General features: G+C 42.0%; 1 protein-coding gene across 2 annotated transcripts; it reads right to left on the bottom strand.

The window, feature by feature from the left end:
- Positions 1-34,118: 34,118 nt before the first annotated feature.
- ANKRD46 (ankyrin repeat domain 46) lies at positions 34,119-69,122 on the bottom strand. 2 transcript variants are annotated; one of them, XM_028111796.2, is made up of 5 exons: positions 69,057-69,122; positions 44,707-44,807; positions 42,021-42,358; positions 40,691-40,849; positions 34,119-36,092 (listed from the first exon to the last, which is right to left on the bottom strand). In XM_028111796.2, the coding sequence occupies exons 3-5, from the start codon at positions 42,329-42,331 to the stop codon at positions 35,876-35,878; spliced, it is 687 nt and encodes a 228-aa protein (XP_027967597.1). In that variant the 5' UTR covers positions 42,332-42,358; positions 44,707-44,807; positions 69,057-69,122; the 3' UTR covers positions 34,119-35,875. The 2 variants fall into 2 exon arrangements, with proteins under 2 accessions (XP_027967597.1, XP_027967605.1); XM_028111804.2 differs by lacking the exon at positions 69,057-69,122 and adding an exon at positions 51,952-52,058.
- Positions 69,123-72,089: the final 2,967 nt, after the last annotated feature.

Genomic DNA, 72,089 nt, shown 5'->3' with positions numbered 1-72,089 from the left:
GAAAGCCTTAGAACCCTAGGCCTTGCCACGGTGACAGTGGTGTCCTCACCAGCTCGTTCCTATGAAGTTGCCCAGTGGTTCTTCCTGTTCTCCAGCCTCTCATGGTTTCTGCCCATTTTCTGAGTCCGGGTCCCAGCTCAGCTTCCCAGTGATACTTTTCTGAGTTTCTTTTCTTCTTGAACCAGGCCAGAGTTTGCTTCTGTTCCTTGCAATTAGGCAAATAGATTTGATCTATATAAGCATTTAAGATACTGAACAATTAAGAATTTAGGATTCCAGGTAAGACTCAGAACTTATTCATCCCTTCAAGAATTTTCCTAGCCATTTAGGCAAGCATCCTTACTTTTGAGATCTCCTGTATGGTTCTGTCTTTCCAGAGAGCTTGTCTTAGCTCTCCATCCAGATTGTAAACCCTTGAGGTAGGACTTCTTCTGAATCCTCTTATAGTCCAGCTGAGAGGCTAGCCTGTAGTATTGCTCTGTAAATACTTACTGATTGATTGAGACACTAATAAAGGTAATTTGCTTTCCTCAAGTATGAACATTCCTTATGAGGTGGTAATTCCCACTCAGTCCCATGTGTATGTATGTGCATCCTCTGGCTGCAAGAGTCCATTCATTTTGGGTTATCTCTTAGCTCACTGTCTAAGGGCTCGTGTAAGCTTCTCCAATTTCCCTGTGGTCTTTGGTTTAAAATTGTTTACTCATAAAAGGTTTAAGTATTCTCTCGACCACATTCAAATCTCTCCCACAATGGCTGGTGGGCTCCCATCCTGCATATCTCAAGGGCTCTATGACCTTTAGGCTGAGAGACCCAGGAAGCACACCAAATATTGTCAACATGGCTTTTATCCCAGAGAACAAAAACCAAACCTGTACACAGAAGTTCTGTCTGACCAAGCCATTGTCAAGACACTCAAGGTCAACTTCATTCACTTATCAGTAGTGGCTCTTTCTTAGAAAAGTCACCTGCATTAACACCTCCTTTCCCGAGTCATGTCAGGGGTCTCCAGCCAGCTAAGAATCTGAGAATCTGTGGATTTTGAACATGAACAAAACAGCTTCTCCCTGTAGAAACATCCTGAGGAGCAGGTAGATTGGTCTTAACTAAAGCTGCTGTCTTCTTTCCAGTCTTTTTACAGATATGGCCTGGATCTGTGACCGCATCGATCAACCTACTGTCAGAGATAGAGTGAGCACTAACTATGTGCCTGTATAAATGTGCCTGAAATAAAGAAGACAGAGCCCTGCCCATAAGGGTACTAGTTCAGTTCAAGAAATATTTATAGACTGCCCACTTGAGCAAAATGGTATTAGGACAGTGTGCCAAAACCAGGGGTTCATCTTGGCTTAGCGCTATGAGGTGGGTCTGCCAAGTCTTTGCTACTGAGGCAGGAGGTCCCAGGTTCCTCAGGGTATGCCACAAGGCTCTCAGGGTGGAAGGGCCAAGGTGACAGTGTCCTGTGCCAAACAGCTGGCCATGGTCAAGCGGCTGAGAGTCCTTGATAAAGAGGCCGATTCCTGGGCCCTACCTTCAGAGGCTCTGGTTCACTAGGTCTTGGGGGGGGAGACCAGGAATCTGCATTTTAATTAATGCCGCTGGTGGTTCTGAAGCAGGTGTTCCAATGACCAAACCTGGAGACAATTTCACCTTCAGAGGCATCTGGGATAAAAATGTCACCCAAACCTCCTAAGGCCACACCATATCCACCAAACAAAGGAAGTGATCACTCGTTTTTAACCACAGCCACTACAGAGTGGATACACCTGGTATTTCAACATTCTCCCCAACTGCAAAAACAAAGTGTGCCTCCCACTCCTCTGTGGCTAACAGCTTCTATGAACTAACAGGGGAGAGCAGTTTATTACTTCTGGCACAATTCCCATAGTTTCATCCTACAGAAAATCTGCAGTTTTTGCCCCAGTAGAAGACTCTGCTTAAGGCCCACTCCTCTGGGCCTGATGATAGCTACCCCGACCCAAGAGTCCCGAAGGACATAGAGCTCAAGAAATCCACTGCTGGCTCATCAGAGGAGGCTCCAGAAGGGAGCTGGGCCATCCATGGGGACAAGATGAGCCCAGATGGAAAGGGACATATTGGGAAATCTGGGCTGGGAAAGTAGCAGGAAAGAAGGTTTTGAGGTGGGAATGACCCTCCCTACCTGTGAGGGCTCCAGCCTCAGCACATGGGAGCCCTCGGCTGTGGGCGGCGGAGGAGGACAGTAATGGGGTTCCTGAGCGAGAAGAACTAACCCCACTGCAGACTGTGGATGGATGTAGGGGCCAAGGAGGAGGCGGGTGGCCCCTAGAAGTGTCCAAACCCTCAGGTCTCAGCCGCAGGAAGCAGTCAGGCAGAGGCTCCTCTGAGGCCCAGCCTGCGGAAGGGGCAGCGGCTAGAATTGAGGGCAGAGATTCAAGCAGGGGAGGAAAGGGCTGACCCTGGAAAAGGGGGGCTTACTAAAGTCACCATCAAAGAGTACTAGCCAGATAGTAAGCCCTAAGACAGTGAGGGAGGGTGTCAGGACAAGCTGAGGTCAGTCAGTGGATTAATAGCGGAAGGCAGGCCCTGGCTGGGATGCACTCACAGAACAATTAGGAAGAGAAAAGTGAAACTGAGGCAATAAAAAATTGGGGAGTCTAACCATAAGTTGGACAAATACCCACGTATCACTACACAGTTTCTAGAGATGGCACATTTAAACTTCCCTTCCCCCTGGGCCCCTCCTCCATCTCGAAGCCAAAAGTTCACATTATTCCATAGGGCACCCAATAAATGTCCAATGCTCCTCTAAATCAATTTGACTTCTTTTGTTCCTTGATAGATGGGAGGAGCCAGCCTCAGCTGGGGTAGGGGTGGAGGCTACAGAACCCTTGTGTCAAGGTCTGTAACCCCAAGCCTGGTCCTGTTTTCCATTAATAATATCATTAAGGCCAATGCATCTGAATGGGATCCTAAGAACTTATCTGAAGATTAATATCACAAACCTGATATTGAGCGCAAAGCTTGCAATGTATTTGTGCTCAGGGAAGATGTTTGCTAATGTTTGGCTTTTATTTCCCTTGGAGCTGGTATACATCAGCGAGGCCTGGGGATAATGAATAACAGCATGGACCATAAATTTTAAAACAAACAAAATAAAAACTCAGAGAATGCTAATGCAGACCAGTGCTGGAATATGGCGCGTGTTACTAAGACCGTGATGATTAGACTTTAGTGAGCAGATTCTATTATCTTGTCCTTAGAAGCAGTAGGTGGCTGCCTCTTGATTGTATTAGTTCCTGAGTTATAAATTCTCAACACGTTACCTTGCAAATGTGACAAATGGGGCAAGAGCAGGAAGGCAAGGGAGAGCGGACTTGGGAAGAAGACGGATGGGGTCTCTGGCAGGGGCCACTGGCTTCCCACCAAAACCCATCTCCCCTTCTTGCTGGGTAAGAGCTAGGCAATTTTGCTCAGCTCCTCTTGCAGGTAAGTGTGGCAAAGGACTGGCCAACTGACTTCCAGCCAATGGAGTGTGAGGAACTTCTGAGACAGCAGCATGCTTCCTTTATGGTCTTGTTTCCCTTCCACTGGCTCAAGGCCCTTGGGGATGATGGGGCCACAGCTGGAAGGAGCCTAGGTTCCTGAATCACCCTGCAGCATAGAGCCACCTGCTGATCTGGAACATCCACCCTAAAATGTTCCATGATCTAGAGATACACTTCTAATGTCTTTGAGTCCAGGCATTTTGGGGTCTAGTTGTTACAGTGGTTTAGCCTGTCCTAAGTAAAGCAGGGCCAATTCAGCATTCCCACCACAGGAATTCTGGAATGGGAAGGAGGACCACAGAAACTTGGCTTCTCATGAGAGCTCACTCCTAGGGCTTCGGGAAGGAAGATGCCGAGGACACTGGAGCTGATGATCAAGGCCTGGGACACCAAAAATAGGACTCTTGAAGGAAGCATGGCGGTGGTGGGGGCTGACCCTTTCCTGAGGTGGGAGGAGAGCCTCAAAGCTCTTCCTGGGCCGCACCCCTGTAAACAGGGGGGAAGACTTTAAGAATGACAGTCATTCAAAATGCTCTCTGGAAATTAGGGTCCATTTCTTCAGTAGAAGGAACCAGAAGTTAGTCAAACAAACCAGCCAAACAAATCTAACACCACAGGCTTCCTCTGAGGAGTTTGGTACAAAGGCAAACCCAAGGAAGGGCTGTCAGCTTACATAGGAGAGCCGCTCTAGCGGCCCCAGGCACCAGGGCTTCCTCGGTGAACTGGTCCTGGGAAGGCACCACTGGTGAGTGTGAATGCAGAGACCCTCAGTGGGATCAGGAGCAGCCGGCCTCAATGAGGCCTCAAGGGACCGTGTGTAAAGGATCCCGACAGCAGCAGCAAGAGGTTATCTAGGACCTCAGGAGAGAGGCCCGAGATATGGGTGAACGAACTCCAGTGACACGCCCTTGACACACCCTTGAGGTTGAACTCGAGCCCTTCATTATCTCCTCCAAGACTCTATGACCCTGGGAAGTAAACAGTTCATTTAAATATGTATTAAATCACTATGTTAATGACATTCCAACACCGCTCTTGGGTACTCATCTGTGAAGAGTGACTCAGTGGAAAAGACATTTTCAAACTGGAGGGGGAAAAAAAGATACTTTTCTCCAAAGTATTCATTCAATAAATATTTACTTAGGGGTTACAAAGAGAAAGAAGGCCTGCCTCCTGCCCTGTTGAGCTAATAAAAAAGGAATGTGATTTTCCAAAGCAGAGGTATGTATGTCAAGAAGAGGGAAGAGCAATTCAATAAAAAAAAGAGCATTCAGGGAGAGAAAGAAATGAAATATATTAAAATATAAGAATCTAATAATGTGTGGACAATGAATTTGATTATATTCCAGAATTATTCCACAATTTTATTTTTAAATTCTGTCGACATTCTAATCTATTTAGCTTGACATGAATGACATCTTTGTGTACACTCAGAAGGAACTGAATTTTAACTAGCTATAAAAAGCCATACAATCACTTCCGTGCCCTGGAAAAGGTGTGAACCAAGCCTTTTGCCCTGAATTTTAGCTTGGTGGGTTTGAGAGCAGATCTGTCCTGTGCCCACCCCCTTTCCCCAAGTGGGAAAGGATGGAGATGCAAGGAGAGAGGCAGGGACAGGAGGTTAAGGCTAGACTGTTAGATCTTTGCATTCTGGAGTTCTCTTGCTTTTATTGGGAGAGCTGCAAATCCTTAGAACCACTTAAGCACTCACATTAAAACACAAAACATCCAAAGTAAAATTAAGTTTAAAGTTTGCAAAACTAAACATACTCTTGCCATACAATCTAGCAGTTGCGCTCCTTGCGAACTTAACTTTCATACAAAAACCGGCACACGGATGTTTATAGCAGCTGTAGTCATAATTGCCCAAATCTGGAAGCAGCCAAGATGTCCTTCAACAGGTGAATGGATACACTGTGATACATCCAAACAGCGGAATAGTATTCAGCAATAAAAAGAAATGAGCTAACTAGCCACGAAAAGACTGAGAGGAACCTTAAATGCATATTACTAAGTGAAAAGCCAATCTGAAAAGGCTACATATTGTGTAATTCCAACTATGTGGCATTCTAGAAAAGGTAAAAATGATGGAGACAGTAAAAAGATCAGCGGTTGCCAGGGGTTGGCGCAGGAGGTGAGCAGTAGGGGACTAGAGAGGAGGAGGGACGAACGGGCAGAGCGCAGAGGAATTAGTCTGTGGGATACTGTATTGGTGGATACGTGTCTTTCTACATGTCAGAACCCACAGAAGGTACACCAGGAGTGAATCTGAGTGTACACTAGGGATTGTAGTTAATAAGAGTAACAACTGATTCGTCATGTGTCACAAATAGATCACACTAAGGCAAGGTGTTAGTAACAGGGTGGGTATAGGGAACTCTGTACTTTCTGCTAACATTATTCCGTCCTCCGGGCTCTGAGGTCAGCACCCCAGTCTAGATCTACTGGTCTGAGTGGCTCATCCAGGGCTCCCTGCACAGTTCAGGAGTCATCCGGACTAGTTTGTGCTCATGGAAGTTACCACTGGTCTTCACTGACTGCTGGGAAAGCCAGGCGGGTTGCATTCTGGAGCTTGGCCGACTCGGCTGCCCGTGCCCTGGCCACAGGTTCCTCAGCCCTGAGGCCAGAGAAGAGGGGGAAGAAGTAGGGCTAAGAAGGGAGGTGGGGTGGAGCAGTGGGAAGCTCACAGGCTCTGGGGGCAGCGGCTCTGGGCTGGGGTTCCAGGGCTCCCCTAACTCACCTGTGAAAGGGGTCAGTACAGCAAATACTTGATGCGGCTCTTGGAGGGAACAAAGGAGATGTTAGTTATAAGACAATGACCACAATGCCCGGAATGTTGAAAAAGCATAATAAATGTTATACTTATTAAAATAAAGGGAAAAATGAAGGGGGGTGGAAATCGGAGCGGGAGACGAACCATGAGAGACGATGGACTCTGAGAAACAAACTGAGGTTCTAGAGGGGAGGGGGTGGGGGGATGGGTTAGCCTGGTGATGGGTATTAAGGAGGGCACGTACTGCATGGAGCACTGGGGGTTATGCGCAAACAATGAATCATGGAACACTACATCAAAAACTAATGATGCAATGTATGGGGACTAACATAACATAATAAAATAAAATTAAAAAAATAAAACTCATTTTATTAATAATAATAATAAATTATAATTAAAAGAATAATAATAAATGTCATTATAACTCCTTTCTCACGGGTTTTTGGCAAGGAATAGCTCAAAGGAGAGATCATGAATAACTGCTCAAGACAGAAGCACAGTTCACAGACGAGAAATGGTAGCTTTGTGATTACGTTATGTTATATTGTTCGTAGTCATGACATAGCAAAGGATAGATACAGATGCTCGAAAAACCCATGGTGAACTGCCGGGTTCTATTCACAAAGGATGCAGTTCTGAAAAAAAAAAAAAAAAAAGTCTGCTGACAAAACGGTTACCAGAAAATCCCATTTGGGTTTGCACTGTTATCTGGCTTTGATGGGCGGACGTTGCCTGGGTGACATTTCTAGAGCCCGTGCTCTGAGGTGCAGTCACCTCCCTCCCTGAAGGCTTCCACACTCCTCCAGCAAGAGCATCTTTTATGAGATGACAGGAGAGGCCTTCATAGGTAGGCAGCCTGTTACATAGTGGGACTGACAGGTTTGCAGGAGAGCGACGGCTGCTTTTAATCCTCACCACGGGGGCCCAGCAGGCCATCAAAGCCCAGGCAGGGGATCACAGGCCCCCAGGGTGACCGGCTGTCCTGGCCCTGAGCAGACATGGCTCCAGCGGGCTCTCCCCAGAAGCAGAGATGACTTCCAGACTCTAGCCAGCTGCGCCCAGTGTCCTTGATAATTCTGGCTTATGTTGGGGCACAGGATGCCTGAGCTTCTACTTCTGCTGCTGTGGGGTGGGGGGCACCTCCATGCTCCAAATGTGCTGAGAACTGTTCTTTCAAACTGGTCCAGAACATGAGGAAAAGTGACTCTTGCCTCTGACACAGACCCTATGTAGGGGTATGTGCACAATAAACATCTCTGGGGTTTTCCTTCCAGACAGTGCCCGGGCCCCCAGTATATGGTATGTGAGCCACACACTGACTTGGCTTATACTGTAAATATATGCTCAGTGCCTGGACCACTAGCTATTTGGCTCTTTTGTTGCTGTGATAAAGATTTGCAGAGTGTTCATGGGGAAAAGAGCTCCTGCCATGGGCAGCATAGGGATGCAGCATGATTCATATTAGGCAGATAAGATCAAGGTCCTGTCCCATCCTCAGCACTCCTGTGACTTTCTTTCTTTCTTTCTTTTTAAGATTTTATTTATTTGAGAGAGAGCGAGAGAGAGCAGGAGTGTCGGGGGGGGGGGAAGAGCAGAAGGAGAGGGAAAGAGAGACAATCTCAAGCAGACTCCACACTCAGCACGGAGCCTGACGTGGGGGCTCGATCTCATGACCCTGAGATCATGACCTGAGGCAAAATCAAGAGTCGGGCGCTTAACCGACTGAGCCACCCAGGTGCCCCATTCCTGGAACTTTCTGGGGAACAGTGAGAGGCAGGAGGGTCTTCGTTAACCTGGGACAGGGCAAAGACCGGGCCTGTCTAGGGCCACCACTCCTCTGAATGTCCCTCCACTGAGAACTGTGTGACATGAGCCAAACATCAGAATAGTGAAAGCAGGGGCTAATGTTTAGAGTGCTTACAGTGTGCTGGGGGCCATGACAGTCTCTGCAGCAGAAATGAGCTGAGCTCATATTTAGCAGGTCTAACCTGGTCCTGGCCGGGATTCACTTCATTGGCTAGTGCCCAGCCTAGCAGTAAATGTCTTCACTACAGGCCCAGGGCTCTAGCACTGGCCTCCATTTCACAGAGTAGGAGATTGAGGTTGAGAGAGGTAGCAGCCTTGCCTGAGATCAGACAGCTTGTCTGTGCAGAGTCTGGATGCAAAGCCAGGTTGTCTGACTCCAGACCTTGGCGCTTAGCCTGTGCGTCTGCTGCGTCCTGGACTCACTCTTGGAGGAGTGGCCAGTGAGCACTCTTCGGACACAGTCGACACGAGGGGAGAGCTCAACAGCCGTGCTCCAGAGCGAATGCAGGGCCGAGGGTGCTGTCCTGCGGAGACAAACCTCTTGCCTCTCTGCACTCCCGCGGGCTGGGTCAGTAGTGGGGCATGGCTCACTGTCCTCCACAAGGCTGCTGGGAGCCCGCGGGGCTTCCGACCCACCAGCTCTTCAACAAGAAAAGACTGTTAGGCCTAAGGAGGGAGAGAAATGGGGCAAGAGGGGTGTCAGTTGCAAGGCCTGTCCTCTTAGAAAGGAAGTCAAGTCTTTGAATCATCTTCCCGGCTCATGAAGCTGGGACTTAACTGGACCCATTCCTCTGCATCCTCTCCACATTTCGTGCAGAGTGCAAAGTTAAAGGATGGGCCAGGCCTGACTGCTGTCTAAGCCCGGGATGTTTGTCATCACTATTCTCTACTGCCCCACCCCCCTTTTAGGAATTTCAAAACAGAGAGGGTATGATTTGGTCTGTGGCTTTTGTATAAATTTATTTTATACAGATATATTTCCTCAGCACCTGCTATGGACAAGGAACATTCATTCATTCATTCATTCATTCATTCAGCTGATTTATTATGGGCCAAGACAGGTGCTGGGCTCTCCCTGGTGAAGCTCAGCAGTGGTCTCACCCCAGGGATCTTGCAGCATTGGGTGGGGCAGGAGGAAGGAAGAGTGGGGGAGGCGGTGGGAAAACTGGTTTACAGTTGTTAAGAGTTTCCTGTGAGCCAGGAGATTACATCATTTGATCCTCTCCATAGATTGTCAGGTAGATGTACTCATTATCACCATGTTACAAATAAGCAAGTTAAGTAAGATTTGGCAAAGTTAGGTAATTTGCCCGAAGTGTCATGGCCAGTACACAGTGGAGCTGGATTTTGAACTCAGATATCCGACTCCAAAACCTGTGTTTTTATTTGCCACCTTGTATTCCTTGCCTTTCACATGTATTATTAGCCCCAAACCCGCAGGGAGTCACTATCAGTCCCATGTAACTGATAGGGAAACCAAGGCTCGGAGGGGAAGGTGGCTTGCCCAAGGCCTCTCTAGCTAGAGCAGGGATCTGAGCCCTGGTAGTCTGGGGTCAAGTCCAAGGCATGCTTGTTACTCCGCAGAGCCTCTCTGGGATACAGTCCTGGGGCCGGGAACTAGACCGAGGGAGGTCCCCGCCACAGCCTGGCTGGGCCTCATCCCAAGCATTGGTGTAACATAGGTTTGGTGGCTGAAGACTGTTTTGCTGATGTGTTTAGGGCTGGCACCCAAACATCTCTTGAAGCACTCTAGGAAGCTGGGTAGGTGGGAGGGGATGGCCCAAGGAGTGCAGGTAGGGGTGGGTGACAGGGAAGCCCCCCGCAAAAGAAGGTGACTTGAGAGGCCTTTGTGCTCTTCTCTTGTATTTCATGTTCCAGTGCCATACCCTGTGATTTGCATCATTTCTGAGTGAGAAGAAAGAGGCTGCTGATTCACAGTGAAAGGAAATGGCATAGGTTCTGAAACTTCCTGTTTGTCTGGTATCTGCAAAGATTATCTGTGTTATGCAAATATCCTCACTCCCAAAAAATGCAGGCATGTACACACACACACACACACACACACACACACACACCCTCTGCCTGACCCTGTGCACTAGGTCTCCTCTGTACCGAGTACACTGAAGAATGATTCCACTAACATGGTAGCCAAGGTACTGGGGGAACCTGCTGTAGGAATTTATGATCATTAAAATAGCATTTGCATGTGGTTCGAACTGCTTAGCAGAAGTCTCTTCCAGGTAAGTCCTTGCTCTGGGCCCTGGCCCAGGGCTGGTTTGGTTTCCACCTGGCAGAGCCTGCAAGTCAGGGATCCCTTATGAGGGAAGCAGATGTGTGAAGAGGCCTCATCCCAGCCCTAGGCTCCTGTCCAGCCCAGGAGCTCCATTTCCTCGTGGCTCAATTTTCCCTCTAGGAGCTCTTGGAATGTGCCACATCCCGCTCCCAAGCCCCCAGTAAGTTGAGATAATGACAGATGTTGAATATTTTCTGTTGGTTCATTGTGATCTTTATGCAGGTCTTTCTTTCAAGATCAGTTGGGTTTAAGCCCAAACCTGTGGCTTGCTGAGCTGGTCTGTGCTTTCAGAGAGTGATGACCTCTGGCAAGGGGCTGAGACCCACTCTGCACCACCAGCTGCTGGCTGCCTCCACGCTGAGGAACTTAAAAAAAGCTGAATATAAGCTTCGATTTTAATAGGTGAAAGTGAAAATGACATGTGACTTCCAGAAAATTCTTATAGATTCAAAAGAATTGTTCTTTGTCATGAGTTGAATAGCATTCTTCAAACGGCTGAATGCTTTTCTCATATTCAGAGTTGCCTGAGTTAGGGGAAATGGATATAAATTGTTGCAAGAGAGAAATCTAGTGAGCCATAAATTAAAATATTTTTTTTTTGTTTTTTTTACTCTTTACTCTCTTCCTGACCCCACCCAAAAGCCTTCACCTGGGCAGTGGAGGGTAGCCGTTCCTTCCCCTGTCTAGAAAGGGATAAGGCTGAGGTTCCAGCTGGCGAGTCCATCACCTGGCCCCAAGCTAGGTTTCTGGATTCTAGGCCAGTGGCTGCCCCATTACAAAAGGGAGTGGCCCAGAGGCAGGAACATGGGCTGGTAGAAGTCAAACTTGATTCTGCTATTTACCAACTGTGTGGCCTTGAGCAAGTTTGTTAACCTTGCCAATTCTCAGTCTCTTTTAACTGTAGAATGGGGTTTTCATGAAGATGACAAGAGATATATGTATATAAAAATGGCTGGTTTCAGGAACCAGGTCAATAAGGGAAGTGTCATGGTGGTCACACCATTCTTTGATAGAGCCTCATTCACTGCAACAGGTCATGTGGGACCTGAAGGGTCTTCAGAGTGCTCCTAGAATCTGTCTTTGAAGCAGAGGGTTCCCACAGAGACTACTCTTGCTTTAGGGGTGTCTGTGAGGAAAAGGATGGGAGGAATAGTGAACATGTTTGTGAGAAAGTTTCTCTCCACCCCTTGAGAGGGGCCCAAGGCAAATGTCCACACTTATCTGGGAACTTGACCTGCTTTCTCTTTGCTGGCTCAGGCTCTAAGGAAATAAGAGATCAGCCTTGTGCTTCTCCAGTCCTGCAGCTGTGACCCATGTCCGTAGAGAAATGGAAACAGATGCCCTAATGCATAACCCATGTGAGGCAGCTAAAGACAGAGATTCAGCCCATTTAGCCACTGAGCACTTCCTGGGCACCTCCTGAATGCCTGGTGTGATGTCAGATATCACAGGGACTTGTCACACTAGAATAATAGCTGACATCTGTGGAGTCCCTACTGAGCGCAAGACACCAGGCTAGGTTTTTGCAAACAGGGTTTCATTTAATTCTTCCAGGAACCTCTCAGGGGGGCACGAATATCCTCTTGATCAATGAGGCACAGAGAAGTTAATTTCCTTGCCCAAGGCCACACAGTAGCAGGTGGGAACTGAATGCACCTTCTGCCTGCGGCAGTCTGTGCTCGCCACCACTACTCTGTGAGCATGTAACAAGTGCCCTCCAGCCTCTAGGAATTAAAAGTCCTGGAGATGAAACACACAGCCTGAAATGCTGAAATAAGGATACAGATGCCAAAGAACCCAGAAAAGAAACACAAAGAAGGAGAGGCAGCCAGGGGTGACTTCATGGAGGAGGCAGAGTGGGGTGGGATCAGAGAATATCTGGGGAAGGTAGGGGCAGGAAAGCAAGTGGAGAAAGGGAGAAGGTGCAAACCTTGAGGAGACTGGACTCAGTGTGGTGGCACGTGGGCTCCTCAGAGGCCACTTTGGTTGCCTTCGAAGTGGGGACAGGGCCCTTGGAGAAGGCCGCTGGGCTGGCCTTTGGGTGTCTGTCACCTGCTGGGTTCAGGGTTCTGGGGAGTCTGACCATCCTGCTCCTTCCAACTCGGCGGATGGGGTTTGATGAGGGTGTCTGGGGGGTTGATGGTTATCTGGGTAGCTTCCGAGTGTATGGGCCAGGCCCCTGTCCTGATTGGCCGTGGTGCTTGCTGCACTGCTAGTTCATTATTTGCATCACCCCTGTGGACACTGGCCTGTGCAGCGGGGCTTTCCAGTCAGCTGAGCCAGGTAGGTCAGGTTGGAGCAGTGGGTGCTGCAGAAGACAAAGGGAGCAGGAAAGGGCAGATCTGCTCCCTTCCCGTCCCCATGCACCCTGGAGGGGTGAGAGCCAGCAAGGGTTGGGCACAAGTGGCCAGAGGTAGGGGTGGGCACACCCTCTGCTCTTCGTGGACCTGTCATCACCCAGGCTCCCCAAGGACTGGCAGCCTCAGCAGGGGTCAGGGCCCAACCTTGCTGGACCTTGGGTCTTCCCTGGGGGGAGGCAGCGCTGTCTCAGCAGCAGCGCTGAGACCCTCTGCAAGCCGCTTCAGGGCTACAGAGGTCCGCAGTGGGGGCAGAGCACGAGAGGGAAAGGCTTGGCTTCCTCCACACCTTTTCTTCCCTCGTCTGCCCCATCTCAGGCAGCGCAGGCCAGGACCTCAGGCCTCAGGGGTACAACTCAAAGTCTTATCCCGTCCACCTCCAAAACGGCCCTCGACCGCCCACTTTCCTGCAGGGCCACGTCCGGCTGATTTCTCTGCCTCAGCCACTGCAGTGGTCTCCATTGCCACATGTAGTTCTCCCAAGCCTGTTCCACCCCAACCAGCCAGACGACCAGTGATAAAACAGAAATCAAATCACTGTCTCGCATTTTTCTCTGCCTCCCGGTCAGCAGGGCACGAGGGGCCCTCCCTGACTGCCCCATTCTTGTTCTGACTCATTCATTCACTCATTCATTCATTCAACACACATTCATCAAAGCCCGATCACATACTGTTTACGGACACTGGGAACAGTGATAAAACACAAAACCCTGCTCTCATGGAACAAAGTATTAGTGGAGGGGAGGGTAGACAGTCAGTAAACCAATATATGAGATGGAAGATGGTAAACCTGTGGAGAAAACAGAGTAGGGCCAGGAAGTAGGGAGAGCCGGGGCTGGGGGTGGGCGTCGGGGAAGGCGTCTTTAGGAAGGTGACATTTGAACAAAGACTTGAAGGAAGCGAAGGAGTGAGTCATGGGGATTGCAGGGGAAAATTTGTTCCTGCAGAAAGAACAGCTGCTGTGCCCTGAAGTGGGAACACCCCCGGCTGCGCAGGGTATTTTCAAGGAATACCCTAGCTCCTGTTGGTCACTACCAGGTTTTTGTCTTTAACACAGCATTTGCACAATTTGTAACTTATGTCTGTTAGGTTCTTGTGTGTTTTCTGCCACGAGCTGTCAGCTCTCTGTGGTAACGGTGTGTCTGGCACGGGGCCTAGGGTCTCAAAGGTGCTCAGCAAATGTGTTAAATGAGGTGATGAAGCGGGAAGCTGGCATACTGCCAAGGGCACCTGTGAAGGGTCCCTTCGGGGCTTCTGGGAAATGACTGGGGCACTCTGAAGGAAGTGCCGTTCTACTTCAGGTGGCGTTCTGTGTGGGGGGGGCTGGGGTGGGGGTGAGTCACTGCGACCTGGGCATCAGTGTGACCCTACTGTGTGTCCAGGCCAGTGACCTCCGGGATTCCTGGCTGTTGGGCTAGTTTATGGACTACAAGGCGAAGGCATGCCTCCATCTTATTAGCTCTGATACCTTGTTTTGGGTAGTCACCTTGCCCTCCTCCCACTGCTCCTCTCCCCGGGGATGAGATAAAGCCTTCTGACAGAACAGACTGACTCTCCTCACAGATGTCGCTCTCCTTCCAATAGCTTTCCTGCCTGTGGTTGTGAGGCAGTTCTGGCTCGTAGGTTTACATCACTCTTGCTCTCCCAGCCAGGGGTATGGAAAACTTGAGAAGCAAATTCTACCTTTAATAAGAATTTCTTGCAGACGCCGGAGACTGGCTGATTCTTTTTCACTGTGACTGGCCAGCTCTGGTTGCTGGAATGTTAAATACTGATAAGGAGGAGAAGATAAAATCCTGCTACCCTCCCGGGCCCAAAATTTCCCCATTCCTGAGCCCAGACTTCCTTGTCTGAGAGAGACTGCCAGTAGCCTACTCTGTACCCAATTTGCCCTTCTGCCTTACCGAAAAGTACCTAACTGGGGGAGGGGCAGAAACACAGCCAGCTAAAGGTCTACATTTCCCAGTGCTCTTGAAACTAGGGATAGCCAATGAGGTATAAATGCAAGGAGCGGGATGGGGCTTCTAACAGCTTCTTAAAGGGAGCTGGGAAATGTGCTCTCAACTCTCTACCCCCTGTCCCTTGAACACTACTATGATTGCTGGTGCTCCAGCAACCATTTCGGACCAGGAGACAACCCTGAAAAGGGACGCCACACTCTAAAACACTGACTCTCAGTCTTTAAGGCTGAGAAAGGAGAAAGCAGCTCCTGACATCTGGGAACTGGCCTGACCCTTTCAGCTAGGCCTTAGCTTCTCTGAAGCTGGTGTAGATGTTTTCTTGTTGGACATAAACGATCTCACAGAATGCCATCAGTCAACGTCACTCTGCAACTGTGATGAAATGAGTCAAAATGGACTGCCTCATAATTTTATTTAAGCACAGACAAAAACAACCACAAAATACTAAATGTCTTCCTTTCCTTGCTAATAGGAGTGGTGACTGCTTCTTTACCAATTACACTTTTAGCTTGGATCTGGTTTACCCTCCTTATCAGTAAGATTTACTAAGATACTCAGTTATAGAACTGTCCCATTTCCTGACAAAACCCAATCCAGAGCAAATGCCTGCTTTCTTGGGCCCTCCCTAAATTCACCCAACCAAAGGCCAAGTGCTTCAAGTCCTGTCAAAACCCTTCCTACTGAGATGGTCCACCATTGCCCCAGGTGTGCGGTCTCCCTCACCACAGTGATGATAAGCCCAACTTGTTCAACTACAGGTGTTTCAATCACTTGGGGATTGATTATAACGCAGGCTGTGGTTCAGCAGGTCTGGAGCAGACCCTTTTCATTTTTCTAACAAGTTCTCACACTCTTAGTAGTAAGGCAGTCAAGGATGATGAATTCAAATGCCAGAAGGGCTTGAGTTTGACCATGAGGCCCCCATATGAATCCTGGACTGCTTTCTGGAGAAAATATGACTGGTTTTCAATGAACTCACTGCTATTTGGTTCTTTATAAACTAGGACCCCAACCCAACCCATTGTCCTTGTTCTTAGGTAGACACGTGGTTTCAGCTATAGGAGCCATTGGTGAGATCTTGTGGTGGCTAGGTATGTGCAGGCCTCAGTGAGGCTTGGGTAATTATTATTATTATTTTTTAAAGATTTTATTCATTTATTTGACACAGAGAGAGACACAGCTAGAGAGGAATACAAGCAGCGGGAGTGGGAGAGGGAGAAGCATGCTCCCGGCCGAGCAGGGAGCCCGATGTGCAGCTCGATCCAAGGACCCTGGGATCATGACCTGAGCCGAAGGCAGACGCTTAATGATTGAGCCACCCAGGCGCCCCTGAGGCTTGGGCAATTATTGATCAAACTTGGTGCCTTTGAGGTGAAATTATAAGCAATAAGAGAAACCAAGTCATTCCACTCAGTGGATTGGCTGAAAATCCTCCAATAGTCTTATGCTGGCTCCATGTCAGGCTCTTGGACTGGAGGACCAGAGATCTGGGAGGTTCTAAAGTGTCCTTTCAGCTCAGGGGGTCTACGTCTGGCCCACTTCACCCCCCAGCTCAATTTCTCACAATCCCACACCTGACAGCACCAGGATGTCTCCAGCCCCCTGGGCTTCACTGTTCCTTTTGCCATGAATGCCCTTCCCATGCTCCTTCACTGGCTAACTGCAAACTTCCTCGGCTCAGCTTCCCCATCCCGCACGGCCAGCTGAGTGCCCCTTCTCTTTGCTTCCAGGAACACTGCCTTCCTCTGCCTTGCTCTTTCTCAGCTTATGAGCATTTTTTTAATTTTGTATTTACCTCTCCATTATCCATCAGCTCCTAGAGAACAGGGACCACGTTTCATTTATTTTTGTATCCCTTGACACAGTCCCCAACACTCAATAAATATGAAACTGACCTGAGGCTCCAATCCCCCACAGCCTGCCCCTTCATCTCTAACCAACTGGAGGAGGGTTATAAGAGAACAGTGAAAGAAACCCTCACATAACCCTCCCTTTTTAGGTTATATGAAATTGGGGGTTCCTAGGGGCTTTAGGCGTGATGTTGTAGGTCCTACCCCACTCGGAAACTTGGCCCCCAAGAAAAAGGTAGGCTTCTGAAAAACCACAGAGGCATGAGTTAGTGTTCAGTAAGTGACTATTATGTTGAAACTTAGGGCATGTCTCTATCTGGGTTTCTCAAATTTGAATGGGCCTACAGGTCACCGAATAGCAAATGCATTTTAGCTCCCATGTGAATCCTGCATGTTGAGACCTGCAGCATTAGTATCATCTGGCAACTGCTCAGAAATACAAATTCTTGGAACCCACCCCGGAGCTACTGAAGCAGACGTCTAGGGGTGCGACCCAGGCATCAGTGTCAGACTCCAGCTGAGGGTAGCTGGATTCTTGGAAAGAGTAACAGGAACAGCCCCCACCCAAACAAGTGGCTTCACCTTGTTCTAGGGGAGCTCCTGACTTTCCAGTCTTACAGGTGGACCTTTGAGAAGGGGAGCTGTTGAAAACAGAGATGGTGAAAAAACACAGAAAGAAAGAAATGCCAGTGATGACGCCAGGCTGCTACTGACAGGGTGCATTTTGTGTGCACTAGGGCTACAACTGTGTCCATGTGTACTGGGGAAACATTTGCAAGGAAATAAGCTAAAACCCTCATGGCAGCTGCATTATGAATAATTTCCCCCTTTTCTCTAATTAAAACAATAAGTTCTTGTATAATAGAAAGATACGTGTGTTCAGTTTTATAAAAATACATTCTCACTTTTGCTGTAGGGGGCAGAAGGGGCTGTGGGTTGGACCGTGGAATGGTTCCCACAGTAGTCCTGTGGCACCTGAGAAAAACCATAGTTTGAGCCTCTCTCAGACAGTGTGGCGGGGGGGGGGGGGGAGGAGGCACGGGCAGGCATATGAGGTGGCAATGCCATTAGGGTATGTGTTGGAACAATTTTAGTGCAAGAGATAAAAACCACAAACTGGACCGAGCCAAAATAAAGAGGGGCAGGGGAGGAGGAGGAAGAGGAGGAGGGGGAAGGAGGAAGGGAGGAAAGAAATTTGCTTGATCTGTAACTGAAAAGGCCAGCCAGAGCCAGGTGCCCCGAGGAGGGTACGGCCAGGTGTCTGTCCACCCCTTAGCTTTCCCTCCCCCGGCATCAGCTCTGTCCTCAGGCAGGCTCTGCCCTGGACTCCAGTCTAGCAGTACCTGCCCGAGGCTCTGACTGGCTCAGCCTGTGTCCATCCCTGCAGCCTGGGCCTGTGTAAGCACATGGACAAGAGAGCCGCTGCCCCAAAGGAAAACCCACGGGCTGCTGTCAGAAGAAAGAGATGCTGGGCAGAAAGAACGTTGTCATATCTGCTCCTGTCAATTGGATTATCGGCGCTTTTGAGCTCACCCCCAGGTCTGCCCTGGGCAGTTTGCACACTTGTGCAGAGGGTTTGGGTAAGACCTAGGGTGGCTGCAGGATTCCAAAGAGAAAAGCGGCCACTGGGGTCATGGGGGGCGGGGGGGCGGTTCTTACCCACCAAGGTTAACACCGTGCACCCTGTTCTTGGGAGGAAGCGGGAATTTCCACAGGGTAAGTTCCCTTCCCTGTACAATGAATTACTATCTTGATGAGAAACCCGTGGGCAGCTCGTTGAGAAGAGAGAGGCATTCTCTGAATGAGAGGGAATTTACCACCTTCTTTTATGGTGGCAGTGCTTCTGGTGTCACAGCAGGGTATGGCTTGATTCATCTACAAATATATGTATCTGTGTAGACACCATACTGCTAGCCTCTGCAGAGTACAAGCCTGGAGATAACTTCTGCAGCCCAGAATACGTCACCTCTTGTCACAACCACTCTCTGCACCACCCCCACACCCTGCGGGCCCAGGCGTGTGGGCCTGGGGTTCCCCAGTTGGAGGCCAGATGAGAGTCTCTGTGTGCAGGGACTGGGGGCGGGGGTGGGGAAGTGGGGCTGGTAAACTGGCTGGCAGTGGCCCAAGTCCCTTCCAGGGCCTGTTGAGCCTCTCTCTCCTGGGGGGGTCTCTTCCACCACTGAGTTTCTAACCTGAACCTCCAAGGTCATCCATATCTCATCCCCCCTGCCCTGGGGTGCTCAGACTTGATTCTTCTTAAAGCCCCCTGCCAGGGCTCAGAGCCTTGGCTATTGTCCTCAGAGCTCTGTCCTCCCAATGAGGGGACAGAATAAACAGAGCCCACTGTTCTGGATTCTGAGTTGGAGCCAAGCAGCTCCATCTGCTTTTTCCTTCCCCTAGAATTCTCCCCCTCAGTCACCATCAGCCCCCAGAGTCCCCTCGAGAGGGCTCCAGCTGCCACAGCTCCCCATGGCAGATGTCTGGCTCCTTCCTATCCAAGGGAAACACGGGCTCTTCCCCAGTTCTGGAGTTCGCCATCTTGCCCGGGCTACTGTGGGCTAAGGGGGGAGATGGCAGGAAGGGTGAGGGCTGGGGAGAGGGGCCATCCTTTCACAATACCCAGGAGTTCTGCTGGATGAAAACACCGGACTCCTGGGCCATCTACAAAAACTCTGCGCTGACCTCCACAGGTCCTCTGACTTCCAATGAGGACTATGGAAACTGAATTATGGTGTTTAAATGAATGTTTAAAAGTGGTGTTTAAAATGACATGAGAAAAGATGCAGTAGAAACTCTAACAGTGAATATTTTTCTCAACATTTGCTGAAAAAACTAAAGAAACTCTCACAATATTTTGCTCTATTGGATTATTTCCACCAACATACAAATGTGCTGTTATTTGCCCATCTTTTAAAAAGAAAGTTTTCTCTGTAATAAATGATTCAACAAAGAAATAAAGGAGAAGGGGAAATCTCCCCTAGAGAAGAATTCCAAATAATACATGTAGATACTACCCACTCTAGGAGGTGGAACTTGAATCCTCTCTCCTTGAGGGTGGGCTGGACTCTGTGACTGGCTTCTAGAAAGTAGGGTATGTAACGGGAAAACAAATTTTATTAGGGAAGACACCCGGCGGACAGCATGTTAACCAAGTGATGAGGGTAACAATATCCCCAGTGATAAGCCATGTTGCTGTTATGTGCTCCCTGATGTGAACCAAAGAGAAGGGCACTTCAGCTCTGGGGCATTCTTCTCCCAAATCCATCACCCTAGCCGAGTCATAGGAAAACCTCCGATAAACTCAAATTGATGGACATCCCACAAAATACCTGCCCAGTACTCTTCAAAACTGTCAAGCTAATGAAAACCAAGGAAAGACAGAGAAAGGGTCACAGACTGGAGACACTAAGGCCTGACCCAATGTGGTCTCCTTGGACAGAGAAAGGTCATTAGTGTGAAAACTGGTGAGATGTAAGTAGAGACCATAGTGGGGCTACTCAAATTGTGCCAATGTCAGTTTTGACAAATATGCTACGGCTTTATAAGAAGGTAACATTGGGTAAAGCTGGGCAAAGGGTGTACTAGAACTCTCTGTTCTGTCTTTGCAACTTGTCTATGAACCTAAAGCTATTCTAAAATCAAAAGTCTATTCCAAAAAAAAAAAAATCTTCATCTACAATTTAAAGACTGACAACACCAAGTGTTGGTAAATCTGTGAAGCAACTGGAACTCATACATTGCTGGTGAGAATGGAAAATTATAGTCATTTCAGAAAAGCATTTTTGTAGTTTCTTATAAAACTAAACATACATTACTATATGACCCAGCAATTCTACTCCTAGATATCTATCTACCCAAAAGAAGTGAAATTTATGTCTGCAAAAAGACTTGTATACAAATGTTCTTGGCGTCTTTAATCATAATAGCCCCAAACTAGAAACAATTTAAATGTCCAACAAGGGAATGGGTAGTCAAACTGGGGTATATCTGTACAACAGGATACTACTCAATGATATAAAGGAAGGAACTACTGATACATGCTGAGCAAAAGAAGCCAGGCACAGGAGGACATCCTGTATGAATCAAGTTATATGAAATTCTAGAAAAGGTGGAACAAAGCTCAGCAACGAAAAGCAAAACAGTGGTTGCCTGGGGCTGGGGACTGCGAGGAGGGGGAGGGAGAGATTGACTATATAAAGGGGCATGAGGGAATTTCTGGGGTGGTGAAGTGTTATATATCTTGATTGTTGTGGTGGTTACATGGGTGTATACATTTCTCAAAACAGTGAACTGTATACTTCAGACATAAATTTAAATTATGCCTCAATAAAGTTGGTTTTTAAAAATGCTTTCTCTTGCTCCCCCTCACCATGCCAGCTATTGTGCAAGGCTTCTGAGTTGTCTGCAGTTCTGCCCCACAGACTCTCTCTTCTGTTCACAGCCGTTTCGTTCCATCCCACGTGGAACTGCTCCATCAGGACTGCAGTGACCTCCATGCTGCTAGATACAATGGTCGGTTCCCATTTCTCTCATCTGACCTGACCTGTCAGGACATCCCATCCAGTTCACCATTTCTTCTTAGAAGCTCTCTTTTCCTCTGGTTTCCAGGACATGATATTCTCTTGGTTTTCTTTCCATCTTTGATTACTCTCCCTCAGCATACTTCACTGGTTCTCCTGACCTTCCAACCATCTACTGTCGGGAGTGCCTCAGGGTGCTTGTCCTGTACGTACTCAGATGATTTGATTTCATGGACTCTCGGGGCTTTAAATTCTATGCATATGCTGAGAACTCCCAAATCTGTATCTCAAGCCCAGCCCTCTCTCCCAAATTCTAGCTTCATAATTCCAACTGCCTACTTGACATTTCTATTGGGATGTCAAACAGACATCTCACATGAAGTACATTCAAAACTGAACACCTGATCTTTTCCCATAAGACTGACCCCCTGCAGCCTTTTCTATCTCCATAGATGGCCCTGACAGATCACCCTTTATGCAAACCAAAAACCTAGGCCGCATCCTGGACTACTCTTTTTCTCACACTCCACTGGCCCTACCTTGAAAATATATCCATAAGGTGTGTATTCTTTGTCATTTTCACTACTACTGTCTTGGTCCAACTGCCATCATCTTGGAAGAAACTCCCAACTGGTCCTCCTCCTTCCACTCTTGCCCTCCTACACTCTATTCTCAACACAGCAACCAGTGACCTTGTTCAAATTTAAGTCAGACCATGTCATTCAAAATTCTATAGTGATTCTTACTCAGAATAAAAGCCAATGTCTTTGCAATGGCCTGTAAGGCCCGACATGATCTAGCCCCCCACCACCTTACCTCTGTGATATCATCTCCTAACACTCTCCCCCTTGCTCATTCCTCTCCAGACACACTGGTCTTTTTGCTATTTCTCAAACATGCCAGGTATATGCATGCTCTAGCTGCCCTGTCAGGATGCTCTACTGGCCCACTTCTTCACCTCCTTCAACTCTTAGCATACAGACTTGCTCAAATCTCACCTTCTTGGAGACCTACTTTCTATATTACAACCTGACCCACCTCAGCACTTATTTCCTTACCTTGCTCTATTTTTTCCTTTGTTCCCATAGCACTTACTTTCTAAAGGACTCCTGCATTGCTTTTGGTTGTACCCTATGATCTCTGACAGGCGTGGACCTCCGGTTGGCTGGGCTGCAGCTGTGTTCTCAGAGTCACCACCCACTTGCCAGGATCATCTCTCTCTCGGGGAACCTTCCCAGGAGAGACGACAGTTGTCTGTAACTGCACCGTCCAGCACAGTAGCTGCTAGCCCCATGTGGCTACTGAGTGCTTGAAAGTGGCCAGTCCAAAATGAGGTATGTTAAAAGGGTAAAGTTTCAAAGACTTAGTACCAAAATGAATATATCTCATTAATAATTGTTTTTAAGACCCTATTTATTTGACAGACAGAGAGAGATAGCAAAAGAGGGAACACAAGCAGGGGGAGTGGGAGAGGGAGAAGCAGCCTTCCTGCTGAGCAGGGAGCCCGACGCGGGGCTCGATCCCAGGACCCCGGGATCACGACCTGAGCCGAAGGCAGACGCTTAATGACTGAGCCACCCAGGCGCCCCTATCGCATTAATAATTTTTAATATTGACTCCATGTTGCTATTTTGGATATATTGGGTTAAATAAAACACACTATTAAAATTAAGTTCATCTATTTCTTACTGCTTTTTAAAAATGTGGCTACTAGATGATTTAAAATTACTCAATTGGCTTGCATTATATTTCTATGGGGCGACACTGATCTATAAGGTCAAACTACTCACGTCTAGAAATCAAATCCCAGGAGCTTAAAATCCACACTTCCTAAATGTGAACTGATGTTTTTTTATTTCAAGTACTATTGAGATATAGTCAAATTCCATTAAGGCAAAAGCCCCTTCAGGATTTGATTAATTGGGTTAATGGGGACTTTTTAAGAAGCTTTGGCTTTGTTTTTATTCTTCCATCATCTGGTGATGCTGTGCCTGAGGGACTGAGAGCCCCCCAAAGGACACATGCGGTCTCCTCTCAAGGTTCCTCTGACACTGTACTTGCACCTGCTCCAGGAACTAGACTCTCCAAGAGCCTGAACCTGTGGCCTGGCAGGTCATTGAGGCTCACAGGGTGGAGGCAGGAAGCGGGTGGGGCCTGCCATGCTTGGGGCGGTGTCTGCACCACAATGGCCCAGCTCAGACCTGTAGATGGGCAGCTGGTGGGGCTGCAGGTACTCGGGGCAGACCTGTGTGGGAGGCACCCAGGCTGAGGGCCAAAGGGAAGGAATTCCTCTTCTCAGGACTAAACGCAAGGGGCTCATTGTCTCTAGAAACCAGTTTTGGCATGGAAATCAGAGGCTGTGGGTGAGTTTCAGGAAAAACCAGCTCCCACTGGTCTGGGAAGACCATGGACTTCTTGGAGGCCAGAGAAGGGCGCCCCAAGAGAAGGGCGCCCCAAAGCTGGGGGTTGTGGGAATAGGGAAGACAGAATGAGGGGCTCAGTGACCTAGGGACCTGGCACCAGAAGACACAATGATGGAAGGAAGGACTGGATTAGGAAAACTTTCTCTGATCTCCCCAAATTCTATAATCCTGCCATGTTGTTTTTATATTATTGAGGCGGGGGGGGGCGGGGGAGCTAGGCAGAGGGATGCAACATCTCTTGGAAACTTACCCCCAGTTCTAAGCTCTCTGCCTCTGGTCTTTCCTGGCAATGGTTATTCCTTCTTGACTCAGGCCTGAGGATCTGGACTAGGAATTATACTCTTAAATTTCTTATGAAAAGCAAAATAGAATTCCATCCTCTGTTTTCTCCCTTTCTTACTGTGCCAACTATAGGAAAAAGAGAAAAGAATATGCAAAGTGAAAAAGATTCAAGAGAGATTGCAAGGCTAGAAAGTGAGTAAGAAATGAAAACAACAAAACAAAATGTTACTTTTAATTTGCTTTCAGACCTCAGAAGTGCAGGTCGGCCATTTCGGACAGGGAGGTAGACACAGCTGCACAAGATGCTCCAGGAGTGAACTGGGCAGGAGGAAATTTAGGATGAGAACCAGGGAAAACCTGTCCCTAGTCGCCTTGCCCCTGGGGGGTGGAGAGTCTCCTCAGCGGACAGAGGGATTGCTCTCAATCTTGCCAGAAGCCCGGGAGAAGCAGGGCCACTGCTGGCCATGGGTGGGGGTGAAGGGCCTGGCCTCTCGAGAGGGCTCTTCTTCCATCCCAAAGCCATTGTCTGCCTGTGAATGTGCTTTCATCAGCTGCAAACTGTATTTATGGCTTCTCGGAATTTTCCGAATGAAGTAACTTTTTTCCCCAGACCATTTTTCTTCACAACTGAAATCAGATCCCCACAGTCCATGGAGACAAAACAGCATGACATCACCCGCCGGGGAGTTGTCATTTCAGAAACGGTTGCAGCTTTTTGTTCAAGATCAAATGGATGTGATCTGCCTTGTGGAAGTCGCATCCTGCCTCAGCAGAGGGGATGGTCCTCTGGGCTCACTGGAGGAACTGGGAGGGCCGCAGGTGTGCCAGACGGACTGCAGGGCAGGACGGGACAGGAGGGGCCTGGTGGGGAGGTCTCTGCTTCTTCTCTAACTGCAGAGCTCCGGAGTTGAGGCTCCACAACACAGTCATGATGGGGACAACATGGGCACAGGGATAGTGACGTCTGTGTCCCTCCTTTCTTGGCCTCTGAAGCTCGGGGATAATAGCCAGGTACAGAGAGCATGGACCTGGGTTAAATGGTCGGAACTCCACTTCTGTCTTGTCTTGCAAAGCTTCCAGGCCTCAGTTTCCTCCTCTATAGAAGTGGGGAGGGTAAAAAATCCCAGTTCTGCTACCCTACAGAGATGCACTGGGACCAAATAAGAGAATGAATGTCTGGGCCTGGCAAGCACAGGCCCTGCTTCTCCAGTTCTTGCCCTTAGATCTTTCAATATTCAGAGGGAAGTGCTCTATAGGTCCTCAAATGTCCTGGGCTTCCTGCAGGGAAGGTTCAGGGAGATGGGCAGAGATTCGGGTGAACCTCCTCTTGAGCTAATAATTAAGGTATTATTTAAAGAAAGCTCAAAGAAGAGAGGAAGCCATCCAGTCATCCGGGAAGCCAATCAGCCAGTGCCTGAGGGCCTGACCAATTAAAGAGAACAGAAGTTGTCCTTTCTGCAAATAAATGCTTCCTAAAGCATAGTGTTGGGGGCTGGCACAGTTCTAGGTAGTGGTTAGCCTAAAGGGAAGTAATCACATAAATACACTAATAACTGAGAGTTACCAGAACCTGCACCCAGCATTTTACATACTTTATCTCATTTGAGTGTCTGGTTAGTGTTACTATTTTCATCTAACAGAGGAAGCTGAGACTAGGGAAGAAGGGTAGGTAACCTGCCCAAGGCCACTCCATTACAGTGGTAGGCTTGGGATCCATAGCCAGCAGGTCTGACTCCAAGGCCCACATGCTTACCCACTAAGCCATTCTGTCTCCCAATCACAAATAGAGGGTGTCTGTAGAAAGGTGTGCCTTGTTTATTGTTTTCATATAAACCTGGCAAACAGTGAGATAGAGAGACCAAGTTGTGTGTTTATGTGTGTGTGTTTCCCTTGGAATGCTGAAGGTGGGGCATCTTATCTCATCCCTTCATACCTATTCTTGCAACTCAGAAGCCCCAAAAGCAACAGATGGTCTGTTATAACTTATTTTATCTGAATTAAATTATTAATAAACATCATACATCCATACATATTTTAAAAGGCTGACGTGTGAAATAAGTTGACCGCCTGTATTTATTCCACAGCTGGAAATGCTATTTGAGCAGTTGTAAGCCAGCGAACCAAAGTTAGGCCCCGGTGTTGAGTAACAGGGCTCTATTAACGACGACAAAGAATCTCAATCAGCAGGAGAAAAGGGGTTTACCCATTTAACTCTGAATTTGAAATGATTTCTTTCTAATAAGACTTCTGATTAAATAGAAGTTGTATTCTGAGGAGGTGAGGAGGATCAGATGTTTAGTCTGTCCAAAGAGAATCGTTAATTTTGCGGGATGGGAGTTCTTTTTATAGCATTCTTTGAGTCAGGACCAAAAGAACAAGAACTCCTTGCTTTTCAAGTCTCTCTCTCTTCTAACTGCAGCTCAAGACTAGGGCAGGGAAGGCCTTGGAAGGGTGTAGGGTTTGTCAAAGGGGAAATAAGATAGGGCAGAGCTCCTGTGTTGGGGCCTGGGACTGCCACTTTCCAGAATGGGAATTCCAGTATGGCTCAAGGTTTAAATGAAAATCTAGTGCATTCCCAGTTCATGTGACCAACACATACTTTTTGAAGATCATAAGAAGTATAGTGGGTTTCTAAGCTCAGCCATTAAAACATTTTTGTAATTAGGCAAGATGATGTCACCACATCTCTGGGGATCTGACACGGCCAACATAATCGCAGATACAAAAATCATGAGAGAAAAATATCACGCTTCTCAAACAGAAAAAAGAGCTCAACTAGAAAGAAAATATAAGCTTCCATGACTCTTATTTACTCTGTTATCTTCAAAAGTAGTTCTATTAGAAGAACCCCTTTTCAAAGAATATAGTCAATGTGGCTACCCACATCCAGATCTTTTTTCATGGAACTCAATGAAAATCATCCTCTTCAGTCCTACATGGTGTGCATTTGGCATTTTACAGCTTCATAGTTGGTTTAAAAGGTACACATCTCTTCTCAATGTAAACTTGAGAATGGACAGTCCAGCAGTCATGAACCTGAGCATTTTCCTTCTTCCTGTCACTGGAGAGATCTCTGGGCTTTCTCTTTGTGGCTGAGAAGTTCCTTTATCGAGAAAGGGCAGCCAGAGCTAATGAGATGATGCCTGGAAGGTTCTACGAGCTCTTATAAGGCTGCAGGTATGAAGAATCATGGATAGGAGTTTTAATTAATAAAGCAGTTATTGGGGTGCCTGGGTGGCTCAGTCTTTAAGCGTCTGCCTTCGGCTCAGGTCATGATCCCAGGGTCCTGGGATCGAGCCCCGCGTCGGGCTCCCTGCTAGACGGGAGGCCTGCTTCTCCCTCTCCCACTCCCCCTGCTTGTGTTCCCTCTCTCGCTGTCTCTCTCTCTGTCAAATAAATAAATAAAATCTTTAAAAAACTAAAAGTTATTAAAGCTTCCTCAGCAAATCAGAAATTATGTGATGTGTAGATCATTTGCACATAAAAAGCGAGAGTTCAATCAATAAACCACACAATTTATTCTGCCAAGAGAAAAGGAGAACTTATATTGAGTCCCTATACTGAGTATCAAATACTTTCAGATATGGTGACTCACTTAATGGGAGAAGCACCATGTTCTAATGGCTACGCACAAAATCGCCAGAATTAGACAGACTCTTGGTTTGGTCTACTCCATGACCTCAGGAAACATACTAAATTTTTTAAGCCTTGTTTTCTTTATGGGAATAACACCACTATCAACATTGATAGGGCCAGGCACACATACTTGCAGGCACACAGCACTCAAGTTATTTTTATTCATTGTTAAGTCTGTGAGGTAGGTATTGTTTTACAGATGAGGACAGAGGTTTAGAAAGCTTACATTATTTAACCAAGGTCAGTCCACACTAAGTACAGCTGAGATCTATCACCTCCCAAGTCTGCATGCTTTTCAGTATAACCACAGCCTCCACTGTCTGATCCAGAACTGGAACATAAGCTAAAATAACAGATGAATGTGAATAGTTCAGTAAGGTAAAATATAGAACTGACATCTGATTATGTCTCCCTCCCCTCAAGTCAGGGGTTCTACTAAAATACAGGAGAATCCAAGCCTAAATATTTACTACACAGTAAGAATTTGGGGATCCCTACATTTTATTTTCTCCTAAACTTGAGTCACAGGCTAAAAGAACAGCCTGTGCTGATGGAATTGTACTAACTAGGACTATCCAAAGTAAGTTATAGCTTTTTGCCAGCTTTCTGTGCCAGTGACCTAGAAACTATTCCAAAACCTATTTTCGTTTCTTCAGGGCTGAAATTTCAGTGAAACAGCCCAGCCAACTCTGACCCAGAGTCTTCAAATTTAGAAATTAATCCCCAAAGAAAGGGAACATTAATTTTTATTGTGACAGAGAATAACCTTCTCCTAGCCCAATTATAGGAAGAAATAACTAACTCGCAATGCCACACTTCTAAATACTTGCCATTTGCACCATGAAGATGCAAGAGAAGTAGGCTGACAATTGTTCTTTAACCTCCAAAAAGGTTTTATGGCTTATGGACACATACAAAAACACACAAGTATTCTGTAGAGCTAACGTTGCATGCCATACAATTTTAAAAGCACAAAGAAGAATACTGTGAAAGAGAGAAAGATAAACAACTGAAATTTGCTGAAATAGGTTTGTCCATAAAATAATATATGCACACATTAACTTGTGATGATTCCTACAAATAAAAAATTAATCCATTATTTTTTTTCTCAAGAGTAGATTAACTATTGTACATCTCAAGTTGGAATTACCCTAAGTCAGCTTATTATTAAATTGATCCTTAGACCAATTTGGACATGAAAAAAAATAACCTAGATTAAAAACAAAACCTTTAGGAAGAAAAAGGGGGCAAGAAGAATCTACTGGTGACCACCCCTAAGTGAGTGATTCCTAAGTAGATACAATGATAGTTTTCTTCTGACTGTGGGTTATTCTATCTTCACTCATTTCTCACTGCTTTTTAAAAAAATACTACCAAAGGGGCGCCTGGGTGGCTCAGTTGGGTTAAGCAACTGCCTTCGGCTCAGGTCATGATCCTGGAGTCCCGGGATAGAGTCCCACATCGGGCTCCCTGCTCAGCAGGGAGTCTGCTTCTCCCTCTGACCCTCCCTCCTCTCATGTGCTCTCTCTCTCTCTCATTCTCTCTCTCAAATAAATAAATAAAATCTTAAAAAAAAAAATACTACCAAAGATGTGGGAAAGGATACATGGGAACAAGTACTGAAGAGCTCATTTGACACGCATTAAGACACGTCTGATACACGAGAGAACCAAGTGGTGAACGGCTGTGTGAAGCACCATCAAGCAGGGCATTTTATACTAGTCCTGCCGCCATCAACCCCCTACCTTGAATTAAAAGTATACAGCAGACGACGGGATTGAAGAAATAGTTGTTCTAATAAGAAAAAGTACTGTGGCTGACCAGTGAGAAACTGGCAACACCATGCCTCTGATGGAAACTCTGGGGCCTTCTGCTTAGCTTCCCCATAGCATTTCCACGGTGTAAGGTGCTTTACAGAGAACGTGCATTATCTGATGTGGATTTTTTTTTTTTTTTTTTGAGAAGTGAAAGATTTCTCAAAGTGTTTATCAAGAGAAGATGATAGGTTTATGATGATTCTCCCATAAACAAATAGACTAGGGGTTACAGAAAAATACATTCTTGGCTTATGACATGATCAACTTACTGATTAGATCAGTATTTTGGTTAACTATTTAAGTACCAAAAACACCGTGGCAAGAAAGTTTCTATTTATGTATCTAACACCAGATACTTGTATTTTTAAGTAACATTTCCAATAGCCTATGGGGAAGCTGGAGATGTGGGTAAGGGGAAGTGTGGTAAGAGTAATACACTAGATCTGGATTCAGAAAACCGTTCTGCCCCTTTCTTACTTGTGGGACCATTCCATCCCTATTGGTCTTTTTCCCCTCCCTAGATGACTCCTAATGTCCCTTCATCTCTAAAATTTTGTGATTACAGTAACTTGTTATAATGTTCATTTTTCAGGCTTCACTCACATGATTCATCAGAATGCTAGAAGAGAACCAGGACATTCGATTTCCATAGTTTAGAATACCACCTGCTTATTCAGCAGAACTTAAATCCTTTTTTGGAACAGAGAGACATATGAATAAGGTAAACTAACAACTGCAGCTATGCCAGAAACCTGTTTTTGTTTCTTAGGGGCTGAAATAATTGTATTTTGAATAGGAGGCAACAAACTACTGTTTCCCATTGCAGAAGGTCAGTGCATTTTCTGCTGTTAGTTTCCAGAAACTGACAGTTTTATAGTAGTCCTATCAATTCATACTAATAAAAATAACTATCTATCATCCCCTATCATGATCCAAAAATAAATTAAGGGGGCTTAAATAATACAGAATTGCATAAATAAAAAGCAAACATTTCCAACAGGAAAATAAAACAAAAGATGAGCATACAAAATAAGCCAGGAATGAGGTTCTAATAAATCACCATTAACGGCCTACATTACAACTGCTTCTAGTGGAACCCAAATTTGGCATTAAGCTTTCCAACATCCCGTATGAATGAGGAAGTCTACCCGATCAATTACATAATTCATAGAGAAAATAAGATGAAAGCAAAAGCTGAGTGGAAATGCAGTTGCTTGCAGTGGAATAAGCAAAAGCTCCTCTTTGCGGGTCTTTGTACATCTCAAGTTGGAACTACCCTAAGTCAGCTTATTATTAAATCGATCCTTAGACCAATTTGGACACGAAAAAAATAAAAAATTATGCCAACAGCATCCTCAGTAACTTTCCTTAAGTAGATGCAGTGGGTGGGTACACAGGGCTAGTACTCAAGACAATTCTTACTTGAAAATGATGGCATCACAGCCAAGCAGAGAGAGACATCACAGCACGATGGTTAGGAGAGACTCCAGTCCTACACTGTCCGAGTGCAAATCCCAGCTCTGCTGTGTGACCTTGGGCAGGTTATTCCGACCTGGCTCAAGTGCCTTAGTTTCTGTAACTGTGAGGTGGGGATAACAACAGCAATTTGCAAAGATTAAGCAAGTTAATAAGCATTGTATAGTGTTACCACTTATTAATGAAGAGCTTAGTAGAAGTAATTGGGGTTGGTACTGCCATAATACAATTCAGTATCTAGCTCTACACTGATCTGACTTGACCCCATAGATTTTTAGAACAGTGCTGTCCAAAACTATTTCTGCAAGAATCTGTGCTATTCAATACAATAGCCTCTTGTGGCTATAGAGCACTAGAAATGTGGATAGTTTTGCTCTCAAATGTAAAATGGGATTTGGGTTTTAGGCTCAGATAACTCTGCTAATGAACAACTAAATTTCTAATTTAATTGAAATAACTGCACTGGACAGCACAGATACAGAAATTTCAGAAAGTTTGAATAGTACTGATCTATAAATATCTTCCAAGGAATATTCTCTAAATACCATTATAAGTTTTTGATTGGCATTTGGCAACAAGGACTCCAGATTGTATTCCTTGACATCTAATTGGAGAGTGGTCACCTCCACTGCCATGTAAACACAGCCCCTATGCCTTGGGCTGTGGACCTCCATTTCTGATGTGCAAAGTCCAAGGTGGCTCAACAGAATGCCCACCTATCTGTGCTATGAGGGAAGCCAAGGAGGTATCCATGGCAAGGCCAAGATCATCCCTAGGAAACTGCTTTGAAGCTACTTCAGAGCACAAAGAAATGGGCTTGATCCCAGAGTTCTACTTTGATCAGCACAGTTGGAACTGTTTGGATTTGAACAATTTTATTTTTTATTTTTAAGATTTTACTTATTTATTCAAGAGAGAGCGAGAGAGCACAAGCAGGGGGAGGGGCAGAGAGAAGCAGGCTCCCTGCTCAGGACCCCAAGATCCCAGGACCCCAGGATCATGACCTGAGCCAAAGGCAGGTGTTTAACCGACTGAGCCACCCAGGTGCCCTGGAACCGAACAATTTTAAAGGGTAGTTTAACCAGATGCTGACTTCTTCTCCCTGCACCCCACGCCCGGTGTTCTATTAACTTTGAGAAATGCTATTTCCTGGTGTACCCTCTAAGATAAACTATTTGGAAAAGGTACATCAAGATGACCAAATGAGAGAAGGTATAGTATGAATATGAGTCCCAGATAAAAGTAACAATTGCTAAAATCAATATGATGATTTCATATAAGTCATGTGATATAAAGGCAAAATAAAGGGAAAGTAATGGATAATAAAACGAGTATTTTGATATATAAATGCATAGGCACAGCCACACAAGAAGCAATAAAGTTATCAGTACCTATAAACAGAACTGTGTTGGTAACTCAATTATAACCAGCAGCACTGGTAACAAGATTCTTTGAGACAGGTGCAGTTCTTGGTCAAGTTTTAACAAAATAAAGTAGAATCTTCCTTTACTGATCTCATGGTTGTATTCTTGGAAAATTCAGTATATGTTAAAACTCTATAAAAAAAACGGATTTGGGTTTAAGGCTCAGGTAACTAAGTTTTTTTTTTTGAATGTTCAACAGAACATTCAAGAATCATGACATATGGAACAATTCTTTGTTGTGCTACACCTTCCCATGTGCTGTGGGACATAAAGCATCTCTGGGCCCTGCCCAGGGATTGCCAGCAGTACCTCCAATCATTTCTAAAACCATTGCTCCAAGCCAATCACATGAGTTCTACCACTCCCACCCTCACCAATAACTGGCTCATCAATCCAGGCTTCACTGTCAGGGCAGGGCCATGGTTGGTTTGAGAATAGGGAACATGACGTAACGTCAGCCAATGAAACACAGAGGAAGTTTGCTGGGGGCCTGGCAGGAAGTTTCCTAGGAGAAAACCACCAGGAAAGACAGTCTCTTTCTTTTTCTCTTCATGGTTACAAGTGGGTGTGAGGACTGAGAATTTTAAACTCATCTCAGAAGTAGCTGGAGGATGAAGCGAACAAGCAGGAGGGCAGAGCCAGAAGCACAGGAAAACAGGTAAATTCGGACTGTCACCCTTGGGGGTCTGCTCTACCTTGAGACTTCGAGTTACATCCATCAGTAATTTCCTACGGTTTAAACCACTTTTAATTTGGGTTTTGGTTTCCTGCAACTGAAAGCACTTTGATACATACATGAACAACTTCGCAAGACAAAGAAGAAGGCCTGGTTGAAAAAAAAACAAAAAAACAAAACCCAAAACAACAAAAGGTGAATATTGTTCCCGGACTTCTATACCAAGTATACACCAATGATACTTTTTTTTTTTTAAACCTATGGCAAATGAGCCTGCATGCTCTTATGTAAAGGAGCTACACCGTTCACGGCCGTGCAATTCTTCCATCAAGCAACAGGCATACCATGGAAGAAGAATGACCAACACAGTTCACACATGCAACCTGTTAGAACACGTGAAAGGTAAAAAGCTTTTAAATCTAAAAAGAAAAAATATAGCTACAGGTGAAAAAGTAATACTGTCAATATGTGTGTACAAAGAGTTCTACACAACATAGGAGGCACTGTGGACAAATGGGTAGTAACATGGATTAAGCCCCTGCTCTCATGAAGCTTGTAATTAGAGACAAATGAAAAAAAAAAACCACGTTTATTTAGTACGGTAATTGATGAGGAAATAAGAGGCAGAGAAATGGGGGGTCAAGGTTAACTAGGGAAGGTCTTCTGAACATGCCAGAGTTAGACCTTTAATTTTAAAGGCTGGCAATACTGAGACGATGTGGGAAATGGTGCATTATAGGAGGAGGAAAAGTTTTTAGGAATGTGGGTAGAAAATTTAGTAATGTATTGCTGTGATGGCAGCAGGCAAGATTCTAGATGACTTCACTGTCAGGTGCATGACAGTGGGGCAGAAGGAAAACAGAAACTTCTAATTGGGGATAGAGCTTCAGCTTGGAATCCCTGTTCTACTATGACCTATCTGTCTGACTCTGGACAAGTCACAACCCTCCCTATGTCAGTTTTCTCACTTTACAAAATGGTAAAATGTAGCTTGGGCCGGGGGGCTGACCGATGGCATGAGATGAGGCATGTTAAGTAAAATACGCAATAGAAAGGTGCTTGATCATGGTAGGTAACATCACTCTTGAATCCACAGGCAATTCACCCAAATTCGTTTCAGAGCACTTACAAGGCAAACATATGTGAAATTCAATATACCTGTTACATCAGGTTTGAAAAAAACTTTTTTTAAACTGGCAACTGCAACCTAATACAAAGAGCCCTAAATTAAAAGAAAAAAATGACACACTAAGAAAATGGGTTGTGATTAAGATACTCTAAATGCATTTATTGGTAGTATTACTGAATGCTGAATGCAGAGATTAAAATACAAAGAAATCAGCACTTAAAATCTTTAAAAAATGCAGTATCTTTACATATGTTAACCAATTCTGCTTATCAAGATTTACAAACATAAAGTGAATTCCAAAGCTTTCATTCTGAATATACTCTGATTTTGAGCTCTAGTGTTCTCCATTCTAAAGTCGGCTTTTATTTTGCTGTATTTTACCAAGTACGATTTATTTTGTTTCTACCCTAAAAACAAGACTCTGTGAGCTGATCCTGAAGCAGTCAGTTAAATCAGGAATTTTTAAACAGCTCTTTAAGAGAGGATAAAGCCACATGAAAGAAAACACCTCAATCCTACATATATAAATACAAGAGAAAATAGCAAGAAGCAACAAGAATCACAGAAATGTCAATCCTACTCTAAAGTATAATTTCTACCTGTAGCAACAATTCAATTAGCAGTAGCTTAGACACCTTTGTTCTAAAAAATAAAACCATTAGTTCTTTCACTACAATTTTCTGACTATACTCAGTGAATAATTATCAACTCTTTATATACTTTTTAAAAACTCAAGAATATGATTTATACATAACAGACTCATTAACAAAAGAGGCTGAAAGCTGCAATACAGTCTGGGGACTAGACTTCACTTTACATAATATTACCATCCGTAAAGAGCTGATGGCACCCAGTACAGTAGTGCTCAGCACTGTTACCTCAGAAATGCTCCATCCACTCTTGCATCAGAGAATTACTGATATGAATGAGACTGTTAAGACAATTCTAACAGGGCCTCTAAACAGGATTTCATATAAAATGAAATAATTATCAACTATGATACAGTTGTAACAACACAGCTAGCCTGTAGCACTGAATTTTTCACAATAATAGCACTACAGAATTACAGTGACAGATGTCAGAATTATCTTTCTCTGCTAACTACTGAGTCGAAAAAGAGTTTTCTGACTATATTTTTGATGAACAGGAGATCTTTGATATAAACACTAGGGGAAACTGGAAAGTGAACAAAATGAACTCAAGGTCTTTTTTCACAGATATTAACAACAAGCAAAGCAGTTTACAAAAAAAACCCCACCAAAACTATCCTATGAACAAATAAATATCAAATCAATCGTTTTTGAAGAAAATGTAGCTCATTTTCAAAAGTTCTGTTCAGTTTGTAACTAGACTTGAAAATATTAAAATAAACCAAAAACAGAATCCCACATACTGGTTTGCTATACAGGATGTGAAAAAAGCACTTCAAGTTTTAAGCTTAATGTTTCATTCTCTCCCCTATTCCCAGAAAAGAAAAAGAAAAAAAGGGGCTCTTGCAAAAATAAACAAAACCTAAATCAACCAACTAACAAAAGGTAATCACATAAGAAAACCTTTCTCTCTTTGAGCACTTCACTTTAGTTGGTCCCATATTAGGGTAAGGTTTCTGTAGCAAGACTCCCTAGTCTCTTCCTTTATCTTTCATTCTTCAGTCACCTCCATGTTTTTATCAAACAAGGCTATGTGAAGGCTTTCCTAACAAGTCGGGCTGAGTCAGAGGTAGCTTTAGGATGAAGTATACTTGACTATGGTATGTGGTTAGTTCAAATGAACACGTTGTTCGAAAAGGATTACAATACATAAAAATGCACAAAGAAAAAAATGTACAGCCCTCACTGCCTTGCACTAAGAGAAAACGTTTGAGAAACTCAGAACAAACAGTGGAAGCCAGGAAAGAGGCACTGGCCCCATCCCCGTGGGCTCCTTTAATGCACCAGTTCAGGCTGGTTCTCCACGAAGGGGAGCACCCCGCTCACGTAGTATGCAATGCCAAGGGACAGCAAAGCAATGACAAAGATCAAGAGCAACACCCTCCAGAAGCCCAGGTCCTCGACAAACTCCTGCCATGTGGTTCGGAAGCTGGACAGGACTCCTTCCCCTTGCTGCAGGTTGGGATTGAGGAGAGAATGGCTTTCCATGGCACTGTGAAAGGAGCAAAGACAAAGGAAAGGGGCATGAACAACACATTCCACCCATTTCAGAAAGATACAACAGCAACCACGTTACTTAGAAAAGACAAGACACAACATTTACAAGAAGAAAACTGACAAATGTGCTCTCATACATTCATGTATTGATGTGTGTACCTGGTAATCTACCTTCAACTGTCAATTAAGCTGCAATGATTATGTTTCTTGGTTTAGTATCCAGCAAAGTCAGAGTTAAAAATCCTTTTCTAATGAAAAGGTCCCAAGCAGAAGTCTTGACTGTAGGTCAAATGAATTGTTTCAAACTCCTAGTATCTAAGTAACCAAAGTGTGGTTACTTTAAATTTAGAAGAATTCAAAACAAAGATTCATAATTTAAGAATTCATGTTAATGAAAATAAGCAAAGATGGGTAAATCTGTAAATGATTTTTAGAGTCACTTTTATACCGTGTGTGAATCTTAAAGTTAAAAGGGAATTTTCATTAACTCAGTTCAATTATCTGACCAATAAAGGAATTACTTCCTTTAACTGTAATCCTCTAAAAACAGACACTTAGCTCAGTCTGTTGTACATCTGAACAGGCCTAGCCATTAGGAATTCTTCTTAAGAGCTTCCTCCAACTGGTGGCAGTTCTATCTTGTACAATAATACAAAATAAGTTTATCTCACTTCTGCATAAAGGCTGAATCTAGTCGAAAATAAGGTACCACAAGCCATAAAAACAATGATTCTTGATTCTGGTTTTCAGAACTCTATCAACAAGAAATATGACCCTTACAAGTAGAAAACAGGGTATCTGACTTTGGTATGTGGACGGCCATACTGTGATGAATTCAAAGCTCAGAGGGATTAGCACCCACAGTTATGTCACAACATGCATGTCCAATAACAGGGTATCATTTAGATTAATGCCACAATGACCATAATTCTATGTATCAACTATCTGTTGCTTATAAAAGGTAATTTACCACCCTTCCTGAACCCTTTCTCTTCATATTCTTCCAACCATCTGGGCATAGGACAATGGAAACGGAATAAAAGTGTCTTACAGTCTGGTTCATCATGCAAAAACTGGCATTTTATTTAATCCACAATTTTACTTTACTTCTTGACACTTAACCAGACATCCTTCAGCATTTACTAGTATTAGAGGTCTTCTCTCATCATAGGAAGCTGACTTCCTAATGGGCCACTCTGTTCGATACCTGAGCTTTTCTTCTTTCTATATTAAAAGATGTTTATTCCCTAAATAAGAAAAGACATTTTCAGTGGGAGTCTACATGAATACAAAAATTTAAGAAAACTGAAGCAAGTTCAAAAATAAGATTGGAACTTTGGGAAGGTTTAAACACATAATACCATGAATATATAAAGAAGTTCAGGAGAGGTTAATTTTGACTTGTATGAAATATATTGACTATGTCCGAGTTGATGTGATCTCATATTCAAAGATGTTAGATATAAAATGAGGATTCAGCTGAGCAATCTCTAGGAGCTCATGAAGCTCTGCCAATCAGAATTTTCCATAGTGACCTTATCCAGTGAAATGTTTTCTACTGAATGTGCGTGTGCAATATTTTTTTTTGTACGTGTGTCATCTACACTGTCTTTGTCATCCTATACCCACAAATTTAAAAATAACTAAATTAAATTTGGGATATATGGGGGAGTGGGAAAATTTCATCATCTTGATTTATAGGCCCTTAAGTTATGTCTCAGAGAATCCTAAGAGTGATGGAAAATACTAAGTACATTCAAAACTTGCTTAATGTTCTGCTAATCATCACACAGCTTTGCCACAATGCCACATGCTAGCCAATCCCATTAAGCTTTATTCCCTTTTTCTATTGGTATAATTCACATATAAAATTCATCTTGTACAATTCAGTGGTTTTTAGTATACTGACAAAGTTATACAACCATCTCCACTGATTTCAGAACATTTAATCACCTCTATAATCAACTCTGTACCCTTTAGCAATCACTTCCCATTGCCCCTTCCATCAGCTCCTGGCAACCACTAATCTACTTTCTTTTTGCCGATTCTGGGGACAATTCACATAAACAGAATTATACAATATATGGCTTTTTTGACCAGCTTCTTTTATGGAGGATGCTTTTATTTATTTATTTTTTAAATGAAAGTGTTTTAACGGAGGATGCTTTTAAAGCTCATCCACGTTGTAGCACCTATCAGTAGTTCATTCCTTTTTATGGTGGAATATTCCACTAGATGCAGAGATGACATTTTGTTTATCCATTTATCAGTAGATGGACTTTTGGGTGGTTTCCACCTTTGGGTATTATAAATAATACTGCTATAAACATTCATGTACAAGTTTTTGTGTGAATCCATGTTTTCAATTTTCTTGGGTATATACCTAAAGTGGAATTGTTGGGTCATATGGTAACTCTGTGTGGCTTTTTGAGAACTGCCAGACTGTTTTCCAAAGCAGCTACTCTACTTTACATTCCCACCAGCAATGTATGAGGGTTCCGGTTTCTCCACGACCTCAACAATACTTGTTGTCATTCCAACTTTTTGATTACAGCCATCCTACTGGTATGAAGTGGTAACTCGCTATGGCTTTGCTCTGTATTTCCCTAATGACCAATGATGCTGTCTTTAAGTTTTTTAATTTAAACTTCAACCATCACATGTCTACCATGATACTGAGGGGTACGGCAGCCAAGGAGTACAAATATTAGTAATTCAATTTTTTTAAGAACTGGCTTTACCCAACGCTATAAATAATACAAATCCTTATGCTAAAGGAAATGACAGGTATATGAGAGAAGCAGGAGTAAATATTTCATACGGAGCAGCTCAAATGACTCATTATTTCTACTACTTAGTAAGTAATCACAACCTAAGCAAGATAAAGTTAAAAAAATAAATAAATCTATAATAAAGGGAAAAAAAAGTATATTTCTGATAAGGAGGTGCCAAGACACTGGCTATTCACAAAATATAGCAAGCAAGGTCCCCAGAACATACCGAGCAAAAACACATTCTTGGACGTTTTTCATGGTAAAGAAGCTTAAAGTATTGGGCGCCTGGGTGGCTCAGATGGTTAAGCCTCTGCCTTCAGCTCAGGTCATGATCCCAGGGTCCTGGGATCGAGTCCCGCATCGGGCTCCCTGCTCCTTGGGAGACTGCTTCTCCCTCTGCCTCTCTCTCTCTCTCCCTCTGTCTCTCATGAATAAATAAATAAAATCTTTAAAAAAAAAAAAAAAAGAAGCTTAAAGTATTTATGAAAATAAATTTCAAGTTATTTTGGAAGAACACGATCTTTAACAAATAATAGAAAACTCAATGTTACCATATTGCTTATGGCATTCCGTCAATCCAGAGTACACAGGTGAGAGAAAAGGGCTTGCCAATATATCTTGGACTTCTTGCTTATTTTATCTACTTGTCAGCTTTCAGTGATAACTCATGACCAGCATGCACCATTCTAGAAGTAAAGCTCTAATTTCTTTGGACAGTAGTAAGTTCTTGAAAGTATCTAAACAAATAGTCCTAAGCTTGAGAATGGAATTCATGGTTCCCAAAGAGTACCAGCCAGCAAATGAAGAGGAAGGAAAGCAATCACCAGTACAAAGGAATCAAATTAAGGGTCAACTATAAAAAAAAAAAAAAAAAATAGAGGATTTCAATTAGAACTCATAGAAACAATGATCCCAACAGTCTAAGTGGACCATATGGTCCTATTTCCAAGTCCTGATCAGTCAAGCTACTGGGTCAACAGCTAATGAGGGCCCCTGAAATATATTCCACTGAAAATTTTGGGAAGAGACAATAGTAGGTTCATCATCTGTCCTACCTTGTAATTATCTGGAAGGCTGAAACTCCGTGGCAATCAACCAGACTCCATGCTAGTACAACTCAGTCTGGACTATGGACTTTACCTGTGGAGCTAGTGGGGCCAGGAGAAAAGACGATTTGTCACCTTTTCAGAGCTCCCTGAACCGTGTTGTAAACTGCTTCGAGACGAGAAATGACGAGATAGTGAAGACCCTGTCAGTTACTACATCTTAGCATCAGTTACTTACAGGAGCCCAAATTTCATTTGTTCCACCTCATGGGAAAGTGTACTTTCACTTTCACATTACTGAATTGTGTGCTAAATCTTCATTTCTCTCTTCTTGTTTTACTTTTCCTCAGCACTCCGCTTTCCTGCCTTTGAAATGGCCTTTTTGGTCTTTTCTAATACTGTCCAAGTTTCTAGCCTTATCTTTCTCCTCCTCTCTGCAGTTCCATTTGGCTCGTGACCTGCACTTAAAATTCTCAAACTCCTGCTTCCTTCCCCCACAACCAGCTCTTAACCACCTCTTCCCCCTTGTGCTGACAATACTGCAGCCTTCCTTGCACAGGGACTAAGAGAACATTACGTGCATGTGGGCACGTAGTACTTTCTGTTAATAGCTTCTCAATTGTAATCTGGAGCCATACGGACCTATATAAAGTTCAAAGAAAGTATCAAAGCTCTGTACTTGAAAGCAAATAAATAGAAAGCTCCCAAAGTTGTCATAAAAGATCCAAAGACTTAAAGTGACTTGCCCCTTAAAAAACTACATTGTTAAGTACCTTTCACTCTCAGCTGTCTGCATGGTCTCCAGTTTTGAGTGAGTTCCTCTGTTAAACCCTTTTACCTCTTGTTCTTCCAAAGATTCCAGCAATCGGATGACATCTTTATTCACTCCTCTGCGCTTTGCCAGAACCAAGGGTGTAGCACCTTGATGATTACTAAAAAAGTTCATAAATATAAAGAGGTCATCATAACAGTTGGATTATATTGTTAGTACCCACTTGTGGAGATCTCAGTGACAAAGGCATGGGCCGAATTAACTCAAAGCCCAGAGCAGAACCAATGGTTGAACTGGAACTTGAATTCTGAGTAAACCTATTTTTTTTCCTTATAGGGAAAGAGGAAAAAGAATATAGAGGCAAAAGAGTAAATACATGAGAATAAATAAAAGAAAAAGAGGACATTTTCTTAGAAATTAACTGGAAAGTTCTAGATTCTAGATTCATTCTTACCTGACATTTACATTTTATGGCAATAGAGCATATTGAAAAAAAGAAAAGTCTAAGAATTAAAAACAAATAAAAGCCCAAAGCAACCAAATAAGCTGCTTTGGTTCACCTACCTATTTAACACTAATAAGAGAAGACAGCCAAGTAACAGTGACTCCCATAGCCAATTCCCACCACATTTGTCCATCACATTTGCTGTCTTTTTCAGATTTAGGGACCAGTAAATCACAGCAACATGTAAGTGTAGTCTAAATGTCAAGCTCAGTTTTAAAGATGGTCTCACATCTTTTCCACTCTAGAGACAAGGTATCACTAAAACAAACCCTTCTTCAAACTGTTCAGCATAAAAAGGACTCTGAGCCCGAGAGATTATGAAGCTAGCATGGTATATTATATGACAGAAGACAAACACTTGGGAATCAGGCAGAACTAGGTTCAAATTCCAGCTGTGTGACCTCTTTGTTTAAACCCTTCTTGTCTCAACTACTGCATCTGTAAAATGAAGATAACACCGACCTCAAGAGCTATTCATTCTAAGGATTAAATGAGCTAAATAAACACAGTGCCTGGTCCATAACAGATTTCCAGCAAATGTTAGTTCTTTTCTTCTTTTTCCCTTATCTGACAATACACAATTATTGGTAGCAGAACCTCACCACTGTTTTCATAGAAAAACCTGCACTGCTTCAGCATAAATCTAGAAGTCAGTCTCTTGTTTCCTCACTCCCCTAACAAGATTACCTTGTCCTCCATGCCTTGTGGAACTTGTCACTGCAGATGATCAACGAGAAAGCAGAATCGACAGACTCTGAGACTGGACCACTGGCTGACAAACTAACGGGAAGAAATGACTAGATTTCAAAAACCACAGAGGACTTACCAAATATCAATTTTGAGTCCATTGGAAACTAAGAACTGAATAGTATCCACATGGCCACAGAGATGCAGGGCTGTGTTTCCTTGATAATCTGTGGCCAGAAGATCAGCACCAAATTTATGCAACAGTTGGCAGATGTCAACGTTCCCTCTAGCTGCTGCGAGGTGAAGGCCTGTTCTGCCCCTGCTGTCACGAATATTTGGGTCAAAGCCGCTTTCCAAAAGCCGCTTGGAATAGTTAAAGTCTCCATCAATACAGGCTTGTAGCAAGGGCACATTAGTCTGAGACGAATCATTTACAAAAACGTAGGACATTATTCTGATGGAGCAGATGGACTATGCCTGTAATGAAATATGAGGTGAGATTCGGTGAAGCCAAACTAAATGAAGACAATGAAGTCATTTAGAGAAGCACTATTTCTTACCCTTCTTGGCCTCCTGCCTCTAATAAATTACCTCACCAAACAGAAACAACAACAAAGTTTTCAATTATATTTTATTTCTCAATAAAATGTCTTATTTTCTTCACATCTACTTGATCAAAATTGCAATTAAATTACTATAAAGCTTTATTTTGCTTTTCATTAAATAAAAAGATTAAGAGAGATTTTTAAAGGTAAGCAAAATATAATCACTTAAAGTTCATTGCACTGTCAGAAGACATACATAACATGATCCGTAAACTTCAAACACACGCTACTGCTGGTAGAGATTCTTATTTAAAACAAAGTAACTCTCTTTCACATATTTGCCTTTTATCATATTTGATATATTCTACATAGCTCAAAAGTTAACTAAATCAGCAAGAAAAAACAATGAAATAAATTAATTCATATTCAATAAAGACCTGCTGAATGTTCTGTCTATAGCACAAACTTCAATTTTCAGGGGAAGGAGAAAAGCTAAGAAAAGCAACAAACTGAATTTAAAAATTGCAAATACCATGAAATCAATTCAGACTGTCTCTTACAGTATTGATTCTATTCTGTGGTTATCTAAATATCTGATTTTGCCAAACTCCCATTGTCTGAAGACTGAGAGATGAAGAAAAACAGGTCTGTCTGGAAATTCAGAAGCAGGACAAAGGCAGCAATCCCAGCTGTGCCCACCCCACAGATTTCATCCATCCGAGTAACCTAGCCTCTCTGGCGCATCCACACCTCTTTCACCGATACTTCCTTGCCCCAGCAGTCTCTTCGTCTGTGTGTGTGTGTATGTGTGTGTCTCCCTGACCTCCTCTTGGTTCATTTAAGGAAAGTTCAAGTCTGACAAAAGAAACCTTACTAAGAAATTGAAGAGAAAATAAAGAAGAAAACAAAAGAACAAACAAAAGAAGAAAACACAAAGGCAGAGACCAATGTGTTTATAGAGATGACTCCCTCACTCTACAGTCACAAAAGCTTAGTCACAGATAGGGTTGGCTTGTAATTTGTCAAACAAAGTCTTCTTTCTGGAACACTGATGGAACTGGATGTTAGACCAATCTATTCTTGTGTCTGACCTCAAGGGGATTCAGGAAAGCATGGCTTCGGAGTTTGGTGAGATTCCTGGCCCCCACTCCTTTTGGCCTGGTTTCCCAGCAGAGCCACGGCCCCTCCATACATGAGCTACTTGCCCCTAGAGCTCTGCTGCCTCCACGGGTTCTCTGTGCAAAGGGGAAACATTCACACACACTGAGGGCCTGTTCCAAGCTAGGCATCATACCAAGGGTACCTAATGTATTTTATTTCATCTTCCTAACAACTCTATGGTAAGGGTTATTATACTGAATTTTAGAAAGGAGTCATTGAAAGATTTCAAGCCAAGGAAATGGCATGGTCTTACTATATTAGTCTTTCAGAAAGATTACTCTGTCAGCCACAGGGAGACGGTAGATTAGAGGGGGTCAAGGCCGGGGACTGGGAGATGATCAATCAGCAGGTCACTGCAGAAATCCAGTCAAGAAATGATGACAGCCGGATCTGAGGCCGTGTTAGAGAAAAGGGAGCACAATGGAGAGGGACAGAGAAGACAGAATTAGCATAACTTAATGACCCGCTGCATCCAACAGGTGAGAAGGAGTTGTTAAGGCTAATTCTAAATATGGGAAAAATCTGCTGAGGATTAAGAATTATAGAGATCAAGATAAAACAGACTCCAGATTATGACATATATAATGCTTTTTAAAGAAATTAACCCATTGAGAAGAAATTGCTCATTAAAATAGTCAAGAATTCTCTTTAGAGGGTAGCCTCTCTATTTCCCCCTACAGTATTCCCTGGATTAGATCACTAAAAAGGACAAAGCTATCAGAAGCATTTTTAAAAAACTAAAATACCACATATCAAGTGCTTTTCAAGAGATAACATGTTTTGGTTGAATTCTGTAAGAATAGATAATGAAAAACAAGCTACTTGATATTTTTGTTTCTAACACAGTAAGAATTCTTGTGGTTTGAAGACTTGGGATTCTTTTGAATGTTGGCTCAGTGGGAAAAAAAAAAAGCTTTCCTTGTTTATTTATTTTTTTAAGTGAGAATAAATATGGTGTATTTTTGTGTCCTTGAGAAACTAACTTTACCCCCAAATTTAATAAGGCCAATGATAGATAACATTTTTCATCTTGATCACAGAACTGTATCTGCCTTATATAAAGCAAGGCATCGAAGCTTTCACATACTCTGAGGAAGTTGACAGCAGAAAAATACTCACGTAAGCCTGAAGATTATATCTTTCTTTCAGTGGTCAGCCAGCAGTTTCTCTGAATTCTTAAGAAGGTTCAACAGAATATCCAGAAATGTGACAGCAAGGATCTACAGTAAATAAAAACTTTAGTTATAACAAGGGTGTGACATGAAGTCTAGCTGTTCTATTAAACACAGACAAGCTGGTGGGGTCTGTGAATATTCTCCAGAAAATCTATGGGTAAGGCATCGATTTGCGAGGCCAGTAGTAACTGACAAGTGATAAAATAGGGAAAAGGGAGAACAGAAGGCCTCCTAAGGAGTGGCTCTGTTGCCCACAAACAAGAACGCATGGTCAGAAAGATAAAAGAAAAAGAATCAAATTATGTGTCATCAGCAGAGAACAAACTGGACTCTGAAAATCCATGCTAAGTCCCTGGAATTCAGAATGCACATTTTTCACATTATAAATAGTGGTTAGATCTCAGAGTAGCCCACAAAAGCATTTCTAGAAATAAAATGCTATTTGCATGGGGGAAAAGTAAAAAGAACCAATACTTATATCTAAACCAAAGAGGACACATTTAAGAAAAAATATTTCTAATCCATCCTGAATGCTGGTACTTAAATCTCCCCATGAGATTGATCCTCTGCCCCCTTTGCTTTTCAGTGTGAAAGAAAAATTGGCCCAAATCTATCTGTAGCCTTTTCCACACGCCAGACCCTGCTTCTCCTGAAATGTGCTGCTGCCTCACCTTCCTGCTCTTGCGGGGACCCCCTCAGGTTTCCCCTCTGCACTCAGACATCTCAAGTACCTTGTCTGCCCCACTGTACTCTTCTTGTGAGGGACTGTGGAACAAGGGCCATGTACAGGCAGTAGGGACCACAAAAAATCAGTACTAATTCATGAAACTAAGTTACTATGTGCTCAAAATATGGCAAATACTATGCTAAGTGGTAGGATATAAAGACTAAATCCCGAATTTGTAGCTCAGGTCGAGACTCAGATTAAGCTTTTACTGGTCATTCATGCTCAATTTTTATCAAATCCCTTTAAATAAACTTATATGAGAAATAATTAATGGTATTTTATGAGGCTCCATTTAAATACATTAAGTCAGGTTGTATCATAAGGGTTACCAGTGCTAGACTGGAAGATGAGGGCTGACAAATTTTATGTACCAATTTAGACAAACTTCAGATTACTGAGCTACTTAATTTCTTTGCACAAATATTCTGAATTCACCCAAAGTATAGTACCTTTACTTTCTTATCATGACCACTTGGGGCTGGATCTTCATGACTAAACCTCTAATAGATGATTTTCAATGTTAAAATGGTACAGGTGTTAGAATTCTGAAGATAGTAGGGTTCGCATTACGAAAAGGTCAAGCTTTGCTTCTCATTTGGAGACAGAATTATAGATTATATAGTTACCCCTTCAAATGACCTGTTAAATTCGTAAGAAAGTTCCTAAACTGGTGGTGACCAGAAGGGGAGTGGGTGGGGGATGGATTAAATAGGTGATGGGGATTTAGGAATGCACTTGTTGTGATGAGCAGAGTGCTGTATGGAAGTGATGAATCACTATATTGTATGCCCAAAATTAATATTACACTGTATGTTACCTAACTGGAATTTAAATAAAAACTTAAAAAAATTTCACAAGAAAGTTTCTTTAAATTCACAAGACAATGCTTCTGCCATTTTCTTCTGATGACAAGCCCCAAAAGAAAGTACATTTGATCAAATTGCAGATTTATGTAATTTCAAACTTATTATTACACAAATGCGTTAGACCTAATTATACTTGAAACCTCCAAGAAGATCTAAGACCCCAATTAGAAGTTAATCACTAGAAATCTATTAACAGCTTCTCAAGAAGTTATGAAAGTGAGTAAAACTTAGAACACATATTAACTATGGTTCAAAGAGTGAAGAGGACTAAAGATTTTTAAATTAAACTTTTTGAGATAATTGTCGATTCACACGAAGTTGAAAGAAATAGTACACAGAGATCGTGTGTACTTTTACCCAGTTTCCCCTGATGTTACTATCTCACAATACTATAATATCACAACTAAGATACTGACATTGCTAATTAAGATCTAGAACATTTCCATCACCGCAGAGCTCTCTCATATTGCCCTTTTACAGCCACACCTACTTCCCTCCCACCCCCACCCCACCTTATCCCCTGGAAACCACTATCCTGTCTTCCAGTTCTAGAATTCTGTCATTTCAAGAATGTTATATAAATGGAACCATACAGTATGTAACCTTTTGGGTTTTTTTTCACTCAACATAATTCTCTGAGGATTCATTCAGGTTGTTGTGTATATCAATAGTATCATTTTTTCTATTGTGGAGTAGTGTTCCATGGTATGAATGTACCACAGCTTGTTTAGCCATTCACCTTTTGAAGGACATGTGGTTGTCTCCAGTCTGGGGGTGTTATGTTAAAGCTTCTAAAACATTCAGGTACATATTTTTATGTGAACAAACATCTTCATTTCTCTAGGATAAATGGCCAGGAGTGCAACTGCTGGTATGGAGGCTTAAAGGTTTGGACTGAAAGACCGTTGATGGGGCGCCTGGGTGGCTCAGTCGGTTAAGTGTCTGCTTTCAGCTCAGGTTCTCATCCCAGGGTCTTGGGTTTGAGCCCTGCATCCGGCTCCCTGCTCAGCGGGGAGTCTGCTTGTCCCTCTGCCCTTCCCTCTACCTGTGCTCTCTCATGCTCGCTTGTGCTCTCTCTCTCAAATAAATAAAAATCTTAAAAAAAAAAAAGAGTCAAGTCTGAAGGTGCCTACTGTCCCCATGCAAAAAAAAGGAAAGGAAAGAAAAGAAAAGAAAAAAAGAAAGGTCTTCTTTGGGATCATCTGTCTGGATGGCTCAGGCAACCAGGACAGTGAGAGGTTTTTTATGGAAGAGTTTGTTGGATTAAGCATTAATAAGGGCCCTGGTATTTACCAAAGGTAGTGTGTAGTAAGAACCACTCCACAAGTAGAGTTAGAAACATGAATGTGTGATTATGAACACTGAACTGGTATCTTTCAAGATCCAAAGAGGGCTGAGTCTGTTCCCCTGTAAATGAACATAAAAGCGAAGCATAGCGAAGACTGCTTTTCAAGGTAGGAAGAGCAGGAGAGAGAGAGAGAGAAGATATGGTCTGACTTCCTGAGGGACTACTTTCCGGAGTGTACAATGCTCCAGAGACGCAGTTTTTCTAGTGTCAGAGGCTGTTTAAAGAGCTTGGCTACCTCACCCAGAATGTATCTGGAGCTAGACTGCTGGGGTTTGAACACCGGTTCAGCTACTTACTAGTTGTGTGACTTAAGTACTCAAAAATTAATAGTTACTACCTTCCTGAGGATGGGCACAGCTCTGGGGAGACAGTTCTTTATGTACTGAAAACAGCCTGCGTGGAACACTGAGCACTGATCCCCTGCTAACAGAGCAGCATCTAGCAATGGGGTGACCTCTAGTGGAGAGTAAAGAAGTCCAAGAAAGGAAAAGAGAACTGGTTCCTGGCAGGGGAAAACCCACAAGAACAGTCAATTGTGGGAACAGTCAAGCCCCAGAAAATCCTCTCCTTGTTCACCATGTTCCTAAGGGACAGTGTCCATGAGGGACGGTGACTACTTCAGAGGCCAATTCCATGGGATTGTTAAAAGGAGAACTCTGGGTGGTCACGTCTTGGAGGGTTGGCACAGCCTAAAAGACTTCATGAGAATGGAGCCACTCATACTTGAGGATGGAGGAGTCTCCTAGATATCAGTAACAAGAGCTCCTAATACCACACAGCGCTTGTCTCAATCCAAATGACAAAACAATAAGGAGGTTTTAGTGGAAGCATGTGAGTCACTGACCTGATGGGAAGTTCTAGTTAATAATCTTTTTTTTTATGTTAATATTGGGTCATAACTACATAACTTTAAGATAGTATTCTTGATGGTTAAGAGCTAATGGAGAAAACCTGTCGTATTTTAATATATACTCATTAAGCCTAACTTTAAATTGGTCTTCTATATCTAATATCACCAACCATAATGTATTTACTTTTCATTTTGAAAGGCCACTGGGAAAGGCAAGACTAAGTGCCATATTCTTGGTTCAAATGGAATGACACTATGCCTACAAGCAACTTTGATTAGAGATCAAAGAACCAGACACTTCAGCAAAATGCAAGGGAAAAATGGCATACCTGGAGAGACACATTATCAGAGGGGACTGCCTACATTTTCTAAAGTCATAGAAAAGTACTAAAACTTAAGAGCATATATAGTAAATGGAAACCCAAATCTGGATTCTCTATACCTCATGTGGTTATTCTTAACCTTTTAAAAGGATACAGTTGTTTTAAAATATAAAAATAACCTCAAAGAACCATAAAATAAGAACTTCCAATGAAGTCATTAAATCCTAACTGCTAGCACTTTAGAATTACTGTTCTTAAAATCCAAGTGCTGTACAGATCCAGATATTAGGCAAGGGGAAAAAGCCACATCTAAAAGAAATCTAGCTCTGCAGAAGTAAAAATTTTAACAATTTAATTCCTTCTCAAAACGTTAATAATATATTTTTTCAGCCTGCTTATCTTCAACAGCTGTATTTCCCTAATAGAGTGGTCTTAATAATTTCCAAGGCTCAGAGAGGTTAATGAGTCTAAGGCCACACTGCTGTTAAGAGTGGGCTTCAAATTTAGTCTACAATATTTCTAATATGCCATGCCACCTCTATATAGTTATCCAAGATAATCAGTAGAAATGGCTCATACAAAGCTCGGTTGCATGTTCACAACTGTTTGCAAAAATTCCTGCCAGACCTTGTCTCTAAAATGCAAGAAATGGGTCTGAGATGTCTGTGTATCTATCCTTGCAGATTACATAGTGCCTGGCACATTTTTTTTGAAATCAAGACATAGGAGAATCCAAATAATTCTTTGTGGATTATACACTCAATTAAGCTCATCTTAACAAGATTTCATTTTTTAAGATTTTATTTATTTGAGAGAGAGAGAGAAAGAGAGATTGAACATGAACAGTCTGAGGGGCAGAGGGAGAAGCAGACTCCCCACTGAGCGGGGAGCCCAATCCGGGGCTCGATCCTGGAACTCCAGAATCATGACCTGAACCGAAGGCAGACGCTTAACTGACTGAGCCACCCAGGCACCCCCATCTTAACTAGATTTTAAGATAACATTTTTATGACCAATTCTATAATTTATTGTAAATTTATTAAGAAAATAAATATGAACAAAGAGAAGAAAATATAGGTTACCCATAATCCTACCAACTAGAAATAACTATTATTACTATTTTGGCACTATGGTCCTCCAGCCTTTTTTTTCCTGTATGAATATATATTTAATTCATACTATAAATATAAATGTTAAACTTTTTTACTTACTATATCATGAACATCCTTCCACATTACCGGTCTTCCAAAAACAATTTTTATTGGTTGTATTCTACAATACTCTATAATTTTCCATAATTTTCTTACTAAATTCCTTAGTACATTAAGAAAAATTTGCTTTGCATTTTTCCTCTTACCCGAATTTAAACTCATTGACATTTTAAGCCAATCAAAACATAGTCTAAGAGGGGCGCCTGGGTGGCTCAGTTGGTCAAGTGACCACTCTTGGTTTCGGCTCAGGTCATGATCTCAGGTTCCTGGGATCAAGCCCTGCGTGGGGCTCCCTGCTCAGGGGGGACTCTGCTTGTCTACCCCTTTCTCTGCCCCTCCCCCTGCTCACTCTCTCTAAAATAAGTAAATCTTAAAAAAAAAAAAAAGCATAGTCTAAGAGACTTAAATTTTAAAACAGTCTTTTTGGTCAAAATCTGACTATCATAATAGATTCTCAGGCAATGTATTTAAAAGATGTGACACGGATCCAGTTATAATGTGGAATTAGTCTTTTTTTTTTCTTTTTTAAAGATTTATTTATTTGAGAGAGAGAGCGCATGGGGGGCGGGGGAGGGACGAGGGAGTGGGAGAGAAATCTCAAGCAGACTCCCTGCTGAGACCCGAGCCCCACTTGGGGGGGGGCTGAGATCTCAGATGACCCTGAGATCATGACCTGAGCCAAAATCAAGAGTCGGACGGATGCTCAACCGAGTCACCCAGATGCCCCTAGTCTTACTTCTTTATGGACAGTAGTTTTACTTTGACAGCAATCTTGATGCAACGCTTGCTTTGCTCACAATAAAACGTCAAAGATTCTGGTGTACAGTTCATCTTAAACTACAGTTCACTTTAATTTGAATCCCTTTTAGAATCCTTACTTACCGATTTTTTGGAAGATTGTCTTAAAAGGGCCGGGGAAATAAATTCTCATAGATTGTATGGCTAGAATCTCAATTCTTACCCTTTGAGGTATCTGGGCAAAATATGTGGATATTTGTTTTGAGTTCTTAAAAAAGAAAAAAGGTAGCCCCCTTTTTGAAAGCATGGAAGTAAATTAAAAAAAAGAATTGAGAATATTATCCTTTAGGCTATTCCAGCACCATGAAGAACAAGTAAAGGAGGAAGTTTATAAGTAGAACCTTCTGAATTTTACTTCCAAGTCTCAAAAATAACTAACAGAAGTTCAAAAAGAGTAATTTTTAGATATATCTGGATCTACTATAGATACATTTTTACTTTACATCTCATTTTGTGGTATTTCCAAGTCTAACTTGATTTGTTTAAAATTCTCAATGTTGTGATTTCTTCAATGCCAAGCTACCGATTACTTCATAATTAAAACTTTATTAAAGCAATAAAGGTGAGGTTAATTTGAAATGTGTGAATTACAGAATGCTACTAAAGGTCAGTTCATTATGTTTAAGTTCATATAATAACTGAAAGTAGGCTAATCAGGCATTACTTAGTAAACGTTCTCAGGAAAGAAAGCTTAATGAAATAAAAACAAGGATTTGTTCATATGTCTGCTATTACTATGCAACTGCTCAGCAACATGAGATACATAATATTTAACATTTATTAAGTTATTATATTCCAGGCACTATTTAAGTGTTTTTCCTGGAATGACTGATTTAATCCTCAGATAAGCCTTATATATAGGGTAAGTACTCATTTTATGGGCAAAAAAAAAAATGGTACCAAGTTTGCTTTCATATGATTCTTTTTCATATAATTAATTAGTTTAGGAAATTTTTCATCAAAGATTACATAAAGGGAAACATTAGTCTAGCCCACACACTCTGAATTAACTCCTTATAATAATTTCATTCAAAGCAAATTTTTCGAACTGCAGAAAAATAAATACCTGGAAATGTTTCTTTCTTTACAGGAAACATCGGTCACATGTTTACAGGAAACATTCAGTCATATATTCTGAATTAACTCTTTGCAATCTTCTCAAAGTAATCTTTTCTAAGTGTGAGAAAACAACATCAAAATATTTGGAAGTATTTTCTACTTTATAGGAAGTGACTAAATTCCTGGAGTCATTATTCTCATGTATTTCTTACTCATTGGGATAGCGAGAAAATACCTGTCTAAATTTTTCTTTCTCATCATCAGAAAAAAAACAAAAAACAAAAAAAACAAGGATTTCTGATATATATTTCTTCCAGTGTTTGTGTCACTTGTATTTTTGCATTATTTTAACAGTTCAATTCAACTTTTGGAAAAATATTGGCTTAAAATAAAAATTAATTGTTCACAAATGGAGTACTGGTACCGTGGGTATTTTATTTTATTCTAATATCTTTCAATATTTTCCAAAATCTTTACTGTGTAATTTTAGCCTGTTTAAAATTCTTAGCAAGGGACTTGCCCCCATAGGAAGTCTTCAGTTTATAATTTGTAATTATATAATAAAGATAGTAAGTAAGCACTGGAAGGTCAATCTGAAGTCTTTCATGCATATGTATTATTTTTGTAATAAAGTGATTTTTTTTTTTTAAAAATCAGGTTTTTCCTGTAACAGCAGCACTTTATTTATGACCTAATGGTGCCACCTTGTGGCCTACCTGGGCTTCAAGTGCAACTTCAGCATCCAGGACAAGAATAGAGCAAGAGGAGGGAGCACCTTGGAAGTTTTTGTTTCGTTTTTTTCTTTTGTTTTTGTTTTTAAAGTTTACTTACTTACTTACTTATTTTAGTAATCTCTACACCCAATGTGGGGCTCAAACTCACAATCCTGATATCAAGAGACCAGTGCTCTACTGAATGAACTAGCCAGGCTCTCTTCTCTTTGTTTTATTTCAGTTACTTACCATTATCATTCTCAATAATTCTTAACAAGTGAAAAATCAGAGTTGAGATGAAGCTCAATTTTCCTTAAAAAAAAAAAAAAGTTTACCTAACATGATGTTGCATGTCGATTATACCTCAATTAAAAAATTAACCAAGCAAATTAATAGCATAAATATGATTCCAGGACTATTGGGAGATCTAAATCTCGTTAAACCTCTTAGCAGACTTCATGTATACAAAATTAAAGTGCTAAAAAAATGACATTCCTGGGGTGCCTGGGTGGCTCAGTCAGTTAAGCATCTGACTCTTGATTTCGGCTCAGGTCATAATTTCAGGGTTGTGAAACCGAGATTCTCTCTCCCTCTGCCCCTCCCCCCTCTAAAAAAATGACATTCCTACTATTCATTTATTTGGTGTTATTTAAAAATACAGGAACTACAACGGTTGTAAATTACTCATTTTCTAAATAGTTCACAAAATGTAAACCAGATTCACCTCAAACAGTATGAAGGCCCAAGACTCTGTTCTTAGGAGAAACTTGAATACTTCCATAAAGTTTTTATGGCCAGGAAGGCCATTTAGGATTATCCAACCCAATCTCCTTATTTTACATATAAGGATACTGAGAATCAGAAAAGCTGTAACTTAACATGCTACTTTATAAGCAAACTACCCCTTACCCTCAAGATTCTAGCTCCATTCATGATTCACAGCGGAAATACAAGGTACGTTATCTTCAACATAACAGTTTGTCACAATTCTATTGTAATCTGTCCCCATCTAGTACTTTAAATTGTGCACCAGATGGATGCTAGAACATACAGCATCCTTCACACAAAACATCCATTCTAGTGACATAGGATGGACAAGGGCCCTCCCTAGGCTATACAAGCCCACAGAGGATCTCGTAGACTTCTTTTGAGGTGTGCTCTGATTGCATGTGAAGCTACGTGAATCGCTGTGGTCTAGAGCTCCATACTGCTTACAGCGATGTCCTGTGTAGACCCTTAAAATTCAAGAACTCCTGACACATCACTATTAGACCCACATCTTACCTCACTTATTCCAACCTCTAGGGACCCTGGTAAATAAGCATATACGATGAAAAAAATGACTGAAGAGAGGACTAGGGAACCAACTTAACCAAATAGCCTCTAAAAATGGCATGGTTATGTATAGCCACAAAAGGACCACCATTTGGGGTGTGAGACATTTCCTCTTTTTCCTTAATTCCCTAAGAATCAAGGATAAGACCTTTGGTAGGAAGCAAGTAAAAGATGAAGAGTAGACATCTGAGACTTTAAGGGAAGCCTTTGTTTCCTTGCCTGCTGCCCCCTCCTTTGGACTAGGGGCAACCTATTTGGGAGAGGCATCTTCTGATACCCAGAGAAAAGAAAATAGGGAATGACATACAAATGACTCTAGGTTCAAGAAAAGAGAAATAGGGATTCTTTTTTCCCTAAATTTTTTAGCCCATTTTAGGAGGATTAAAAATAAGAATTACAGGAAGAAGTTGTATTTTTTGGCTGGCGCTTTCCTCATGCTGCCACTTAGGAACCTAAAATGCGGGGCACAAAGTGGGAAATGCCAGTATTCTAAGGCAGAGCTGAATTGGCAGTCTTGATAGCTTCGTCAATAGAACAGTAATTCCGAGTGAAAACGACAATGAATTATAGCAATCTTCTTTCCAACTGAGACCTGGCCCCCACAAAAACCTCTCCTGTTAAAATGGCAGATCTGTGAGTTGGCTCAGTTTAAGTCTATGTACTCAGAGTTCTAGGGAATCTTTCAGAAACGGGAGTAGGGCTGGTAAATCCCTGTATCAGTTTCCCATGGAACTATTTTTACAGACTGTCCAGAGTCCCAGGTCATTGGGACCAACATGAGAAAAAGTGGTTAGTGACTAAGGATCTCTAGTTTTCAGCTACATGGCTCTTCATATAATTCCCTTGGTATGTCCCAAGACGTAAATACTTAAAGTTTTAAAAATACCCCTAAACCCCACGATATATTATCAAAAATACTTTTTTTTTTTAAAGATTTTATTTATTTATTTGAGAGAGAGAGAATGAGAGATAGAGAGCACGAGAGGGAAGAGGGTCAGAGGGAGAAGCAGACTCCCTGCCGAGCAGGGAGCCCGATATGGGACTTGATCCCGGGACTCCAGGATCATGACCTGAGCCGAAGGCAGTCGCTTAACCAACTGAGCCACCCAGGCGCCCTTATCAAAAATACTTAATAACAGCACTAAATATTAGCACACCACAATGCTGAGAACCAGTACTGCAGTTATTAATGCTAGGCATTTTACATTTAAAATTTAAATAGCCACAATACTGGATAATGTAACTCTTAATATACAACAAATTTCTGTCAACATACGTCTGTTTCTGGCTCTCTACTCTGTTCTAATAGTCTATGGGATATATATGTAACAATATCACAATGTCTTTCTGTCAAATAAATAAAATCTTAAAAAAAACAATTATTTGCAATCTTTTTTTTTTTTTTTGAAGATTTTTATTTATTTGACAGAGAGAAAGACAGTGAGAGAAGGAGCACAAGCAGGGGGAGTGGGAGAGGGAGAAGCAGGCTTCCCACTGAGCAGGGAGCCTGATGGCTCGATCCCAGGACCCTGGGATCATGACCTGAGCTGAAGGCAGATGCTTAATGACTGAGCCACCCAGGTGCCCCTATTTGCAATCTTCTATCCCATCTGAGTGTCAGGATTATTTTGACATGGAAATTTCGTTTACTATACCAAGTCATACCCTTGAAGATGAACTATCTGGGTATTCTTTGCTATCTTTTAATACATTTTTATAATTTTCCCCATGAAGGTTTTATATATCTTTTATACATTTTATTTTTTAAAAACTTACTGTTTTTATTTCTGCTGTGATTGAGGTCTTTTTTTACTACAGCTTTAATTTGGTTATTACCAGTACAAAGAATGAAACTGATGCATATGTGCTGACTCACATCAGCAACCCTGCTGAATTCTTACTAACTCTATTAATACATCTGTAGGTTCTCTTGAATTTTCTATGTATGACTGTATTACTTACATAAGTACAGTGTGTTAGTTTAAAAACATGCCTGCAAATTCTTCACTACATCTTTCTTCAAGAGCTTGAGTTAAAATACCCTCCCCCTGAGTATGGGCTTACTAATTCACTACTAACAAATAGGATATGGTAGAAGTGGCTCGTAAGACAGGTCATAAATTAGACAATCCTCCTTACTCTCTCATGGATTGCTCACTCTGAAACAAGCCAGCTGCCATGTCATGAGGGCACCCAAGCAGTACTACAGAGGTTCCTGTGATGAAGCACTACCAGTAGACAGCAAGGAACCAAGGCTTTTTGCCAACAGTCTTGTGAGTGAGCCACCTTGGAAAAGATCCTCCAGACCCAGCCAGCCAAGCCTTCACATGGCTAGCCCTGGCTGAAATCTTGACTGAAATACTCTGAGCCTGAACCATTCAGCTAAGCCACTTTCAAATTCCTGACCCACAGACATTATTATTTTAAACTTTTCCAATTTATTGGCATGTTATTCATTACATACGCTCATGACTAAAAAATCTCTATTATATCTGCATTGTTTCTGATGCTGTTTATTTGTGCTTTTTCTCGTTTTGTTTTTCTTTCCTAGATCATTATTGGGAGAAGTCTGTAATAGTTTTTTAAAGAACCAATTCTGGGGTGCCTGGGTAGCTCAGTTGGTTAAGTGGCCAACTCTTGATTTCGGCTCAGGTCATGATCTCACAGTCCTGGCATTGAGCCCTGCATCCCCATCCGGCTCCAAGTTCAGTGGGGAGTCTGCTTGAGGGTTCTTTCTGTGCACAACCAGCACTCTATTTGTTGAATGAAGCATGTATATTTAAACTGGTCTTAAAAAGATGGAGTTGGGGAGGGGGGGAAAGTGTGCCAGATCCTTAGGAGAATGAAGAGAGCAGTATCAGAGAAATTAAGCTAAGGAAGACTGCTTGAAGCCTAATGGCAAAGGGGCCTTGAATCGAAGAATCTGTATCTGGTTGCAGTGTAGATGGTGATTGGGAGTTTGGTAGGACGACATCTGTTAAGATAATAAAGACAAGGAGGGCACTGGGGGACCTGGCTGGCTCAGTCGAAGAGCATGCGACTCGATCTCAGGGTTGGGTTTGAGCCCCATGTTGAATGTACAGATTACTAAAAAAAACTAACTTAAAAAAAAAAACACAGGAAGGTAAGGTTACTGCGCCAATACAGTATCTCTCCCTCTCCCTTTGCCCCTCTCCCTGCATGGGTGTGCTTGCTCTCTCTCAAATAAATAATCTTAAAAAGAACCAGTTCTGCTGTTTTACTGCTGCTGGTTTCTCTTAATTTCTTCTACTTTAAATTTTGTATGTGGTTTCTTCTTTTTACCTTCTTGATTTGTATCCTTAACTCACTTTTAATCTTACCTTTTAACAAATTTATTTAAATCTAAAAAAAAGAAAAAATCTATAAATTTACACTGAAGTGTCAACTGGACTCCACTGGTTTTCACACGCAGTATTTCACACTGTTGTTAAATTATGTAATTTCTGTGATGTCCCCTTTTAAACCTATTATATAGAAATGCATTTTAAATACCCACGTATGGGATTTGAAAACCTTTTTGTTAATTTCTAATTGATTTGCACTGTGGTAAAAGAAAATGGTCTTTGGGGCAAGAATTTATTAAAATTTACAGACTTTCTTTTGGTTAATGTGTGATGCATATCTGAAAAGAATGTATGAAGCATTAGTTGAAGATAGGATTCTACTCTCTATATACATATATTTGATCAATCTTGTTAATTTTGTTGTGGAAATATTCTGTATTTTTCCAGTTTTTTGCGATATGATATATTGGTTTCTGAAAGTAATGTTAACAGTTTTTCCCCATGATTGTGAATTTATCGATTCTTTCTGTAATCCCATCTAATCTGGGGTTACATTTTGAGACTATGTTTACGTACATGGATCACTGCTCTATCTTCCTGGAAGACTGTTTCTTTTATTAGTGTGCTTCTTTATTCCTATTAATGTTTCTTGCCTCAACATTTGACATTAATGATATTAACATTATATTACCTTTCTATGGTTATAACTTTGGGGGGATATTTTCCTATTTCAACCTTTATGTATAGTTTTGTTTTAGGTGTATGTCCAGTAAACAGGAAACTAGATGGCTTTTTAACAGTTCTGAGGATTTTTTTCCCATAGGTGAATTTAATCAACTTATATTTTCTATTATTTCTAACCTATTTGGACTGATTTCCACCTATTTTGTGTGTTCTGTTTATCATCTATTTTGTGTTTTCTGTTTATCATCTTTTTCTTCTTTGTGTGCCTTCTGTTGATCTTTTTTTGTTTTCTGTTTATCTTTTTTCCTTCAACTAGTTATTTAAAAATGTTGACATACATGCTAATAATGTTTCTTAAAGTCTAAAATTATCTAGAATTTTATTCTGAACACAATGACCAGAATGCACTATAACCACCACAGACCACTCCATGACTAAGAGTTTTAGCTTTACCTTTAAAAAATACCTCTCCCAAACCCCTAAAACTTAAAAAAAAAAAATTACCTAAATTTATCAACATCTTATCAATCAGATCACTCTTTTTCAAAAAATCCCATGCCTCTCCTCTGGATTCACTCTTCTGGCTGAAGTTCACTCTCTACTTCTTTTAGTGAGGATCTGTGAGAAGTAGATTCTTTCAGTCTCTGCAAATTACTTGATTTGACATTATTCCTGAATAACAGTTCAGTTGATGATGAGGTTGTAGTTGCCAGTTACTTTCCCTCAGTACCTTTAAGCTCTCACTCTGATGCTTCCAGGAATCTATTATTGCCAGGAGATGTCTGCTTCAGTCTAATTGTTGTTCTTGTGTAGGAATGTATTTTTCTTTATTTCATTTAAAATTTTTCACTTTATCTTTAATGTTCTACAGTTTTACTGGGATCTATTTAGGAGGATTTATTTATCCTGCTTGGAATTCAGAATGTATCTGTAATCTAAGTACTCATCCCTTTCTTGCATTCTGGCAAATTCTCTTCAAATAGTGCTTTTCAGCCGTATCTTCCTATTAAATATATGCTGGAAACTCAACGATCAATATAACCTTAAAAAAAAAAAAGTTTTTCTGTGCTACTTCTAAGTGCAGTTCTCAGCTCCATCTTCTAATTTACTTACACTCAGGCTGGTTTGAGTCTAAAAGTTTATTACACTTAAAAAAAATTCTCAGCTATTGTAATTTTTCATTTCTAAGAGTTCTAATTCTTCATATCCACCTGTTACTTTGTTTCATAATTTACTGTTCATTTTTAATAAATGTGAGTCCTTTTTCTCTTTGAGCATATAGACACTTAATTAAAAGTCTTTATTGGATGGTTTCCTAAAATTTTTTATGTTAGGACTGAATTTGTGTTCCAGTGCTAATATTATTGGATGGGTTCTTCTTAGCACTTAGCATCTTCTTCATTCCTTTTGGAATTTGTGCTGCAAGCTTATTTTGAGAGAAAGGTTGGTTGGTTTGTTTTTGTTCTCCATTCTTTCTCCCCCATGCTCACTCCTTCTGATAGCTGCCTCCACTTTGCCACCTGGGAATGTAGTTCAGAAGTACGTCTTATAAAAGGTGAGTTGAACTCCTCTCAGTGATAGTGGGGCTATTACAGATTTAGTTGCTGAGCCAAAGTCCAGTTCAGTTCCTGGCCGTGAGACTGCCATGTCCTTCTGCCTTGCTAGGTCCAGCTTCTTTAAGCCATCTGATTCCAGCAGTCAAGAACTGTTTTATTCGGACTCCTTTCCTGCTTAGGGAATTTCTACCCAAAGCCTTGACTTCAAGCCATCACCTTACTCCACTCTTGTCCTATGCAGAGCACTTTTAATCCTCATCACCCAGCAGGAGCCAAATATTTGCCCGCCACTGCCCACTTCCAGAACAGTTGCAGCTCCACTCATCACACTGTGCTTCTACTCTATAGAGAATATGTATATACATGTATATTATGTATCGTTTTGACTACATCTTTCTGGTTCCCTCTTTTTATGTTTAATTATTGCCATGTACTGAAACATGCACTTAATATACCATTTTGATCTAAAACCAACTATATGTGTTTTTCTATCTTCAGAAGCCTACTGCCACTGTAGTGGACACATTGGCTGCCTACCTAGTATCTATTTCTATGTTTTTCTGCCCCATAGTACCCAACAGTATAACTCTTCACTGCCCACATGCCTTGAGGGTGTCAGTCCTGATTATATTAAGCCATGTAATAATTACATTTCCCTAGCTGTAGTGGTTTATTTAGAGGCAGACATGTGACCAGTCCAATAAGACTGCTTGGAATGCTAGAGTTATATATTCTCTTTTTTTCCTAAAAATATGGTGTACTGTAAATAACACCTAAAATTGCTTTAGTCATTTTGACATATATTTTATATACATGTGCACACATACACACACATGCGTGCGTGCACACACATATAGGAAGTACACAGAGTAGAGAGAAAAATGGGAGTCAAGCCTTGATTAAACCTCATTTGAAGCACATATTAACTCTGGACTTTTTAAATACAGGCATCAGTAAAGTACCTTTTTTTATTAAGACAGTTTAAATTAGGTTTTCTGTTACTTAGAGCCAAATATTTAACAGAGAACCTAAAGTGGTCATTACTACTCGATACCTAACCTACTGCTATATGCACCTGTCACTGCTTTCTAAGAAGGAAAAAATACTGTTTTTGTTACATGTTTCAGAAGAAGACAAAGGTCAAAGGAAGGGTGGGGTGTAATGATATCTAACTTGCTTCAAGAATGAGATGAATTAAGGCCTAAGAAATCCCACATTTAAATGGAACAAACAGCACAAAGAATCGGATGCTGACTGAGAGCTGGGTAAATTCTAGGAACTGACCACGGAGATAACCCAGAGAACAAGTTGAAAAGATACTCTTTTTACAGGCAATACCAGTTTTTGTTTTTAAGGAAAAAAATCAACCTAACAGTCAACAAGGAAAACACAGCCAAAAGATGGGGAAGGGGCAGAGAAAGATTTAAATGAAAGAAGCAGTGCCATTTGGCAATTGGGAAAAAAGTGACTGACTTGACTTTAGAACTAAAAATGCCACCAAAGTTACAAATGCCTAAACTCTTCCAATGTCACACTCAGGACATTTTATAGAGACCCAGCGAGAGAGGGAACACAAGCAGGGGGAGTGGGAGAGGGAGAAGCAGGCTTCCCGCAGAGCAGGGAGCCCAATGCGGGGCTCGATCCCAGGACCCTGGGATCATGACCTGAGCTGAAGGCAGACGCTTAAAGACTGAGCCACCCAGGCGGCCCAGGATATTTCATTTTAAAATTAAACTTAGGTTGGGATGCCTGGGTGGCTCAGTTGGTTAAGCGTCCAACTCTTGATCTCAGCTTAGGTCTTGATCTCAAGGCTCTGAATTCAAGCCCCACATTGGGCTCCATGCTGGGTGTGGAGCCTACTTAAAAAAAAAAAAAAAATTAAGCTTGGGTTAAAGGAAAAAAAGACATTGTAATTAGTAAGAGAAAATACATAGGTTATTTGACTAGTTTTAATATATTTATTTTATTTTGTTTTTTAAAGATTGTATTTATTTATTTGACAGAGAGAGACAGCAAGAGAGGGAACACAAGCAGGGGAGTGGGAGAGGGAGAAGCAGGCTTCCCGCTGAGCAGGGAGCCCGATGCGGAGCTCAATGACCTGAGCCAAAGGCAGATGCTTAACGACTGAGCCACCCAGGTGCCCCTAATATATTTAGTTTAAAATGTAAAATACAGCAAAGTGTCTAGTCTCATAAAGACCCAATGTGGAAGAGGTAGCTAAGCAAACTGTATTCTTGCAGTCCTTTCTGACTGACTTGCTACCATCCCTAAACAACATTGTACATGTATCTTTTAAGTGATTATATTCAGAAATTTGTAGAAAGTCCTACTTATAAGTACTTAGCAACATATTTATGGATATGTCTCCTCAGGCAAGGGAAACAAAAACAAAAACAAAAACAAAAAATAAACTCTTGGAACTACACCAAAATAAAAAGCTTTTACACAAGAAACCATCAACAAAACAAAAGGCAACCTACTGAATGGGAGAGGATATTTGCAAATGATATATCCAATAAAGGGTTAACATCCAGAATATGTATAGAACTTACAGAATTCAACACCAAAAAAAGACAAATAATCCAGTTTAAAAATGGGCAAAGAAGCTGAATAGACATTCTTCCAAAGACATACAGATGGCCAGAGACAAATAATGAAAAGCTTCTCAACATCACTCATCATCAGGGAAATGTAAATCAATACAATGAGATATCACCTCACACCAGCCAAATGGCTAGTCACAAAAAGACAAGAGATAACAAGTGTTGGCAAGGATATAGAGAAGAGGGAAGCCTCCAGGATTGCTGGTTGGAATGGAAATTGGTGCAGCCACCATGGAAAACAGTATGGAGGTTCCTCAAAAAATTAAAAATAGGAATACCATAGGATCCAGTGATTCCACTACTGGGTATTTACTCAAAGAAAAGAAAAACACTAATTTGAAAAGATATATGCACCCCTATGTTTATTACAGCATTATTTACATTATTTACAATAGCCAAGATACGGAAGCAGTCCAAGTGTTTATCCACAGATGAATGGATAAAGATTATATGGGGGTGTGTATATGTGTAACCACACACACACACACACACACACACACACACACACACACACTGGAATATTACTCAGCTGTTAAAAGAATGAGATCTTGTCATTTGCAACAACATGTGTGGACCTACAGGGTATTATGCTAAGTGAAATAAATCAGACAAAGAAAGACAAATACCATATGATTTCACGTATATGTGGAATCTAAAACAAACAGAAACAGACTCATAAATACAGAGAACAAACTGCTAGTTGCCTCTGGGGAGGGGGGAAGGGGGGAAATGGGCAAAATAGGTGAAGGACATTAAGAGGCACAAACTTCCAGAGGGGAAAAAAAGTACTACTTATTGGATAGCTTATCAAATACATACAAATATCACTATTTTTTGATATATATGTGTTTATGGTTACATGAAATAGAGCTAGAGACAACAAACTGTCCATTTTTAAATTTCTACTATTTATTGGACATGTTTTGGTCTTAGAATTGTTTTGCTTCTCTAATAATTACTGGCAATAAAGATAATAAATAAGCATTTAAGGTTTCTAAACACTGCCTTGGAGGAAATGCTAACGATCTTAGTGAACAAAGAGAAACTTCAGAAAAACTAAACAGCACTAAAACAAGAACAAGTTTCCAATTCTGGGTATGTAAACAAAGGAAATAAAAATCACTCTCTTGAAATATCTGCATGTTCATTGCAGCATTATTCACAATAGTCAAAATCTGGAAATAACCTGTGTCAGTTGACAGCTAAATAATACAGAAAATGAAGATCTGGTGTGTGTACACACACACACACACACACACACACACACACACACACACACACACACACACACAAATGGAATACTACTCAGATATAAAAAAGGAGGAAATCCTGCTATTTACAATACCATGATTAAACATGGAGGACATTATGCTAAGTGAAATAATACTGACACAGTAAGACAAATACTGTATGATCATATTTATATGTGGAATTTTAAAAAGCCTAACTCATAGAACCAGAAAATAGAATGATGGTTGCCTGGGACTGAAAGGTGGAGGAAAATGTTGGTCAAAATGTACAAACTTTCAGTTAGAAGATGACTAAGCTCTGAAGTTCTAATATACAGTATGGTGATTATAGTAATACTGTATGTGTATACTTGAAATTTGCTGAGTAGATCTTAAGTGTTTCAGCACACACACACAAAGGTAACTCTGTGAGGTAATGCATGTGCTAATTAACCTGACTGTGGCAAACATTTCACAGTGTATAAGAATACTAAATCATCTGGGTGCCTGGGTGGCTCAGTTGTTAAGCATCTGCCTTCGGCTCAGGTCATGACCCCAGGGTCCTGGGATGCATCGGGCTCCCTGCTCAGCGGGAAGCCTGCTTCTCCCTCTCCCACTCCCCCTGCTTGTGTTCACTCTCTTCTCTCTGTCAAGTAAATAAAATCTTAAAAAAAAAAAAAGAATACTAAATCATCATGTTGTACCCCTTAAAAAATCATGTTGTACGACCTAAATATATACAATTTTATTTGTCACTAATACCTCAATGAAGCTGGAAGAAAAAGGAACAAGCATACTTTTAATCTGGAAATTAGCTGTTCCTTTGTCACTGATTTTATTTTTATACATAGAAGTTTAAGGTAAGTTGATCATTCTTATGTCTGCTTACTGAGTCATTAAAAAGGGACTTTATTACAAAGATATAACTATAAACTATAAGTTTTAATAATAGCAAAAATTATTTTAAATAGGTAAATTCTTTGCCCACACCACAACAGAGTTCTTTATGGAATACCTACACACAATCCAATTCTCTAATTATTTTCCTTATAAGAAATCTAGAAAAAGTCTTCAGTAGAATGGTACTAAGCAAATTTGGCATGACAATTCAATAGTATAGTAACAATCTCAAAAGTTCTCTCATTTTTAAAGGATGAGTAACAAGACAAAGTCAACATGGCGTCAATGAAAAATTCTGCACCAGAAGAGAAGAGATTCATCAGCTCTACATGAAGAAAAGCATACCACTGACAATTACTTAAAATAAGAAATTGGAAAAAAAAATCCAGAAAAAAGTGTTCTTTAGGAATATACAAAAAATTAAGAACTCAGGGTGAGGGAAAAAATAGTATTAGAAGGAGACTGGGATAAAACAAAACTGCGAGTAAAATAAAAACATAAAAGAAATTTAAAATCCAATCTGTGAGCAGTAAGAAACAGAAGAAATACTGCAGAAAATCAAATCTGGGACAGAAAGGCCTGCTTAAGAAGCAATACAAAAGAAAAGAAAAAAGTTAAGGATGTGTGACACGATTAATACAACTTGAAACCAGAGCTAATCCATGAAAAATTCCCACAGAAAAAAAAATGAAAAAACGAAAGGCACAAACTTAAGAAACTACTTCCCTCACTGAAAAAAAAGATTGAAGAAGCTGTCATCTTCTAGACAGGATTAATTTATTAAAAAAATCAGTAGCTATAACACTAAACTTTGAAATATTTTAATCACTCTAAATCTTTACAATGCAACCAATGGCTGTACCTACTATGGAAACAGTACACAACAAGATCATGGAAAGAGCTTATATCCACAGCTAAGATGGTGTAAATATGCCATATGCTGTGTATCTCACTGATTACTCTGTATTTGTATGTGGGCATTAACTTACTTAGGGCAAACACAAGAACCTAAACTCATGTCTTCAAATAAAAATTGTACTTTTTTTTTTTTTTTTACATTTAGTCCCTTTTTAAACCATGCTGTCTTGTATTATTATTCACTTGCAATGAAGTATTAAGTCTTCACACTTTATAAATAACAGAAGACAAGTGTATTTTACTTATGAATTAATTCTTATAACAGAAATTATGTATATCAGCACAGTCAGTTCTTACTACTACTGAGACAGCATACTTCAAAATAAATCCTAGTTCTCAATTTCTGGATGCATGTATTTTTGTTTTTAAATGCACAGCTGTAACACTTATAAGTTAATTTTTTAACCTAAGGTAAGAACAAAGTGGCAAAAGAACACACTCCAACCCATGCACTTTCATGAGTCCTGAAATGTGTTATATAAAAAGGACAAGCTTCCTGGTGTACTGGTTTTGAAGGTTAATTAATAACATTATTATTATCAGTAGTAGTAGCATAGTTATTTACTTCCAGCAGCCATTGATAAAATAATCCAAGCCTAGTTGCTAAGTGAAGCTGGAAATAAAATTAGTCACTATGAAAATGACAACACCATGAGAGACGATGGACTCTGAGAAACAAACTGAGGGTTCTCGAGGGGAGGGGGGTGGGGGGATGGGTCAGCCTGGTGATGGGTATAAAAGAGGGCACGCACTGCGTGGAGCACTGGGTGATATACGCAAACAATGAATCATGGAACACTACATCAAAAACTAATGATGTAATGTATGGCGATTAACATAACAAAAAATAAAAATAAAAAAGACTGAAACAAAAAAGAAAATGATGACAGTGTTTCAAATAATTTATATATCAAAAAAATTTACAGCTAACTTTTTTTAAAGAGTTGTCTATACTTGTAGACCCCAATTCCTCTCCTATTCTCTCTGTAAAACCAGGTTTTAGCCCAGGTTTTCTCCCCCACTATTCTCCCAAAAGTGCTCTTGCGCAGTCCCCAAGGGCCTTCACGTTTCTAAATCCAATGGCCATTTCACAGTCCTCATCTTACATGACTTGTCAACTGAGCAGGAGGTGACATAGATGATCACTTTCTCCTTCCTGAAACACTCTCTTCACTTAGCTTCCAGCACTCCACATTCCTACCTTCAAAGGCTTTTTTTTCCTCCTCAGTCTTTGAGGTTCTTAATCTTTCCAACCACTGAATGTGGAAAGCCTGGAGCTCAATCCTCAGTTCTTTAGACCAGATCTCATACAAGCTCATGGTTTTAAATACTATCTACTTGTTAAAGACTCCTAAATTTCGATTTCAAGCTGCAATCTTTCCCATCAACTCCAGTCTCATATAACCCCATGTGAACAGGCATCTCAAACCGGACACATCTAAAACTAACTCTTAATTCCCACTCTACCCACCTCCCCTCATTTCTCCACCCTTAAATCTTCCCCATCTCAGTAAACACCAAATCCATCCTTCCAACAGCAGGCCAAAGAAAGGCCTTAGAGTCATGCTTCATTCTTTTACCCGTCCACTCCACAAACAATCCATCAGTAAACCCTGGCAGCTACCAGCTGGTCTAAGCCCCCATCACCTTTCCCTTGGATTCCTGAACCAACCTCCTAACCAGTCTCCCCTCTTCCATCCTTGCCCCCACAGTCGATTCTGAACACAGCAGCCAAAGCGACTCTTTAAAACGCTGTCAGATCCCCCAACTCCTCTGCTCAAATCCTTCCACCCATTCCCCTCTTCATTCAGAGAAAAAGCCAAGGTCTTTACCAGGACCAGTGAGCTCTCAGACCCCATTCTGCACTCCCTTACTCTGCTCAAACCTGCTGGCCTCCTTGCTGGTCCTCCAGTAAGACTGGCAGTTTCTGGGCTTCTGCACCTGCCTGGTACACTATTCCCCTAGATAGCTCCATGGCTGTCCTTCAATCCCTCCAGTTTCGTTCAAGATTCTTCTCCATGACGCTGTTCCTTATTTTAAAAATGCATCTGCTTCTTCTCTGGTTCTTCTATCCCCCTTAGATGCTTTATTTTTCTTCTTAGCAACAGTTACCATCTGACTGGATATATTTTAATTTTTTCAAATTATTTTGTTTATTGTGCCCACTCCTCCAGTGGGAATTTAGCTCCATGAAGATTTTTTTTTTTCCCACCCTTGCATCCCCAGTGTGTAGAACAGTGCCTGGCCATGGAAGGCATTCAACATACATTTTGCTACAAGAATTGTTGAATATGGAAATTCTTATATCCTGATAAGGCTAAGAGATTTGGGAGATTCTAGTATACAACCTCTTTCCTCATGGGAAATAGGACTTCCATTCTGATGTTCATGGGTACAGTGGAAATTCTTTATCCTTCATAGTAAGTAACTCAATTTGCTCTAAACATGCCAAAAATCTCTTCATTCCTTTTTACTTCAGTCTCTCTCCAGTGCCTTTTCTATATCCAGTAAGATATTAACTTATTGTCATTGAAAAATCTTTCATTTCCCTTCAGTACTACTGTCATCATATTGCAAAGTGAATCACTAAAATGGTATCAAAACACAAATAATGAAGAATAGTAATGAAGCATACAAACAACCAAATAAACCCAACTCTTATTTCAAATCAAACTGCATTGGTAGTGGTCCAAGCTTAACTTATTATCCACTCTAATCTTTAATGAGCAAACATTTTTCTCATTAAACTCCTTAAAAACTAAAAAGAAGTTGGTATAGGGCTCTTGCATATAACCATGAAAATTAAGCCTGAGAGAAATCAGTTCAGGCTACAATCAAATTAAACAAACAAAAATCTCTAGAACATGTATGGACAGGTAACAGAAGCAAGAACACCGCAGTAAGGCAGATGAAGCGCAAATCCCAGCTCACCCTCTGCTAGCTGTCTGACCTTGGACTAGTTAACTCAGACTCTCTGTGCTCAGTTTTCCTTATCTGTAAAATGGAAATGGTACCTCACAGGGTTGCTGCAAGGATTAAACAGAGGTATTAGGTATTTCAAACACTCAGCCCCAGGTCTGACACAGAGTAAGCACTGAAAATAGTTATTACTATAATTCCTATACCACTGATATTACAGCTGTTTAAGCTAGGAGCTCCTTGGTACCACTGTTATTTTTTTTTAAAGAGTGAGAGGTGTCACTATTCAGTGGTATATTTTTTTCCTAATTATGTTCAGTAGCCAATTTTAAAGAATAAATATATCTTTTCCTCGAGGCAGGGCGCTGTACTGGAAAACCAGGCGGGTAAACCACCCGCTTCCTAGCATTGCACATTAAGAGGCAAATGGCTCTTTAAAACACGGGGCCATGTGCCATTCTGCACTGTTCAGTCACACCGCAACAGCTGTTTACACCTAGATGCGGGCTCCTTACGATCGGCCACTTACTGCCGCGTTCCTGCCGCGAAAGCACACGCTTTTCGGGCGCAACAACGAATCGCCGGCGGAGGGTTGCGGCTCAGACCTGCCGATTAACCGCGAGCGCACCCCACCCCGGGCCCGCCCGCCGCGGCCCGCAAACCCGGGCTGGCCCCCTCCTGCGAGCGACCACAGCCTTTACCCGCAAAAACAAACAAGAACCCTCGCAGGCCCTTTCCCAGCCCTCACGAGCGGCAGAGCCCTGGACCCGCGACGCCCAGTCGGGCTCCCTCCCGCCGCCGAGTAGGTGCGGGCTGGGGGGGGCGGACTCGCCTCCCACCCTTGGCCCCTCGGCCAGGCCCCGGTCCGGGCCTCTCCGGAGCGTCAGGGCCGGCAGGGGAAGTGTCAGCGGCTCAGTCCTAGGGCCGCCCACGGGCCCCAGCCGAAGTACCTTCGACACGGTGGCGCAGAGGAAGCAGCGGCAGCGGCAGCGGCAGCGGCACCAGCCTGAGGGAAGGAGAGGCCATAGAGACAGGAGGAGCTCTCCCCCGGGCTAGAGCGGCCTCACGCCGCGTCGGACGGCCCGCCCCCTGGAGGCGGGAGGCCCAAGCGGCTGCTCCGCTTGCCCAGAACTGGAAACTCAGAATGAGGGGAAGGACCAAACCGGGCGCGGGGAGAAGAGAATGACAGCCTAGAAAGAGTTTTCTCCGACCTGAGTCCAGGAGCACTTTGCACTATTTACATCCTTTTCTAAATATACATCCCACCCCGTCAGCTAAATGAAGGCTTCAAAGCAAGGACCGTTATATTAAGAGCTGTAGGCATCAATTAATAGTCCCTGGTCTCTAGGTAAGGCTAATATATAACCCAAATGGACGTACTCATAATAGTAACTGCTCTAATTCTAAAATATGATGCAAAGGTCTTTTCTTAGTGGTTTGGATATTTACATCTCATATTTTAGGATTCCTGGACTAAATGCAACATGTATACAGCCAAAACTCACTAAAACTGTGGTGGGTAGTGGGGTGGTATAAGTTCATTTACTGGAAACATAAAATTATATATATATATAATTTTATATAAAATACAAATATATATTTTTATATATATTGTTCCTACACACATCCTCTGCACAGTGATTATCCCTTCTCTGAATTCTAGTACCACTGGCTCAACCAGGCCACCCTCTGGGTTGTCTCATGTCCATCCACTCAAGCGCTATTATTTAGTCTAACAGTTTGTTCTTGGTAAAGTCATATAAATGTTTAGGATGATTGTCAAATTTCTTTCATTAAGATTATGATTTCAGGGGACACCTGGGTGGCACAGTTGGTAGAGCATCTGACTCCTGATCTCAGGGTCATGAGTTGAAGCCCCACATTGGGTGTGGAGCCTACTTAAAAAGAAAAAAGAATTATGATTTCAGGGCATTTCACACTTTCCAGCGAAGTGACTAATCATAACTATTAAATACTCTCTGAATGGGTGACTTTATTAACCAAGTTGTCATGGATGTCTTCCTTGTGGTTTGGGTTGAGTTTATAATATCTTCATTGATGCCCGTAAATTGTGTCAAATCTGCAAAGAATTTAAACCTTTTACCAACGTGGGAATACACAGAGATTAGGATGTACTTCTCTTCGTTAACTGGCTTACCAAAAAATCTGAGAGCCTATTTATTACTTCTATTCAAACATATTTCTTCCCCTTTGTGAATTACTGTTTTTGTTTGATCTGAAAAAATGCCGCACTTGGCAGACAACTTTTTTCTCTGTTGAGATTAAGGGGGTGAGATGCACACTACACATATTCTGTGACGCCTCCTTGTCACCACACCTGGGGAATTCGGCACATTGGTCATTAGGAGTGTTCAAAGAAGCCATTCCTACACTTCAACAATAAATGCTGCATGTGACCATGAACTGCATGAATGTATCCCATTAAATACAAAACAGAGTATTCCCAACTGCATTTCTGCTTAGCAAGAGCCCAAAAATATCTGTATTCACACCAGTGCTACTCAACCAGAGAAGAGAGCCTTGGGAAATCTTAGTAGAAAGAGACAGAAGTCTTTTTTTTTTTTTTTAAGATTTTATTTATTCATTTGAGACGCAGAGAAACAGAGAGAGAGAGAGAGAGAGCGCATGAGCAGGGGGAGAGGGAGAAGCAGGCTCCCCACTGAGCCAGGAGCCTGATGTGGGGCTCAATCCCAGGACCCCGGGATCACGACCCGAGCCGAAGGCAGACACTTAACCATCTGAGCCACCCAGGCGCCCCGAGACAGAAGTCTTTATTGTAGTTAAAATATATTAATTTTGCAAGCTTTACGGAACCATTTGATGTGGGAACATATTTCCAGGGTCTTGGAAGGGAACCGTACAAGGGAGGGGTGGGCTGTATTCATTTCCTATTGTCCCTGTAACAAATTACCACAGGCTTAATGACCTAAAACAACACTAATTCATCATCTCACAGTTCAGGTCAGAAGTCCAAAATCAGTTTCACTGGGCTAAAATCAAAATGTAGGCAAGACTGCATTCTTCTGGAGGCTCTACAGAGAATCCATTTCCTTCCCCTCTCCAGCTTCCTGAGGCTGCCCATATTCTGTGGCTTGTGGCCCCTTCCTCCAACCTGAACACCAGCAATGTAGCATCATTTCTCCTTCTGACCTCTGCTTCCACTCTGACATCTTCTCTAACTTTGACCCTCCTGCCTCATTATAAGGACCCTTGGATTACACTGGACACACCTTGATAATCCTGAATCTCTCCATCTCAAGGTCTTTAACTTAATCACATCTGCAAAGTCCTTTTTACCGTGCAAGGTAACATAGTCACAGATTCTCGGGATCAGGACATGGACATCTTTGAGGGGATGTTATTCAGCCCACTACAGGGCGCTGAAGCCCAAACTCCATTCCCTTCAGGTAAATCAGCCTCTTTTTCCTCAATACCAAAATCTGTTTGGTCCCGAGTTCTGGTTGTGAGACTTCCATTGGGGAGGAATACCTGTAACTACACTGGGGTAAGTGTTATGAAGGAAGAGAGAAGAGATGCTATGTAAAGGCAAATACCATGGGACCTCATTTAGGTGGAAGGGAGCAATACCTTTGAAGAAGTGATATTGCCTCTGAGACACAAAGGATGAGGAAGAGTTATTTATGGGATGAACAAAGGCAGTGTTCCAGACGAGGGAATAGTATGTGCAGCCTGGGAATGGGGACGTCAGAAGGTCATTGTGGGGGCGCCCGGCTGCCTCAGTCGATAGAACATGCGATTCTTGATCTCAAGGTCCTGAGTTCAAGGCCCATGTTGGGCCTGGAGCCTACTTAAAGAAGAAGGAGGAGGAGAAGGAGGTCAGCGTGGCCCAGTTGTGACCCTACCACTGAATCCTTTGCACTCCCATGATGAATGGCATGTAGTAGGTGCTCAAGGATATTAGCTTAGTAGTTCTCAGCCCTGGCAGTACATTACCATCACCA

The sequence above is a fragment of the Eumetopias jubatus genome, unplaced genomic scaffold, assembly GCF_037043125.1.
Source record: "Eumetopias jubatus isolate StellerSeaLion01/CBP00866 unplaced genomic scaffold, mEumJub1_p1.0 scaffold_4, whole genome shotgun sequence".
In the NCBI taxonomy this organism is placed as follows: Eukaryota; Metazoa; Chordata; class Mammalia; order Carnivora; family Otariidae; genus Eumetopias; species Eumetopias jubatus.
This window is presented reverse-complemented; position numbering and strand designations above follow the sequence as displayed.

Excerpts from the sequence above, each read along its gene's own strand:
- ANKRD46 (XM_028111796.2), bottom strand. The coding sequence starts at position 42,331 with ATGTCCTACGTTTTTGTAAATGATTCGTCTCAGACTAATGTGCCCTTG. Across the intron at positions 40,850-42,020 it reads GGACTCAAAATTGATATTTG|TAATCATCAAGGTGCTACAC; the intron begins GTAAGTCCTCTG and ends GAACTTTTTTAG. Across the intron at positions 36,093-40,690 it reads CAGACAGCTGAGAGTGAAAG|TGCCATGGAAAGCCATTCTC; the intron begins GTACTTAACAAT and ends CTCCTTTCACAG.